The following is a 72,089-nucleotide window of genomic DNA, read 5'->3' on the forward strand; positions in this document are numbered from 1 at the left end:
TAATAAATATTTCATTTTTGATTTTTTGTTAGGCTTTTGCGTTTTTAATGGTTTTAGGACAAGGCTGCACCATGCCGACTCTATACAGTGTTAAAAGTAGGTGATGGTTTTTCCCCCCAGCAGTTGAGTATATTTTAAACTTACCAATAATTTGTAAGGTAATCATCTGTAGCCTTTGAATGTCTATTTGGCCTATAAGTTCCATCAGCAGAAAACTTCTAAAGGTACGAAACTCTGTGTACATAATGAGCCAGGTTGAAAGATCCCCCTGAACGTGCTCAACCTCCTTTTTAGATGCATGACGTTAAAAAATATATACTTTCAGATAAAGCTTTTCATGGTCATCCTCTGCCAGAATAAAGGACTTTTCAGGTTAATTTTACAACGTAAGAAATAATGTCTGTGCTCAAAGGTAATTTATCTGCTTGTGTTTTTCCTCTGCCTGTCTTACTACAATACTGTTGGATATGTAAATGAAAATTTACATATGGGTGTTCATAGATAAGTAAACAACTTCTATGGAGTTTGAAATTTTGACTTTAAAAGATTACTTAATCATTAATATTTTATAAATTATATTGTGGTATATTTTTATTTCAGATACCTCCATGTGCAGGGATGCTAGGGTGATGATCACTAAACTTAAATTTTTCTCTGAAAACAAAACAAAATGGACGGTGTAATGCCATTTTCAAAATTTTATGCAACGTTCCTGGAAATCTATACCATTAGCTTATTGAGACTGTGCAAACAATGTCTGCTAAAGTGTGCAAAAAGGGTGAGGCATGTCCCCTCAATTTTCAAATGAATATACTATCCTGAAATTTTGTAACTCTTAAATTTTGAATCTTTGTTTAGAAAGAATAATATCGTAAACTTTAGCTAGATATATGATGTCAACTGGCTAGGGAAATAATTCACTATCTCTGCAAACTTAAACTTGGAAGAAATCCATAGTTATATTTATTTGGGACTCTTCCATCTTTCCATTTCAGACAGCATTTATGGAAGTTCTGTATAAATGACAAAGGAAATAAACTTTTATTGTTTTGTATCATATTTAGTTAGGTAGAATTTTTACAAGTACATTTATCAATTTAAGTGGTGTGTTGCTGTTTAAACATAGAAATAATGCTTCTGACACAAACTAAATAGAGAAATTCTGTGCCACTTGGAAAAGAGAGAGAGCTTCCCTCTCATTTTTGCTATTCTATTTTACATGAAGTCTTTTTGTAAATTTTAAATATTTGCCTAGTTTTACTTTAAATGCTTTTGTGTAAACTCTGAAAATTCCCCATGATAAATCAACTCTCACATCAGGTGAGGAAAAAACCTTTTTTTCTTTCCACTCATTAAATGCTGAAGGGTTTACTTGGTAATTGGCTCATGTTTAGGATGTGTTTTATGAAATTATTAAGTTATCTCAAAGTTTAGAGACCAGAGCTCTCGATCCTTGGTTTTAATGAATAAAGTCATCTCATGCTTAGTTTATTCGTCAAACCCACGTCCTATCATGTTAACTTTAACTTTCTTAAATATTTGGAGATGAATGATAATTGTAATAATTGTTTGCATTACCTTGCTCTCCCCCACCCCCAACCCTTTGATAAGACAGAGAAGTGATAGATTTGTCCAATTTTTATAATGCTTTTTTTACACCACCCCGGAAGGCACTTGCTCCTATCTCGGGTTTACTATTTAGTGTAAAGAGTTCCGATTTGGGTATATTTAAGAAAGACTCAGCTGTCAAAAGCAAAGAAACTGGGAATGGTGTTTTGACAACCATATAGTGTTAAAGGAAATACTGTAGTCTGAATAAAATTGCTTATGTTCTCCAAAACAAGAGTAATATAAAAACACTTTTTTATTTATATGAAAAAGCAAAAGCAGAAATAAATTCCAAAGGTTTCCCTTTCTTTAAGAAATTCTGAGAGAACTGCAGTCGCCATCTGTTAAGGGTTGGGAATTGAGCAAGAAGCCACATTTTAAACGAAAAAGAGAGAAAAGACCAGGAAAGTCTGTGTCTTCCGTCCACCCTCCTCTCTCCCACCCCCTAGGTCAGCACCCCTCACGCCCCCAGCTCTCACCCTCGTTAGAATCCACCGGGATCCTCCTGCCTCCTCACCCCCTCCCGCCCCCGCGGGCCTGTTAACCCGGAGCAGATTTGGGAAGGGAAATGTGGCTAATATCTCTAGCAGCTGTCAAAGGAGGGACCTTCCTTCAAAGGGACTGGACAGGGATCCTCCACAAGTTCTCCATTAGTCTAGCACGCCAGCAATTTGATAAGGAGCCTGGACCTCCTGCTACAAGTTGCCACTCAGTCAGAAAGTCCGGTGTCCGGGTGTCTGGATGCGCGGAGTGGCCCCAGCTTCGCGGGCCGCAGCCCCCGCCGCCCACCCAGCGGGCTTGGTGCGGACGCGCGTCCTGGAACCCGGGAGGAGGCAGGGCAGAGGCTTGGGCCGCGGCAGCGGGGCGTGCAGAGGGCTACCCTGGCCCTCACCTGGCCTTCCTGGGGCGTGTGTTAAAGAGTTAGACCAAAGTGTTGCAAACGATGGGGGCAGCAGCGGGGCCCGTCCCGGTTACAGCTGCAGCCATCAACTCTGGGCGTCGCGCGCCAGGGCGGGCCCCCTCCCTCCGGGCCCGGGCCGGGAGAAGGTGCCGCGCGGGGGAAATGCTGGTCTGATGGGGGAGGCCGGTCAGATTGTGATGAGAATGGAGACCGTCGGGGCAGTGTTTGAAGGGAGGTTTTAATATTAATAGTTTCGGTGTAGAGACAGAAGGGAGATTGCGTCTACGGCTCCTCCGGGCAGACTCTGGGTGACAGGGATGATGGATGATCCGGCAGAGCCCAACAGCTCCTCCCCCGCAGCCCCAACAGTGTCAAAGCTACTTTAGTTGAAGCTTTAGAAATAAAATAAACAGCATCGCCACCCCCCTTACTCTTAGTACACCTCCACCCTCACCCCCCGCTTTCCGACATCGATTTATGGATCATTATGAATCAATTACTGCTCTCAATACCTTCCCATTGGCTTAAATAAAACAGTCGAAAGATGAAAACGCGGGGTTCGGTGGAGATTTTTTTCCCTGACAAGAACAATCGCAAAATCCATTATCTCATAATCAGAGGCTCTGGGTGAGGAGGTGAAGAGAAAGGACCGGGTCACCCAGTAAATAACTGGGGGGAATGTAGGAAGGGGGGGGTGTCGCCCAGATGCTGCCTTTGTTTTCTTTCAGATGGGTTTGCTTGGTTTGTTGTTTGTTTGGGGTTTGGGGAGCGGGGTAAACTCGCGTGAGAATTAGATGCCTACAAGTTTCGTGACCTAATTATTTAACTCCTTTGGAGAGACCCCTTTGAATGCGTGTCTCGGCAAACATCAGATGTTGTTGGTAGTGAGGTCACACATGGGAAAAGGTGTGGAGGAATGGGTCCGTCTGGAGGGCGGATTTTCACTTTGTTGTGAGCAACTGTGCGTGGGAGGGTTGGCCGCCGGGTGGGGAGACCGTCCCTCTCCCCTGGCCCCCCGCCGCTGGCTGTTTTTGTCGTTGGAGCTGGTTTGGATCTGGGGCTGGCCGTCCCCTTTCGCCCCCACCCCCACCTCGGCCGCCCGAGGCTTTTCTTCCCTCTCCTGCCTCTTCCGCGGCGGGGCTCGAGGTTCTCTAGGTGTTTCTATGACTACATTGTGTGTGTGGGAGGGTCAGACGTGGGGGTTGCCCGCGAGAGGGCCGTTCCTGGGCGATCATTTATCAATGTCACCCACATAATGATCCTCTCTGCAGCCTCCTATTGATGAGGATAATTACATTAGCTCAGAGTGACTGATCAATGAAAACCCACCACACAAAAACTTCTTTACTCCTCTATAATACCAAAAACCGATACAGAAATAACATAGAAAGCCTGATTTTCTTTCCCTTCCCTGTCCACCAATGGATTCTGCCCCCTCTGACACCCCCCCCCGCCACCCCCCCCCCAAAAAGGACGGAGGAGTAGAGTAAGAAACTAGACCCAGGTTTGTTTCGTTTAAAGGAGGATGCAATTCTGTTCGTGAATGCATTTTCTCTAAATGTTGGCTTCATCCCTCCTTTGGTAGAGACTATCAACGGATTTGCTAATGTGAGTTGCTTTCAGACTAGTCTGTGGTTTTGCTTTTTATTTCTTTCCTCCCCTTTGGGCATTTTTTTTTTTTTTCTGCTTCAAAAAAGGAGATAATTCTTTCTACAAATATCTAGTAAAAGAAATTCCTCTAGGTCCTCTTTTTAAAAAGCGTTTGCCTAAGTCGGGTTATCTTTTGTCTTTATCACTTCATAAAGTAGAGCAATTAAAGATGTGATGTTGCATGGGCAGAAAGGGTGGATCCATTATACGGCGACATAATACGCCATATTCTAGCATGAAAGTTTGAAGCTAAATTACGATTTCGCTTTTTCTAGACTAAAAAATCAATATTTTCTCAATTAAAGCGAATTTTAATGCTTTACTTGCTAGTTGTTAAAGGCGCTGTAAATTTTATTGTAATGCTTCTTGACTTCGGAGTAGATGCAGGAGATGGGATGATTCTCGTGGTCTTTTTCCTCTCGGGGAACCTAGCCCAGGAACATCCCATGGTTTCATATCAAATTGAAGCAACAAAGGTAAGAAGGGTTCTGAGAGGGACGGAGCAAAAGGTGGAGAGCCCGCCAAGGAAGCCCACCAGCGCCAGAGGCCATTGTCTTGTATATTTTCACCTCTCTGTGTCCTGCCTCCTGAAAGTGACAGAGGTGTCCATTTTACTCTAATCTTTCTCAAAGGGGAGCACGTTCGACTCACATCTGCTCTTTAATGGTCAGAAAAGGAGTTGCATTTGGGGAGCATTCTAAACCCTTCCCAGGGTCCCCCTGTTCTCTTCCTTCTCCTTATTTAACCAAATGCTAACTCGGAACTGGCTCTTTCACCAATTTGGCCATATTTTATGTGTTCTGGCTTCTATACCAGAAATCATTCGCCACCCTCAGGAGCATGCCCTGTTTACAGACGTTTTCTCCTTTCACAAGTCCCACCTAGTAAAAGTTCCCGCAGAGAATTAACTGTGGTGTGTTAATAGCCCAGGTCTGCTACTGCTCTCTTCTGCAAAGCTGAAATCTGGTAACGAGGAATATGGCATTGAACTAATGCTGGGAGCTGTTCAAGGTCAGCAGAAGCCCAAAGACTGGAGAATTCTAAGGCCCAGTGACTTGATGGGAAGCAAGGTAGTGAAACTTGCAGAAAGTAAGGCAGAGAGGAGGAGAAGAAAATGAGGCCAGGAGGGAACATAATGAGAGAAGAATAGGACAAGGCAGAAAAATGAGCCTTTGGGACCTCTTTATAATTTAAAAAGAAATAATAATGAAGGGAAATTGAATATCTAAGGCTTGCTATTACATTTTTTTTGAGGCCAATATCCGTTTAAGAACAAACCCTCAGAGATGACAGGAAGGGCCTGGGTTTCCAAATGGAACTACTCACAAAGTTCCTTTTGCAGTTCCTTCTTCTGTTAATTTGCTGGGAATGAGAAGACTAGGGAAAAGGCGATGTGTGTGGTGTACCAAAGGCTTAAGTAAGAGTATGATGGGAAGGGGCACCTAGATATAATGAGGCTGCTGTTTTAAGCTGAATAGAAAAGAGGAGAAGAAAGAAAAAGCCACACAACACCACAATACACTTTAAAATAATTCTCACCCACCTGTCTTCCTTTTTCTCTAACCACACACTATATTGAATAGTACACATAGGTGGGGGAAATTTCTAGTTCATCACCTTCTGTCTGTAGACCCACCAACGGAGCCCCCTTCCCTTAGATTCCTGACATGTAAGCCTAGACCACGGCCTTTTTATCAAGTGAGTGGGGCTTTGTTAATGTATTTGTACTTTTCTGCTTTCAGACTAAGTTTCTCGCTTTGGAGGAGGGAGGAGATGCAAGAAAGGAGGGGGAGGGGAGCAGAACACAAAGACTTTATCTAGTTCTCACCAAGCAGGTTTCAAAATAGGAACTTAATGGGAAGAAAGACGAAAGAATTTTAAAAAAAAAATAAGAGGGGCGTGAGAATTGTTTATTACAAGTTTACTTGTCTGGAAGAGAGGTGATTCTGTGGATATTTTTCCCTTTGAGGATTCTGTTTTCCTCTTATTGAAACATTTTCAAATTTTAATCCTTCAGCAGACCAAACCTCAATATAAATATGACATGGGCCACTGGCAAAAAAACGAACTTAAACTCAGTGCTTAGAGGGGAGGAGGTGTGGGGAGGAGAGAGTCCTTTCTGATTAATAACTAGCAGGGTAATGTTGAGGGCTTTTTCTGCCCGATTGCCTTTTTGAATTAGAGCCGATTTCTTCACACTTCACTAGTGCCTGTCTCCTTTAAAATGACTGGCAGATTTGTTTCTCTTTTTTTTTTCTCTCCCTGAGACTTAATGATGTAAATTTTCTAATTAGTTGAATCATATTGCTTAAAGGCCTAATATTTACCATGTAAGAAATGATCATCCAGATTTGGACCCCTTGAAATATTCTAAGAAATAACATTTGGCTTTTAGGTTGAGGGATGAAGAGGAGAAAGCTGTATTACGGGAAGCTGTTTAGAGAAGAGAAGGCATAAACCCGGCAACATGTTAAATTAATAGTTGAAGTTGAGCTGGGCTCACACCCCAAGTCCGCTTTTATTTTTCAATCAGCGAAGATTTAATTGGCAGCCCTCAGGCTGGGCGATCTGATATTTTCTCATTAGTTTCCCATCACTAATCTTGAGTGTTAGATTGGCTTAAAGGTTGTCAACATTTGACCAATTTTATTTAAGGAAAAAAAAAAAAATCATGCATTATGGCTCCTGGACGTGAGATCTGCAAATAAATCCTGCTTGGATCAGCGGAACTAACAGGCGAAAAAAATGTTGACTATTCATCGTCGCATTTAATAAGTTGCATTAATGTATATTTCAAGGCTAGAGAGAGAGATGATACATGTGGTGCGTAGATGCCGATGAAAAGAAAGAGGTGAATGGGGAACGGGATGCACTATAAGCGGGATGGGTAGGTAAAGTGAGACGTAGACGCATTTCGAACCGAGGGTAAATAATCCAAGTGGAATAGCTGTTGAGGATTTAAGAGCTACAATCCTCCCTCCCTTTCCTTTTGCAGCTGCGTGAAACTGCCAAGCCTGTCTTGCAAGCACAGAGTGGCTCTGCTGTCTAGTCCAGAGCTAACATCAGAGCGCCCCCTGCTGGCCAGTAGAGCAGAACGCTGCGGGTCAGCCCCCTGCGAAGCAAATCGGGTTTTTCTGCGCACCCCACCTTTCGCTGACTCCTTCCACTGCCCTCGCGTCCATTCTCCAGCAAAACCCCGCGGCAGGGAAATGGCTTGTCAAGGACTGAACATTTAAATGAATAAATAATAAAAATAACAATAAAATGCGAAGGAACCCCCCACCTTCACTTGGCCTCTGGGGAATCCAGTATCAAAAGCCTTGGCAAAGGGACACCTTTCCTTTTTCTACGTCTCTTTATTCTCTGGGTTTTCGCTACAGTTTATTTTTCCCGCCGAACTGCAGATTCCGAGTCCAAGGAAATGTTTTTAATAGATGCTGTAGATGTTTTAAAAATGGATATCTGATGGGGAAACAGGCCAATACAAAGCAATATTTTGCGTCCTCACAAAATTAAACTCCCAGGAAACTCGCACTGGTTGGAAAAGTCTTGAGGGATAGCTTTCGGAATTCAGACGGTTCCTTGTCCGGAATGACCCTTTCCTGCAACGCAAAGCAATACCAGACCCTGTCCGAATCTTTTTTTTAAAGCAAAAAACGTGTTTAAAAGTTGTCACCGTAGCTGCACACACCACACACACACACACACGTCTTTTCCACGGGTGTGTCTATTCTTTCTTGGGTCGTACTTCTCAATTTTGCTGGAAACGGAAAAGGTAGCTGAAGTGCACCAAAACTAACAACCTATGTCTTTGACATTTGATCTTACTAGAGTGTTTCACGTCCAGTGCAAGGTGTGAGACTGCTACCATTTGAGAGAATTTTGGTTCTTATTCAACGGTTCGGTGCATGGAGGCATTTTCTTGGTTTCCCAGTTAATCTGCCGCGGGATTTATGAGCACCACGTAACGCGAGGGCGCACAGGTAACGAGAGCCGGAGCTATCTCAGGCTGGCAGCCGCACCGCCTGCACCGCCAGCCTCCACTCTTGGGAAAGGCGCTGGCAACGCAGCCCTGACTCGGAAAAGTCTTCTGACCGCAACTAGACCCCCACATAAAGAGTGTCAATCTACATTGCGGAACGACTTTAGTGTCTGAGGGAGTTTTTGGTTTTGCTTTTCAAAGTACCGGATTTCAGGATTTTGTTAAAATAGTGCTCAGAAATGAGGCGCGGGGGAAGGCACACGGGCAGGGAGGGCAGCAGGGGAAAGGTGTGTCTCTGGACTTTCATTTCTTGCCAGAGTAGTAGGATTTTCTGGTTTAAAAATCCGTGCTCCTCTGTCGCTTCTTCCCAGAACCCCTGTGTCACCCCTTCTTCAACCCCCATCCCCATCTCTAGAGACGCTCCGGGAGGGGACAGGGACCCGGCAACTCCCTAGAACGAGCACTCCTAGGGCAAGGCAGAGGTGGGAGACAGCCCGGTCTTCAGGCCAGTGAAGTGATGCCTCAGTCTGATTGTGTTTAAAGATTTGCTGGGGCTATTGTGTGACAACTGAGGTAAAGTTAAATATTTATACTCCAAGCTGTTACATTTTGGGGGATCTGTTTAGAGGAAGTCCACTGGTTTCAAACTGACTTTAAATATAAATCCTGCTCTGGGGAAGCAGAATCTGCTGCCTGCCACTGGGGTTGACTTTTTGAAAGGTCTCTGTGAAGCTCAGAAGTGGAAGGGAAGTTATCTGCAGACCATATGGATCTATTCAAATATATAGTATATACGTATGTGGGTATATATGAAAAATATCTCTATATAGTTATCTATGTATCTGTACAAAGACAATAAAGTAATAAAGACAAGAAAGGGGGTGTCCCTCATAGCAATTGAATCCAAATAAAAATATTTCTCTCACATATAAAGAAAATATGATCATCTCATTGTATTGTCTCTGTTTGACTTAATGAAATTTGGAGACATTGACAGTCTCGTCAATGTTCCAAGTAAATTAATGTGAAGGTCCTTAGGAAGAGACGGAAAACACCCCTTGCCATTAATCTTAAACCACTTGAAGATTATGATTAAAAGAATGGGATCACTAAGCATTACCATCTCAAGTAGCTGTTAACTGCCCCCATCCCTTTATTGTGGCAACAAAATAAACTCTTCACTAAGAATGATGTTTCTTCCTTTTTTATCTTTGTTTTTGTTTTGCTTTAAGGGCAAAGAAGGGAAAACAGAAGCAAAGAAAACTGTTTCGAAAGTCTTGGAATTGCTACTGTTAAAAGGCTGCGGTTCATTTCTGATTTCCTCATCTTTTGCTACAAAGGAAAAAGAAATCCAATGATGTGTCTACGTTTGATGAGAAGAAAACACGAACAACAGCAGCGTAGGTGTGTGTGTTTGTTTTTCTTTTTTCCTGGAAAAAATATTTTTAATATTCACCAATTAGCGAGTTGAAAGCTGTGGAGATGTAAAAGATGTTCGCTTGTCCACATCTATTTGTTGACTTTCGTCATCGGAGTTTTGTAGGCATTTGTACCAGATAGAAATGGAGAGAAAGAGAATTAGACACTTGCCAAGGAACAACAATATATACACTTTCAGGTAACTCCACCTAATCCTGTATTTGAGTGCTGATAGGGAGGAGGAGGGGGTGATATTTTCCCCTCATAAGCCCCCCAAAACCGTATTAGACAGAAAGAGGGGGTGAGAACTCTAGGACTGAGCATTCTGACAAAAAATGGAAGCAGCATCTCTCTGCTCCCAGGCCCCTAAGGAAGGACGCCCCCCAAATGTGCAAAAGCAGTTATGTTTTCCTTTAGAGTCTTGAGTTGGGTGGACCTTTGAGAGAGATACACAGTCATTAACATTTTAGAAACAAAATGCAGAAACGGAGGGCAGTGGCTAACAGAAAATAAAAACATGCTAAAGATTATTCTTGAAACACCGCAAATTTCCAGATGCCACAAAAAACCAATGCAAACGCACCCCCTCCTAACTGAGCAGACAGACCCGGTGAGGGTTCCAGATGAAAGTGGAATTGGAGATCTGAACTCCGCTAGAGCCATGGGAGATGTTACCCCGAGGCTTCAGGAAGGGAGGTAGGGGACGTCGCCCTCCTTCCAGCCCGCGGTTCCCACCTGTTCCCTCCGCCCCAAGCTGGGGCGCGGGAGAGAGCAGGAGCTGGAGCGATTCCGCCCACAGTCTCCAAGGGATACCCGGTGCTACTGCTGCTCCTACCAAACCCAGAAGGAAACCCAGATAGGCCCCCAGAGGCCAAACCCCTCCAAAAGGACCGAAGCTCCCGGTCCGAGGCATACGCAACGGCCTGCCCTGTTCCCTGGCCAGGCTCCCACGCCCGGCTGGACAAAAGGCTCACAGGCCACACTGGTCCCGGAGCCGCCGTGAAAGGCGATGGAGGGGCCAGTCTCCTCGCCGGCTCTGGTCCGTGTGTGCGCGCGCGCGCGTGTGGAACACGTGCACTCGGTGCGGGCCTCCGGCCGCAGACGTCACCTGGGGAAGTTCACCCCGGGGCTTCCCGGGCCCTGAACCCACCATTCCCGCCCTGTCGCCTCAGCCGCCCCCACCTGCTACCCAAATCCCGGGGCACGCCCGGACAGGTGTGCTGCCTCTAACTGGAAAGCTCCGGGAAAAGAGCCCCCCCAGGAAAGGAGGCGAGGCGGCGGGAGGAGGTGGGAGGGATAGAGAAGAGAGATGGTTCTTCCAGAGCTCAGACGTCCCTATCTTCTGAGAAACTGTCATCACGCTCAATCCTTACACCCTGGTCTACCGTATCCAAAAAGCAGACATTGATTCACGGAAAAATCGGGTTCTCGAAAATACAGCGATTTGACGCGGACTCCTGAGACCTGCGCAGGCGTTGCTTGGGTTCAAAAGTATGATTTTAATTTTCTTAATGAAGGCGCGCTCTAGAGCTCAGCTGGTAATGGCTGTGTTGAGTTTAATAGACTTCTGTCGAACAGAAAAAGACGGATAAGTAATCTGCTCTAATGCAATTATTTTCCCAGGTTCGAAAGTCATTGTGCAGAGAGGGCAGGAGTGAATTAAGGCCCCGGGGACCGCGGACGCCGGGCCAGGAGACCGCCTGAAATATGAGCCGAACCTGTTTTGTGAGATGCACTTGGGTTTGGGGGTCAGGGTCGAAGGCTTCAAAGCCCTTGGTCTGCACGTGTGAAAAATCTCTCTGTCTTCCTCCCTCCCTCCTGCTCCTCCTCTTCCTCTCTTTCTCCCTGTTCCGCTTTCTCCTCACCTTTCCCAGAATTGATGCTAATTTCCTCTCCCCCTCCTCTATTTTGCTTGTCTTTGTGTATTTCATGCTGATCCATTTAGTACAAAGTATTTCTCTTAAACACACACATAAGAGACTGTGTGTGGGGGCTGACTGTGTCAGCCCAATCACCTTTTGAAACCCAAGAGAATTGGGATGTTGAAGATAGTGAGGACACTGTACACACATAGACAATGTATTGTGAGGGTTATTTCTATGCCAGTAATGAGCCAGTCCCGGTCACTGTGCAAAAGTTTTAGCTTTAACACAAGTTATCATTCACAATATTTATTTGGCATTGTCCAAAGTCTTCTCAACTTCATTTGTTCAAACTCTTCTCAGCTTCAAACTCTCCGCTTTGCCAGGTGAACACAATCTCAAGCAGGCGTGATGTTTAAAAAATAAAAATATCACAACTCATAATTTCCCTTCTTACAGAAAAGCCAAATCGATGCAAAAAAAAAAAAAAGCCCTTCATTCTCACCTGGGCGAAAGAGTTGGAGACAGGGCAGGCCGCCCGGCCAGAGGAGTGGGCACTGGCAGCTGAGCTGGTACTCTAGAGTCCAGCACCCTGAGCCCACCTCTCTAGGGTGAACCTCCGCCCGGCCACTCCAGCCCCCCTCTTCCGGACAGCCCCTCTCCCCGGTGCTGGAGAACAAAGAAAGTTCTTGGGATTGAGGCACAAAAAGGGTTAAATGAACCCCAAGCTGTAAGTGTGTCTATTCCAGACCCCTAGGTGAGGCGACAGTAGCTGGGTCTGATGCGCGTCTCTGAGCTCCACAAACTGACTTGGTCTAGGGTTCCTTAGCTTTGTACACCCTCTTTCTCACTCCCCCCATTACACACACACACACACACACACACACACACACACACACGCATGCGGTGACCTAGGCACGTGTGTCCACAAACATCCACAAAGCTCTGTAATTGCTGTCTCTTCTTCCCTGACCCGATCCTATCCCAGTCCTTCCTACCCCGCTGCCCTCGCCCGCCTCCACAGCAGCTGGACTCACACAAAAAAGGGAAGAACATTAAAACAAGCAAAAATCCATTTGCAAACCCCCCTCAAATCCCCCCGGCTGAGGAGGAGCACAGCTGGCTCCCCCGAGGCAGGAAGTTGGGGTGCAGCAGGCCAGGGAGCAGGGTTCCTCCCGGCTCTGGGCCTTGCAGTGCCACCTCTCACAGAGCGTGGGGGTTGGGTGAGGTGAAGGGGTGCTTTTCACTTTCCCCTCCCCCACGCTCTTCGCGGGCTTTTGGGAATGGAGTTAGGAAGAGATCCCGTCTTCAGGACCCCACGACTCTCAGGACCTGGAGAAGCAGCGTAGGGCGGGCGCCTCCGAGCTGCCACAGTGGGACTGCACCGGAACCCACGTCCGCCGGCGAGAAAGTCTGCACCGAGGACGGCCGCGTGGAACTCCTGCAGGGCTCAGCTCGCAGAACCCTTTAAAGACAGAGAAGCTCGCTGGGCAGTGCTCAGGCCCAGCCCAACCTAGCAGTCTAGCATTTGGGTGGCACCAGGATGGAGGGCTGCCTCTGGCTCCAAAAGCAGGTTTGGAATGCAGGAGAAAGGGTTACTGTCAGAGCCAGTCTCTCTCCTCTCTCCTCTCTCAAGAGCCAGATTTAGAATGCAGGAGAAAGGGTGACAGAGCCAGTCTCTCCCCTCTCTCCCCTCTCCCCTCTCCCCTCCCCCTCTCTCTTTCTCTCCCACTCCCCCTCTGCCATTCCTAGATCTCTCTTCCCACGCCTTCGGAGGACATGCCTGCAGGAGCTGCTGCCTTGTTTTGGTGACCTGGGAGATCAACAGCAAGGACCCAGAAACACCCACAAGCTCTAAGTGGGTCTAATTTTGCTTTTGAAAAGTAGTAGGAGAGGAAAGAGACTTTATTACCAAACCGTGAGTTTTCCAAGATGGTCCCCCTCAGCCAAGCAAAGTTGAGAAGGGTTTGACAGAGGCTGAGGACAAGACAGTTCCCTCCTAGCCCCTTCCACACCCCTACAAGAAACCTGGACGGAGCTTCCCCACCAGCTGAGGACTCCTTGTAAAGGCGCCTTGGGGTCCCCACCTGTGCCACTTACCCAGATCACCAGGGCCTCTAGGATCTCAGACCATTCTCATCCCGGAAGTAGCTGACTAGATGAGGTCAGGTCGGGGAAACACTAGGAGGCCCAGTCAGTTTTGCTTCTCTCTCATTTACCCTCCTCTTTTAAAGGTCAGTGGAGGAAAGGAGTTTTTCTTTTTCTTTCTTTCTTCTTTTCTTTTCTTTTTCTTTCTTTTGCAGTAAATCAAATGTATAATTGCATTCACATAGAATTAAGAAGTCAAACATATCTTTTCTGCAAATGCACTTAGACATGTTTAAAGAGGGACTGCCCTGAACATAGTCAGTTTTTAAAGAATGAAACAGTTAAATAAAGCTTTAAAGATAAATGTGAAGAGTGCCCAGTATCCCCTTCCACTGCCTTTACATAAATTAGGTGGGTCTCAGGAATATCTCAGGTGTCAAGAGTTCTTAAAGCTAACTAACCAATACACAAAAATAACAGATAATCACATGTTTAAAGTAAGTTACCCTCACAGAAGTTAGAGGTGAACGCCTAACTGCAGAGTGAAGCTTTTCCTGCTTCTTTATTTATCCAGGTCTCTTAATTTTAAAACAGATTAAATAATCTGCTCAAAAGGGTTGACACTGCCCAGCAAAACAGAGTGAAGACAGTTGTTCATACTTTGAAGCTGATCCAAGAGCCTTGGGAGTTTTTGAATTTTTAAACGAAGTGTAAATAGAATAAGGTCACAGGTTATTGACAAGATCAAGTTGCTTAACTCAATTATCAAAATTTTATTTCAAAATTATGTTCAATTTGATTCTCCTGCTTTGCTCTAAAAGATCTTAGAAAATCCAATAGGAGCAGACAATTTACATTGTGTCCTATGTACTGTGGCTTATTTGTAAAATTATTTTGTGATACACACACACCCACACACACACCTTCTTTAATGTTTTTGAGGAAACCAAGTCTTTCCAATTAGATTTAGGAACACAGCTATCACACTAATTCAAAGGCAGTTACTTTGAAGATTCAATGATCATCAAATTTTAACAATTTTCTAAAATATGTCTAAATTTCTAAACTGCAAGCAGGACCTGCAGGCTGTTCAGAATCCAATTTTCTGGATATTGGGCATGCTGTATTCAATGTCCAGCTAAATTCAGTGTCCACCTATCGAAATGCTAGATAAGAGTGCAATTTGTAAATATATATCCTACAACTCATTTCTAACATCGTATCTTAACATTCTCCTATGCATTATTTAATAGATAACCAAACTCTTTGGATTAAGGCTCATGCTGCCACATCTGGAAATGCTTCCTTTGCATTACCCATCACCACCTCCTCACCCCGCCCCAGCCACCAGTGAGAGAAATAGCTGAAGCCTCCCCTTCCACCATTATATGATAGCATCAGCTTTTAATCAGTGAGAGGCACTCCCATTTAAATTTACAGGATGACTCTTTATTTCATTTATCTTTTCTTTTGGAGGAAAGTGAAACAAGAGCACCACCCTTATTAATTATAAGATTGATGGGGTGAAAAAAGCCAAATGAATTTGGCTTGCAAATTCTTAGTCTAGGTATGAATATTTATGACTGTGCCAGGAACTGCAGTCATGAACCCTGGGTATCAGGCATGGGAGACAGTCAGCCCAGTGCATTCAACGAGGGTTCAGTCTCCCCAAATCTGACATGACATAAATGGAAACATTGAAATTAGACACAGGGTGGGCTCCCATTAAATCAATTTATTTTCTTTCTTTTTCTTTTCTTTTCTTTCTTTTTTTTTTCTTTTTTTTTTTTGTGGCTAGTCTTGCTAAACATGAACTTGCTTCCAGTAGCTTCCTTCATAAGCTTTAAAAACCTTTTAAAGTGAAGGAAGACATTTATAGATTTTGTGAAGAAAATTTTTGTTTTCCCCACTTGATATTCACTTATGTTTCAAAGCAAGTTTATCTGCAAAATATTTGTGACATGCAGTTAAAATTTTTTAAACTATTTTTATTCCGTTTAAAAATATTGGAAACCTAAAATATCCCGGGTATAGGAAGGATTTAAATAGACATGATTCAAGTTCAATGCAGAGAGAAATGAGAGGGAAAAGAAAACAGCAATGGGAGAGATGAAAAGACAAGTTTTCTATTTATTTGCTTGTTTTCCTTTTTATGCACCAGACTTACTCATGCGTTTTCATTCCAAAGTGAGGAAATTTAAATGAAGGTGGAGGCAGAAAGCATCAAGGTAGAAAGGAAAGGGTCAAAACAAGGATTTAATAATTTGAAGACAAACTATATTCTCTTCTTTTCCTCCTCGTGATTATACATTTAAGAGTTTTGTAGTGCTTTGGAAAAGATGCTGGGGGTTTGAGATTTAACGAGCTCAAATACTGCCTCATCACCGGTTTCTTTTCTGTAAAAGAAATGTTGAGTGGGAGCTGACCCAATCCTGTGAAAATGGTTCATTCTGACATCAGAGCCAGCTTCGCACATACATTTTGAAAAGGAAGACAAGTTGTTTTCAAAACAGAAATGCTAAGCATTCTAAAAAGCATAAGCAATTTAAAAAATGCTCCTCAAATTTCCTGAAAAACTCCCAACGACATATATATATATTTCACAATTGTAAGTGGATATTTGTGCTAAATTGATGCTTTATGTATATCCTGTCTCAATTTGTCTGTTCACTGTAAAGATATAATTTTTTTAAGAAGCGATACCACTGACAACAATTTACTTAAATTCACAAACCTTAAAATTGATGCCTCTCCTATCAATCACATTCAGTAGATACAGTAAAACACATTCAACATTTGTATATCAATAGTGGCACAGACACAAATCTGTTTTGTTCAATTTGAATGCTCTTCAACATGTCATTTCATATTTTTCTGGAACATGTTATGGGTTAGTCATCCTGTTTCAGCTGATTGTTAAATCCTTAACCTAATGAAAATTCAAAATAGAACATTTACTTGTCATGAGTTTCAGAGCTGAATAGTGGACTTTAGGAACAATTTGGACAACTTCTCTTACCATTCCAGCGAAGAATTGGAGGCCTAGTGATGGCAACTGACCAGTCCAATTCATAAAACTAGTTAGCTCTAGTTTCTGACAAGATCCCAAAGCTTTTAACTTAGGGCCAATTTTTCTTATTATATGGTGCTTTCCCATTTTCTACCCTCTATAATCAAGTAGTATTTATAATACTATATGCAGACTTTTTTACTATTATTTTTCCTTCCAGCACATTGATAATGAAATTTTTATTAAATAACAAGAAGAGAGGGATGGGTCTGTCTGCTGATATGAAGATCTGTTTTTGATCTGTGATGCTGTTTTAATTAGGCAAAAACGAGATCTATCCTCTACCTGCAGGATAAATAGATGCCAGTATTGGCACAAAAACAAACTTTGTATTTATAGAAATACCAAACTTCTCTATTTATTGGTTACAGTCAGCTCAGTCAATCAAGCTAAAACCAGATATAAATAGAAATAACTGAGAAAGATAATTCAAAATCTCTGAAGAATGTTCACCAGGAATATTTAAAAGGATACCAGAGTTCCTTTTAACACTAATAGCTGGCTTCTAGGTAACCTTCCCACCTGGCTCTTCTCTTCACCCCAAATTGAATCCTACACATGCTCCATATTTTTTATATTAAGAAGTCCTATTCATGCCTGAAATGATCTTATGTTTATGATGGCCCCTTCTGTCAAATTGTTATTTCTGTAGCCTGCTGTCAGAAGCGTCACTCAAAGTTTCCTTTCTACCTCTCTTTACCCTCTGTTATAGTAACTTAGAAGGTCTAATCCAAGTAGAACCTACTTCACCTATAAAATGAAACTAGGAGAACTTTTTTCATTTCCTGTCACCTACCTCTCTCCCTAACCATCGCCCTGCACCCCCCAAGCTTTATCTTGATTCTGTTTGAGGCTGTTCACTGTTTCTCCTTGTGGTAAAATTTTTCATCCAAGCTGTTTCTCTTAAGTTTCGAGTACCTAATTTTTGTGAGAAAATGCATGTATAAATATTTTGGGCATGTTTTCTGAATCTGTGCTACTTAGGTTAATACTCAGGCAAGAAAGAAAACAACAGTGAAAGCAAAAGACCCTCCAATTACAGAAAGTTCTGGAGCAAAAAACAGCAGATACTTGATTTTTTTAAATATAAAAAATAATATATCAAACTTGTTGATGTTTAAAACTTTTTTTCTTTCTCAGTGGTCTCCTCTCTGCTATGTTTCCATTTCATGATTTTTGTATGAATATGATAAATGGTCATTAAGTCTAACCAGTTTTATTTAATGTTCATAAAAACTGGTAGGTTTTCAAACAGATGTGGCCTGATATGGTTCAGTGAATTTAGTGGACTTCTCGTATAAGTGAAATAATAACCATACGGAAGATGAATTTTATACCCTTGTTTACCTCTTCCAGACTCACCCTTATTATAATTACAAATAGTGTTTATTATGTATTATGCAATATACATACCATTGTCCAGAGACCGCACAAAACTTTAACTTAATCACTGCCATCTAGAGTTTATAATCCAAGAGCACCAATGCCAAAAACTACAGGGAAACACGGACACATAGAAAGGGCACCATGATAAATATATCTTTTTTTAATTAAAAAAAAGCAAATATAATGGAGCCTAGCTTATGAATGAACACATTTTTATCTTTTCATTTAAATATTTTCTTCAGATCCAAGTAGGTGGTTGGGAAAGAGAGAATAATTTATTGCATTTATTTTCTATCAACTAGGGATGACTTTGGACAACAGCTCTTCCCCTTTTAACATTTTTAAGAGACTGGCAAAGAGAAGAAGGTGGCAACCAGAGCTGCCTAAGTGGAGGGAGTACACACAGGTTTAAATAATGAAGGCAGGAGACATCCCTTTACAGTCAGACTGCCTGGATCTCAATGCTGGCTCTGCCTCTCATCAGCTAGACGACCCTAGGCAAACTCATACTTCCAAACTTCTCATAGGGCTTTCACATGCTCACCAAAGGAATTAACGAATGAAGAAATTTATCCTAGTACTTGGCTCATGGTGAGCAGCCAATAAATACCAGTTATTATTGTTAATGGGATAGTTATTATCCTATACCATCCCTACCCCCAAGCTTAGACAGGACCTCATGTAAACAATGCATAAAATTTTAACATCTTCTTTTTTTATTAATCATATAAGAATTCAACACTTCTGTTAGTATAGATTCTCCTTTTGTTCTATATCACGTAGGTCACTTCAATTGCTTATATATTTGCATCTGTATAGTTATCATTTAATATTCCATGTTTTAAAAAGACCCACACAGCATACATTTTTATGGGCAAGTCATTGAATAAATAGCTTACTCAATGGGTTTGTTGGTTTATTAGGTAATGGGAAGACCACTAGGCTGAGAGCCAGGAAAACTGGATTCTAAATATTTTTTTCCACTTATTAGCTCTGTAGTTGGGCCTCAGTTTCCTCACCTACAAAATAGGTTGGAGTAGAAAATATCCAAGGTCCATTCTGGCTTTAATAGTCAGGAATTCTACGACTCACATAGGAAACTTTTCCTAGCAGAATCTTTTTGCTTCCTTTCAAGTACATATTGAGAAATATTATGTGCCTGGCCCTGTGCTTGGCCCTGAGACTCAATGAGATATAAGTAGAGTTCTGTGTTCAAGAAATTTACAGTCTAGCAGGGTAACTAACATTACATTACAGTGTAATAACTGCTATTTTACAGGTAACTCTTCAGAATTATAAGACCTGATAGAAGCAACATCTAATGAAATGGAGGCAAATACATGACGAGGGAAAGAGAAGGAAAAACTTTGTAGAGGAACTGGCACCTCAACTGTCTTAAGGAATAAATAAGAATTAAGACAGAGGTGAGGAGAAAATCATGACAGGAGGAAATAGTATGTGTAAAGAAACAAACAAATGAAAAAGAGAGAGAGAGAGAGAGAAAGACAAGGCCATGCAGAAAACTGGTAGTTAAGCATGGCTGGAGGGCAGAGGGTATGTGTGACTGGGTAGAGACGTGGCTTCTCCCTCTTTGCTCTTCCATGTCTCTACAGTCAGTGTCAGTCCTATAGACTCCTTTGGTGTCAGTTACCTTTCATTGGCTGATGATTGACCAGTTTTCTATTTTTGACCCAGAACCTGCATTTGAACTTTAGACCTATACATTCAGTTCTCCAGTGACATCTCTATAGGTCAAGAGGCACCCTAAATTCGTGATCTTCACCCCCAAGGAAACACCTTCTCTTGTGTTCACTATCTTGGTAAATGGCATTACCATCCACCCAGTTGCTTGTGCTGGAGATTTGGGTTTTATCCTTGATACTTTTCTTCATCCCCAGTACCTCCACAAGGGGTATCAAATCCAGTCAATTTCCAAGGCCTAATAATTATGCCCCTAAATGCATCTTTAACCCATATGTTTCTCTCTGTTTCAGCTGCCACCACCCTAGTTTTATTTGGACTTCACCACTGGGGGTTCTGGAGCCAAATCTGATCTCTTCATATTCCTATTCAAAATCCTTTGATGGAAACCCGCCACCATTCTTAGGATGAAGTCCACATTTCTTAAAATGTTCTAAGGCCTTGATTGATTTCACTTCTGTCCCCCGATCTTCAGCCCCATCTGGGATCCCCTTATTCTCTTTAATCCAGTCATGCTGTCTGCCATTACATCACTCAAACAGTATAGCCTCGTCCTACCTCAGGGCTTTTGCATATTCTGTTTCCTCGGTCTGGAAGGTTCTTCTTTCCTCCACCGTCCCCCATCTGTAACTTAGCTAACTGCTATTCATTTCTCAGATCTCAGTTTAAATGCCACTGCTGCGGGAGAATTTTTCTTGACCATTTCCCCTCTAGATTAAGCTAGATTCTCTATTCTCATAATAACATTTAAATTTTCTTTGCATCACTATCACAGTAATACTCATTAACAGTCATTTTGTTATATTTGTGATATCACACTAGCTTCATTAATAGTTAATTATGTAACGATCTGTTTAATGTCTGTTTCCCCAGCTAGACTATGTGTTCCGTGGTGACAAGGTCGGGTATCTTTGGTTCACTATGGTATCCCCAATGTCTAACAAATATTTTTGAAGGTAAAAGAAGATGAAAGGGAGGGAGGGAGAAGTCAAAAAATATATAAGGCTTGAAAAATGCCCTTTGGATTTAGCAACTAAGAGGTCATGGATGACTTCAGAGAAGGCAGTTTCAGTGGCGAGGCATGGGTAGATGCAGATTGAAGTGGATTAGGAACAAAAGGGAGGTGAGAAAGTGAAGACAGTGGGTGTAAACTAATTTCAAGAATCTTAGTCATGGAAAAAAAGCAATATGACAGTAGATAAAGGAAAGATGTAGGATCAGGGGATGTTTTGCTTTCTAAGATGAAAGAACTGAGCTTATTTCTATAGTTGAAGAGAAAGCAATAAAATAGAAGATATATAAAGTAATGGAGATTAAGGATACAGAAAAAAAAGAAAAGAAATTAATGAAAGAATATTAGAGGGTTGTAGTAGAGGCTGGGATTTAGAGCATATAAGCTAAGTTCTTTAAAAGTTAAAAGTCACCTCCTCAATGAGACATAAAGAAGGAAAGTAAAGGTAGGCATATGTATGGATTAAATGGAGGTGTGGGGCTGAGAAAATAATGTGGATGCTGCTTGATAACCTGGATTTTCTCCCAGTTGTAGGAGGCACTCAGAGAAAAGGGATGGTAGGGAAGGGACATAAAGAGAGAGGTAAAAGCTTAAAATCATTGTTGAGGGGAATAGGAGAGGGAGCTGATCAGGATCAGGTCATAAGATTGCTGAACCTTGCCAAGGGAGATTTGTGGTGCCAACCATCCATATCATTGTGTAATTTTCTCCAGAAGTGCTCAGCAATTTCAGTGAGGGAGTGAGATGCTTGGATTCTTCTAGGTCTGAGAGTTTGCAGGGGAAGAAGAGTTTGGAAGTTAAGAATACCTGTTGGGGAGTATTTGAGCTAATAACCCATTGGGTCTAAGTTAGATAAAGAAGGAAACGAAGACACAGAGTGGGTGACAGGCTGAGTGTAAATTTAGGGACACAAGGTTTGGATATTTTCTTGGAGAAAAGAAGCTAAAGGTTCTGAGAGCTAAGAGAATGTAGGAGAGTGTAATGAGAGATTGTTACATCAGCATTTCAGATGGAGAGGTGGAAGTTTCCTCTTCTATGCAGAGGGAATAAGTAGATCCAGATCTGCCATAGTGATAGATATCGAAAGAGGGATCTTTACATCAGTCCTAAAAGGCATGACAACGTCCTCACTTTCTCTTCCCATTTCATTCTAGGAATTTCTTTTCTACTCCTTGGGCCAGATAACTGAAAGATGGCAAAGGAGAAAATGGGAATATGATTTATTCATTAGTTGTTTGTCAGTTCAAACCAATTCACTTCAATAAGTAGTTAATGCGTTAATACCAGCTACCAAGGTGTTGCTGCATGGTAGAGATTCGGTGTTTGCATTTGAGATCCATCATTCTGTTAACTTTGTGGAGAATACATTTGGCTGGGGCTGGGGAGTGAGAGTGGGCACAAGATTGGAGGCAACAACAATTTGACTTCACCATTTAATAAGGCTATAACTTAGGAGTATTTTACCTTTTGTGTCTTAATCCCTTCATCTGTATAATCGGAATGCTAATAGTATGCATCTTGTAGGTTCATTGGGAAATTATTTATTTATAAGGTGTTTAAAACATACCCTACAGATTTCACGGCTGGAGCAGAAAAAGTTATGAGCTTGGAATATCTTCAGTGCCTGAAAGTGAGGAAGTGCTCCCAAAAATATGAAGGCCTGTCAAAAGGTACACGAAGCCAGCTTGAAGAGGTTTCCATCAAAATAAATAAGGAAGTAATGGATTGTTGTCTACTGAATAGAACAGGAATCTGTGAGTCTATAATAATAAATAGATAAATAAATAAGAAGAGAAAGCTCTTGCTTTTACAGTAGTAAACCAGCTAATATAGAGGGAATAGTGAAGTTTAAAAAAATCACCATTTCCCAGCCTGGGCAACATGGTGAAACCCTGTCTCTGCAAAACAAAACAAAACAAAACAAAACAAAAGAAAACAAAAGACAAAAAAAAAAACCCACAAAAAATTAGCTAGGTGCACCTATAGTTCCAGTTACTCAGGAGTCTGAGTGGGGAGGATCATTTGAGCCCAGGAGGTTAAGGCTGCAGTGAGCCATGTTTGTGCTACTGCACTCCAGTCTGGGTGACAGAGAGAGACCCTGTCTCAAAAAAAGAAAAAAAAAAAGAAGAAAATCCCCATTTTGCAACATCACAGAAATTGATTCAGGCATGAATCATCAATGGATGCTAAATGTAGTAGAGCAAAGTTGATGAAGAACAGGATATTTATATGATATTGAAGTATCTCATCATAGATTATTTATTACACTAGGAAAAAATTATGCAGTGAAGAAAACAGACAATACCTTATCCAAGTGATCTAAATTAACATCACCAATAACGATGATGTGCCTCCAATGTGATACTGTGAAAAGTACATATTCTCACTTCTTGGTACTCCAGCCCTAAATGCACAACCTAAATGTAGTCATGTGACACATCACACAAATCCATATTGAGAGACAGTCTATAAAATATCCGGCCTGTATGCTTCAACAGAAAGGCCAAGTAATGATTCCACATTAAAGAAGACCAAAGAGACATGAAAAGTGTGATTTATCATCCTAGACTGGATTCTGTATTGGACAAATTTGCTATAAAGGACATTATCAGGGAAATAGATGAAATTGGAATACAGACTTGAGATTAGAAAAAAGTATCACTGTTAATTTTCTCAAATTTGAAGAACTAGAAATGGAAATATTATAGAGTGAGAAACTTATTGGATGTTTGTTAGAGAGAGTATCATGAAGGAAAACATGAGATTAAAGACACTGCAACTACCTGAGAGGCCTGTGTAAAATTGTGTAAGCAAAATAGGGAATCTAATATTGAAATATGCAAATCATTTTACTTTTAGAAACTTAGACTTCTTTGTAGAGCATTAAATTTTATGCTATATTAAGTAGAGGCAATGCTGTTTTGTACATAAAAACTATCTTTGGATTATTTACCTTTTCTTTCCGAAATTGTTGTCTTTTCAACTCCATCTTTAGGGACAGACAAATGATCAACTGAGTGGTATCATTAATAGAAGCACCAGTTTTAGAAGCTCTACTTCTGGAAGTAGAATAACAAGGAGGTGTAACCCAGAGTTTAAGATATCCACTGATAATGAGAGCATTTGAGTGATGGTAATTGGCAAGGAGAAAGACTTAAAGATCTATCTAGAGACCAACCCTTATACTCTAGGCATGCTGCCAGATAAAGACTAAAAACAGCACGTAAGATGGCAAGAAAAATACACTCTTTGGTTTCTTCATTGCCATAAAAGCCATTGAGAAGAGCTTAAAGAGATATGCCATTCCTAAATGGCAACATTAGACTTCTTGTTCTATGACTTGAGTGAAAAATTTTGCCATTAGGAAATGGGGAGAAGGAATGTCATCTTTAACAGAGGGTAGCTTTTTGGTCTATCTACTGATAGTCACCAAAAGGCACAGTAAGTAAGGTCACACAATGTCACCCACTTTGGTTCAATCCTGGTCTTGGAACTAGAACAGTAACTCAACAACACTTTGTCTTTCTTTTATGAAGACTCTTCAGCCTTGATGATAATGATTTAATTAGCAATGTGGGCTTGATTTTTGCACACCCACACAAGGTTTTGTATCACACAACAAACTTACAGAATGTAGCCACAGCTTCTTGCTCCAGGAAATGTCTATCAATTTAATTATTAAAACTAGTTTAATGTTGGTGCCTTGTAAGCAGGATCTTTAAGATGAAATGAGCCAATCCACATTCCATTATTTCACTGACATTTAACATAATCCTTGCAGCTGCCAAGCTATGCCTCCCAAATCTAAGACAATGAGTAAATGTTATCAGTTGAATCGGTGACTAAATGAGCTAAAATGGTTGCTTGACTAAACCAACAAGTCACTGGATACATCGTGAACACACTGAAGGAAATTGGAAGAAATGGAATTCTGGCTCCTGGGTCCCTAAAAATTGCTGAGTGTGTTTCCTTTTTTGTAAAATAGGTATATTCATATTTTGCCTAGATGTGTTACAGTAAAGATTAAAAATAATTCAAGCAAAGTATCTAGCATATAGCAGACAATACATGGTTGCTGTAATTTATTATGATTATTTATTAAAAGTTCAAGTTGCTTTGAAGAAATTAAGCAATTAGTTACTGGTCTATCTGGATCTTAGAAAACTCTAACTAGTACATTCAATCAACTTAAGATAATAGCAAGAGGAAGTTTAAAGTTAGATTAATTCAAGTTGCTAAGCAGCTTAAATAGGAAGCTCACCATTTATTCTAGTTTACTTTTTATCTGACTTCATTTTTAGTTTGAGCTGTTTTATGAAATATTTTTTAGTAAATGGCTGATCTTGCTGGTATTCTGCTGTAGTAAAAACTGAGTAAGATATTAACAGTGATTGTTTGAAGAGGGAGGAAGCTTTTGTTTCTAGTTCAACATTTTATGAAATGGATTGCAAATCCAGGCAGTAATCTCAAACACTGGAATCCCCTATACATTAAGAATCCTGGCAGTCTAAAGATTGTAAGCAAAAAGGCAATAAATATGTCAAAAGAAACTTTATAAATGGGTTTTTGCAAGCCAAGAAAACTGCCAAATAACATGTAGGCTATAGATGTACTAATGCATTTGTCTTTCTGACCTTCCGATCTTGATTCGTTTTTTGATGCCATCGGCATCTCTAAGGTTACAATTTGGTGGAGATTCTGGATTGCAGTTGTGCTGTCAAAGGGTCATTCTTCCTGGTAATGAGGTAACTAGTGGTCCCTGGGAGAAAGGAGAAAACAATCAGGTCTTGAAAGCTGAAACATACTGAAGTCGAGAGTAGGTTCTTGGCAGAGGCCCAACTCCTCTTTCTCAGAGCGTTTGTCATCATTGCAACAAAGAAGAAAATGGTGGGGTTTGCATAGACAGCCATAAAGTGGGGACCTAAATAACAAAGAAACACAGACACCCAAATCCCATGAACTGGAATGTACTTGGAGGCTATTTTTGAGAGCACTTTGTTTTTTTCATTTACCATATTGTTGAGTCACATGTTAAGGATGTGGGTCGCATTAAAGAGAAGCATGCTGCTTATTTTGAAGCAAATTATTATCAAATGACTATGCTTCAAAACATTTCTTAATTTCAACTTTAAGTGAAGTCATTTGACTTTGGAACATATGCCTTTGCTAAATTGTTGCCAAAAAAAGACAACTTAATTTTTGCATTCATTGCTTGCAAAACTGTTGATTCAAGATGTGATGGAAAGGTAAGACTTTATTTACTCATTATCGCTAGTGAGACTCACTTCATAAAGCCAAAGGTAAACTTGAATACTTGTCACATTTAGTCCAAATGAAGATTGTGACTAGCCTGTGAATCATATTTTTAATTTAAAGCTAAATAAAAATAGTAACAATGGCAAATAATTTAAAAAGAGAGAATATATGTTAATGTGTATAGTGCTATATATATTAGATTCTATAAGATATCTGAAAAATAATATTTGAGTAGAACATATCTCTAGCCATGAGCAACTCAATTTCATGGACCTTACAGGCACTAATTTTTCATCTACATATGTTCTCTAAACTAGACTTCGGGCTTTATGGCACAGTTTCTGCATTAACTTTTTTTCCTATCTTGAAGGTAAAGATTGGATTATTTTTACAACATTTTATTTTATTATTTTTCTCAATGGCTAATATATCGACATGGTAAGAAACTCAAACAATACAAAAAGATATACAATGAGGATAAGCCTTCCATTCCCAGCACCCAGTGCATTTCCTCTCCCTGACAGTTATTTACTTATGTTTTGAGACGGAGTCTCGCTCTGTCGCCCAGGCTGGAGTGCGGTGGCGCAATCTCTGGCTCACTGCAAGCTCCGCCTCCCGGGTTCACGCCATTCTCCTGCCTCAGCCTCCTGAGTAGCTGGGACTACAGGCGCCGCCACCTCGCCCGGCTAGTTTTTTGTATTTTTAGTAGAGACGGGGTTTCACTGTGTTAGCCAGGATGGTCTGGATCTCCTGACCTCGTGATCCGCCCGCCTCGGCCTCCCAAAGTGCTGGGATTACAGGTGTGAATCACCGCACCCGGCCTTCCCGACAGTTATTCTTAGCATTTTCAATATACCATTCTAAATGTATTATCTGAATATTTAAGTGTCTATTTCTATATATCCACCATTCTTTTTCTTTTTTCTCTTTTCTTTTTCCTTTTTTTTTTTTTTTAGATAGGCTCTTGCTCTGTTTCCCAGGATGGAGTGCAGTGGCATGATCACTCCTCACTCCTCTGGAGTAGCTGGGATGATGGGCCACCACATCCAGCTAATTTTTTTTTTTTTTTTTTTTTTTTTGGTAGAGACAGGGTGTCCCTGTGTTGTCCAGGCTGGTCTCAGTCCTCCACCTTGGCACCCCAAAATGCTGGGATTACCAGCATGAGCCACCACACTTGGTCATTCTTTTTCATATTAATATAGTAGCATAGTTGGGTCATAATGGGAAGCAGAAAGAACACTCAAACTTGGAAAATCGGAGAAGAGTTTACAAATAAAGAAATTATCAGCAAACTTACGAGTTATTATGTAGGGGAACCACAAGGAGACAGTTTAGTAACCCACACTAGTATCAGTGGAGCTGTCACATCTACAGGCTCAAAGAAATGGGGGATGTGATGGTTATTGTAACGTGAACTTGGGAGGAAGAAATCATGTAGGAGAGGAGTAGTGATACAGTTCACCTAAGGTCGAAAGGGAATGAATGCTCTGACCCCATGCTCCTCTCCTCTGGTGCCATGCAGGTTTCCCACTGGCCAAATCCAACCAGCAGCCATGGGACCCAGAAGCTCAGTGATAGAGTCCATATAGGTTGGTCTCCACCAGCAAAGAATAGAGCAGAGAAAGGGTAAGTGACTGGAAGACATCTGCCATACACGCTTCTGCTCCATGCTTTTTGCAGGTAAGGATATATGTTGGAGAGCCTTCCATCCATCAGTACCTATAGATCTCTATCCATTCTTTTGAAAGAGGTAATCTATTTCATTGTGGATAAAACATAATTTATTGAACTGGTCTTCTATTGCTAAACATTTAGATTGACCTTTTGTCTTTTATGAATAAAAACACTGTAATAAATATGCTCGTATATGTGTCTTCATGCATATATGTTCTATATCTTTTATATACATTCCTAAAATGGAACTGCTTCTTATTAATTTAGGTCAAAATGGAATTTTAGTGCTTATTTATCTCAACAGGAAAAAATGAAATTACTCCTATATTTGGGCATAAATTTGTCAAAGACTGGTTATAAGTGCTATTGCCCCAAATCCAAATTATTTATTGCTTGAATATCTAAATTCTTTTTTATTTTTACAATGGTACAATAGTGTAGAAGTTACAAAAACAACATGTACTCAGGAGTTAGTGAGCCTGTGCTGGAATGCTGGCACTGATGCATGACTGTGGGCAAATTTTATAACTTCTTCTTTTTTTTTGAGACAGAGTTTCGCCCTTGTCGCCCAGGCTGGAGTGCAATGGCACAATGTCAGCTCACCAAACCTCTGCCTTCCGGGTTCAAGTGATTCTCCCGCCTCAGCCTCCCAAGTAGCTGGGATTACAGGTGTGTGCCACCATGCCCAACTAATTTTTGTATTTTTAGTAGAGATGGGGTTTCAACATCTTGACCAGGCTGGTCTCGAACTCCTGACCTCAGGTGATCCACCTGCCTTGGCCTCCCAAAGTGCTGGGCTTACCGGCATGAGCCACCGCGCCCAGCCTTATGACTTCTTTATGTTTCACTTTCCTTATCTGTAAAACGGGTATACCAGCAATAATAGTAGCTACCTTGAAGGGCTTCGGAGGGGCTCAAATGAACTGATGTATGTAGATTGCTGAGACTAGTATCTAGCACTATGTAAAAGCTTTGCTGTTATTATTGTGCAATAATTATCCTTTAACAGCTGCCTCTTCTTGCCACCACTTTTATAAAGACTTCTGTTTGTCCCTTGTATACATCTTTCAAATATCTACTTTTCAGATCTTCTCACTTTTTCTATGCAACTGCTTACTTTACACCTTTCAGTATTTTTTCACTTATTTCTCCAAACAACCTCTTTAAACTTGCCCTAACCTACCATGATATACCAATAGTATATCAGAACTTTCTCATATGTTGTTTTTATTGATATATGTTTATTCATATATATGATGCTATAATATATATTGATGCACAGAACATGAGAACAACTACTCTGGTTAGTGGCTTTGTGTTTACTCTGGATCACACCAATGGCTAACTCAGTTGTTCTCTGCAATAGTAACAAACAATGCTTGTTTAAACAACATACCTTCCGAAGGCCTTAGGTTTTGTTTGTTTGTTCATTTGTTTTGTTTTTACTAACATATTTGAGACTTAACAGCATCTGCTAATTTATCTAAACTTCCCTTCAAATTATTGTACTTTCAGCCTTCACCATAACTTCAGGTAATGATTATATAAAATTATCCTTTCCTCTTATTTATCTCCAAACTAAGTTTTCCAAACTTTAAGGGGTAGTTCCTAATTCTGGAATTGCAATTTTCATTAAAAAGTTATTTTCTCTACCAAGACTGCATGATTTCACAAACTAATATCATTTCCTCTTTCCAAACAATCATTTCCAGATTTATCCTAATAATGGGACAGAATAAAATTCAAATGGGCATAGAAAATGTAGTTTTCTTATTTTTGCTCTCATCATGCTAACTTGAAGCCCATTCTGGTTTCTCTCTTAATCTGATCCAATAATTTAAAAGTATCATTAGATAGTCCTTGATATCCAGGGGAAAAAATACTTATCTCTCAGAAATGTTGGTCTCCCACCCTTCTGACCTTCTCGTCTCCAACATGACATCTCAGGAAACTTTTGAATTCTTGTAGGAGGGGTAGAGCATAAGCCTTTTTATTTCATTGTCATTTGTCCATCTAGGCTGCCACTCACTATGTTGGCTTCTGGTGGCTGAAGTCTACAGCTGGTATAATACATAGGATGGGGTCTCTCTGATTTATTGGCGTCCAGTGGTGCATTCTGACCTGCACGTCCTTCCCTCAGCTCTTGCTGACTCCTCAGGCACTGCCACTGCCAGAGGCTCCGTCCAGTCAGCCTCTAGGCCAGATGGTCGGCTTTTGCCATGGAGTCACACCATCCTGTTCAGAATGGACCTTGGAAGGTCCACTGTATTCATGCCACTTAGGAACTGAGAGGGACTTGGAAGGTGAAATAAATCATCTGGCTGCCAGCTACACCATTTTGGCTTGTTAAGTATCTCATGTTGGCATAGCTCCATTCTCCTTCCAGTATTTTCTTCAATTCATCTGTATATATACCAAAAGACAACTTTCTCTGAAGGGTCACCTCCAAGTTGGGGGATGAAGTATGGAGAAAGAGACCATTGAGGTATTTTCCTTCCCCTTCTCCACTCTTTCCATCTTCCTAATTTCTTCCATAATACCCTGGGTCTAAAAGAAGTAGATTGCTCCCTCTTACTGTGTCATATCTTTCTTCTACCTAAGCCTAAAAGGCAGAAGAAATATTCTCTGGGAGAAACAGGGAAAATAACTTGAGCAGGTGCTCTAGGTTTGGTTCTTGAAAAAAATAAGAGAAAAAAGAATAATTTAGACATTCCTCTCTCAAGCAAATGACTTCTTATGACCATATAAGACTATTTTATGGAAATTTTCAAATTGATATTTTATTAATACAAAACAACAATTAAAATGTCAGGATCTGTTCATTTTGGATACTTTTGTAATTATCCTAATTCTCTTTTACAACCACCTGACCTCTTGCCTTCTTCCTTACTAGGGGTTTCCTTGGGTCAATCAGAAAGGAGGTCATGAACTCAGAAAGGTAAAAGAAAAAAGCAGACTATTTCAGAATATTACTTCCAATACACTTACCTAATTAATTAATCTATTTGATAGTACCTACATTCCTTATAGCAAATTAAGTAGAGCCTACCCTTAGATCTTCACATATTATCATTCTGTGACACTCCCACTGAATCTTTCTCAAGTTTCAACATATCTTTCTTACCAAGGTACAATGACTGCACTGCAAAAAAGTGTTCCCGGGTCAGATGAATTATGACATCGCACTGTGGTTCAGAGAAAGGATAATGTCTTACTTTTTCCTGATAATACTTATTATTGTGCAGATCTCATTTTCTGTGGTTCCCTATTACTGATAACTGATGCTGAGCATATGAGAGCTCAAAGCTGATTAAGGTACTTATCAGTGGGAATTCCACTGACTGCAACAGGTGGCTGTGGTGAGATGCTGGGAGAGAGGAAAGATAGAGGCAGGCATTAGTTTCCTCATTTACTCTGAACCTGTCATCAAATTATATTAGGTTAAGAAGCTAGAAAATGGTTAGCAACAGTTGATGAAATCAACTTTTCCTTGTATTGACTCTAATGGAAACAAGTTGTAGAACCAACATCATGACAGGAATGTCAGAAATATAAAGAAGAAAAAAATATTACGTCTTCACGTTAACAAGTGAACATTTTTATTTTTTATTTTCCCATTCCTATTCATATTTATTATATCATTTGTAATAGACAAAATCTTACTGAGGGTAACACTCTCAACATGAGATGGATTTCTCATAATGTATTTATGCTCTAATTAAAGACAATTTGACCTTGTAAGATTAAAAAAACTTTTTGCCCTCAGAAGGTCAAGGCTGCAGGGGGCCGTGATTGCAACACTGCAATCCAGTCTGGGCAGCAGAGCCAGAATCTGTCTTAAAAAAAAAAAAAAAAAAGATTGGGAAAACCTTTAAGACTAACACATCAGGACTCCGACTAGTGTTAAAAAAAAAAATGATGCTTTTTTCTTATGAAGAACTTACCACTATAACTGGTCTTACTGTTAAAATAGCCTAATTAGTTGACGGGGGGATACTAATTTACCATGACAAATATACAAATTTCCTGGTGTTGCTTTTTAAATAAACAGAATCAAATTATTTTTGTCTTAAAAAATACCCATGAGATTATTTCTTGTGATGGAGTATAAATGTCTTTAAGCTTTTGTCATTTAGTTATCACATCATTTTTAGTCTTTCCCAACAGCCTTCAGAGATAATTATCATTCTTGAAGATTCTACTGGCTATATTTGACCCTTTGCTCTTTGAATTTTTGGCTTATTTGAGGGCTAGCTGACATTTTTATGTGTATCTATGAGCATAATATATTTTTGCCTATCTATGAGCATAATATATTTTTAAATTTATTTAGGTCTTCCTCGTATATGTCCTCAATAATAAATTACAATTTTCTCCATAAGAGTTTGCATGTTTGAATAATTTACAGTTTCTTTATATTTCTGTTGCTATAAAATTTGTAATGTTTGTAAATTTTAAATCAACATTGTTGGAGTATAATTTTTATATGATAAAATTATATGTGTACATTTTGATGAGTTTTGACAAAGGTATATACAAATATAATCACAACTCTAATCAAGGCATGTAAAACAATTCTTTCATGCTTATTTGTAAGCAGTCCCAATCTCCACCCCAGCCACAGAAAAACACTGGTCTTCTTTTTGCCATTTTTGGGATCTCCAATTACTCATATGTTAGACCACTTACATTTGTCTCACAGGTTATTGAAGTTCTGTTTAAATTTTTCAACTTTTTTTACTGTGTGCTTTAGTTTCAATAATTTATTTTCTACTTTTTCAAGCTTACCAATGTTTTCTTCTAAAGTGTATAATCGGTTATTAAGTTCATCTAGTGAATTTCTCAATTCAGAAATTGCATTTTTCAGTCCTAGAAATTTCTACTTTAAAAATCTTTCATTGTCTCATTATGTTCATGTTTTCCTTTAAATCCTTGTACATATGTATAATAGCTGTTTTTAAGATCCTGTTTGCTAATGCCATCATCTCTGTCATTGCTGAGTTGTTTTTTATTGAATGGATGTTCTCTTGGCTTTGTGGCATATTTTTCTGTTTCTTTTTGTGTCTAGTTTTTTTTATGGGTTGCTAGATATTGTGAGTGTTATACCATTGAACATCTGAATTTGTATGTTTTTCTTTAAAGAATAGTGTGTTTATTTTTGCAGGTCATTAGTTACTTGTAGACCAGCTTGATCATCTTGAGTTTTGCTTTTTAGCTTTGTTAGGGTAGGTCTGGAGTATCCCTTAATCTAAGGCCAATTTAGCCCTACTGTTAAGGTCATTCAGTAGAGTCTTCTGCAGACTCTACTGAATGACCTAGGTGTTTAAAAAGTTCTCTCCACTGTGACTAACCAAAACTCAGTGGTCTCCCAGCCCTTTGTGGACTCTGTGAATTGTTCAGCTTACAACTTCCTTGCAGTTGTTCTTTGCCTAGCCTCATGAATTATCATCCTGTGTAAATAAACAAAGTGGTATATAGTGAAAGAGTCAAGAAGACTTTTATGCAGATTTCTGGAACTTTATTCTGTTAATATGGTGAAACATATTGATCAGTTTTCAAAAGTTAAATCATCCTTACAATTTTGGGGATAGACTCAAGTTGTTCATAGTGTCTTTTTTCCTCCCTTGCATTTAGTATGCTAAAATTTTATTTAAAAATTTTCCATCTATGTTAATCAGTAAAACAGGCCCATAATTTCCCTTCTCATACTCTTCTAATCTAGTTTTGGTACTAAAATGTTATTAGACTCTAAAATAAGTTGAAGAACTACTGTTCTGCATAATAATTGAAGTGTGTTTTTCTTTGGTAGAATTTTGCCTGGACCTGTTTTTTTGCATAAGCAAATTTTAAATAGCTGGTTCAATTTCTTTAATTTTCAAATTTATGACTTCTTCATATTCCTTTGAATAAAGACATAATATATGTAAGGAAAGAGCATCAAGCTTAAGTGTACATCTCGATGTATTTTTACATATATTATACATTACTATAATGCATTATATAGACAGATACATAGATACAGAGAGCCATCTACCAAACAGATAAAGACTTAGAACATTTCTACTACTCAGAAGGTTCCTTAGCATAATATCCTGAAGGTTTATCCATGGTGTCACATGTTGCAACATTTACTTCTTTTTTAAGGCAGGATAATATTCCATTATATACATATACCATATTTTCTTTATCTGTTTATCTGCTGATGGACATTTAGGTTGTTTCTGTATCTTGGCTATTATGAATAATGCTTCAATGAACAAGTGAGTGCAGATATCTCTTTGAGATCCTCATTTCAATTCTTTTAGATATATAACCAGAAATGAGATTGTTTGATCATATGGAAGATATATTTTTAATCTTTTGAGGAAATTCCATACTGTTTTCCTTAGCAGCTGTGCCATTTTGCATTCCCACATTATGCTAAGTGAAATAAGCCAGTCACAGAAGGATACATGCTGCGTTGAGTCCAGTTACATGAGGTATCTAAAATAGTAAAATTTATAGAATCGAAGAGTAGAATGGTGTTGCCAGGGTGTAGGGGGAGAGGAGAAGGAGGTGGAGTTGCTAATCAATGGACTGAGAGTTTCAGTTAAACAAGATGAGTAAGTTCTAGAGATCTGCTGTAAAGCATTGTATCTATAGCTAAAAGTAATAATACTGTATTGCACTCTTGAACATTTTAGAGGAAAGATCTCATGTTAAGTGGCCGTACCACAAAAAATGTGGAGTTATTTTTAAGGTTTTTTTTGTTTTGTTTTTTGTTTTTGCATCTTTCTCAATTAGTACCTTACCTCCTACTATTCTGAATTCTATCACTGTAGGTAGTTTTGTCTATTCCTAAAATTCTTATAAATGGAATCAAATAGTGTGTGTGTAAAGTGCTTAGCTTCTTTTGCTCAACATAACATTTGTGAGATTCGGCAGAATTCTGTGTACCGGTAATTCATTCTTTTTTATTGCCCTATAATATTCCATCGTTTAAATATAACAAAGCTCATCCATTCTCCTGTTAATGGACATTTGAATTGTTTCCTGTTTGGAACTGTTATAAATAAAACTGCCACAAACATTCTTATACAAGCTTTATAGTGATAATATGCATTCATTTCTCTTAGGTAAATACTTAGGAATGGAATTGTTGGGCTAAATGTTAGGCATGTGTGCAGCTTTAATAACACACTGGTCCCCCTTTATCATAGAGAATATGTTCCAAGACACCCAACAGATACCTGGAACCCCAGATAGTACTGAACTCTATATGTGCTATGTTTCTTCCCATACACTCCTATGAAAAAGTTTAATTCATAAATTAGGCATAGTAAGATATTAATAACAATACCTAATAATAAAACAGAACAATTATAACAATATACTATAATAAAAGTTATGTGAATATGGCCTCTGTCTCTGTTAAAATATCTTAATATTTTCAAACTGTGGCTGAGTATAGAGAGCTGAAAATGTGGAAAGCAAAACCATGAGTAGGGAACTATGGTCTTGCCAAAGAGTTTTCCAAAATCATTGTAACAATTACACTCATGCCAGCAATACATGAGGGGAAGAATTCTTCTACAACCTTGCCCACCCTTGTAATGTCACTCTTTTTAATGTTAGTCATTCTTGTGGGTATGTACTAGTATTAATATACTACTTTGGTTTTACTTTGCATTTCCCTGATTTGGAATGATGCTGTGTACCTCTATGTACTCTTAGTATTTATTTGAATATTTATTCTTTGAAGTGTTTCTTCATGTATAGGATTTTGTTATTGTTATCAAGTTCAAACTAATAATCAGAGAACATGGGTCTTTTTGGTTTTTGTTTTTGAGTTTTTGTTGCTTATGTTTTGATATGTATACTAAGGAAGGAGACCACTATTACTCCTGCTGCCCTCCTCCCCCCGACCTGGCCTAGTTCACAGACAGGAGGAAAGGGAGAAGGCAAAAAATTAGAAAGAAACAAAAGTAAGATAAATAGCCAGACAACCTTGGCACCACCACCTGGCCCTAGGAGTTAAAAAAAGTAATAATAATAACATCAACCCCTGACCTAAACTACTTGTGTTATCTGTAAATTCCAGACACTGTATGAAAAAAAAAATTGTAAAATTTTTTATTCTGTTAGCTGATGCATGTAGCCCCCAGTCACGTTTCCCACGCTTGCTAGATTTATCACGATTCTTTCACGTGGACCCCTTAAAGTTGTAAACCTTCAAAAAGGCCAAGTATTTCTTTTTCGGGGAGCTGGGCTCTTTAGACGCGAGTCTGCCCACGCTCCCGGCAGAATAAAAAACCTCTTCCTTCTTTAATCCGGTGTCTGAGGAGTTTTGTCTGCGGCTCGTCCTGCTATAATACAAGTTTGCTTTACGACACTTTTTTTTTTGGTTAGAAATGTGTGTTTGTAAAACATATACTGTAATTGTTGGGTGGTTCACATCTTCTACATTTTACCTAATTTTTCTTTTCCTGAATTACTGAGAAAAATGTGTTAAAATCTTCCATCATGTTTATGGCCTTTTCAATTTCTTTTTGTAATTCTGTCGATTTTTTACTTTATATACTTTGAAGCTATTAAATACATATGCATTTTAAATAGTTATACCTTCTTGGTGAATTTTTTTTTCTTTTCTTTTTTAACAAGAAAGGAAACCACTCAGACTGCATTCTTTCCCTCTTACTCTCCTGGAAGAAGAGAAGAACCATCATCAATGGTACATGGTGGTTGCAGTGAAGCAACAAGAGCCTGCTTCATGCTCAGGCGACAATGCTAAGACTCCTCCTCATGGCTTCCAGCGCTCTACATATTTAGAGAAACTTCCCTAGTAATGAACTGTATAGAACGATCATGATTCTTGAGAGTATCATCTTGAATTTTTCTTTTCTTTTGTTTTTGTTTTTTTGAGACGGACTCTCGCTCTGTAAGTGCAGTGGCACGATCTGGGCTCACTGCAAGCTCCGCCTCCCGGGTTCACGCCATTCTCCTGCCTCAGCCTCCACAGCAGCTGGGACTACAGACGCCGCCACCTCGCCCGGCTAATTTTTTTGTATTTTTAGTAGAGACGGGGTTTCACTCTGTTAGCCAGGATGGTCTCGATCTCCTGACCTCGTGATCCGCCCTCCTCGGCCTTCCAAAGTGCTGGGATAACAGGCGTGAGCCATCGCGCCCGGCCCCTTGAATTTTTCTTTTTATCATTATTTGGCTTTCCTTTCCTTTCCTTTTTCCTTTCCTTTCCTTTCTTTCCCTTTGTTGTTTTTGAGACAGAGTCCCACTCTGTACCTGGGCTGGAGTGCAGTGGCACAATCCCCACTTACTGCAACCTCCACCTCCCAGGTTCCAGTGATCCTCCAGCCTCAGTCTCCCAAGTAGCTGGGATTACAGGCGCCCGCCACCACACCTGGCTAATTTTTTTGTATTTTTAGTAGAGATGGCATTTCACGATGTTGGCCAGGCTAGTCTCAAACTCCTGGCCTCAAGTGATCCTCCTGCCTCAGCCTCCCAAAATGCAGGGATTACAGGTGTAAGCCAGCATGCCCAGCCTTGTTTGGTTCCTTTCTTATTCCCAATAATGCTTGATGTCTGGTGTCACTATAAATATATTGATTTTATTTTGGATAGTAGTAATATTTGCGTGGTGTGATTTTTCATCTTGTACTCACATTTCTGTGCCCTTGTGTTTTAAGTGCACCACTTGTAAGCACCATATAGTTTGATTTTATTACTGTTTTAAAATTCAATCTTCCATTAAAAAAATCTGTCTATTTTCAATCTGTCCATTTTAAAAGTTAAACTTTTAGCTGGAGAGTTTAGTATAATTAGTGATGTATTTGGATTTTTTTTTTTTTTTTTTTTTTTTTTGGTCAGTTGAAATCCCAGAAGGAAATACATGGCATCATTTGTAAAAACAAACAAACAAACACACACACACAAACAAAACAACAACCATAAAAACACTTACAAAGGTACAGTCTGGGTATAGGAACACTAAAAGGAAAGCAACCCAAAGCTCATAATTGCGGGCTTCATTTCCACCAAAAGTGCTGGGGGAATGAGAGAAAGAAGTAGTTACTGGGACCTAGAGTCAGAGAATGCTATGTGTAGAGTGACCTGACAAGAACTGAGACCTTTGATTAAGGAATCAGCCAGTCTGATGTAATCCCGCAGTGAGAAAGCTGGGGAAGTGAATACTCAACCTTGCTTTTCTTTTTTCTGATCTTCTACTCTTCAGAAACAAGAGAGCAAGGACGTCTCTGATTTTGTCCAGGGGAGTCAATCTCTCAGGCCACACAGCAGGGTAGAAAAGTATATGTAGATGGTGAATCTGGAAAGGCAAACAAAGATACCCAGTCCACATTTCTACTCTATTAATTTGTGTTTTCTATTTATTCTTTTAAAATTTTGCTTTATTTAGGTATGGTTGGCATGCAATAAACTGCACGTAAATAAAAGATACATGACAAATTTAGACAAACATATATACTCTTGAAACCATCACCACAATCAAGATGATAAATATAACCATCACTCCCCCCAGATTCCTTATTTTCCTTGGTTAATCCCTCCCCATGGCTCCCAACCTCCAAGCCCACTGATCCACTTTTGGTCACAATAGTTAAGTGTGTAACTTCTAGAATTGCATATACATGAATTCATATTACATTTAGATAGTTTTGTCTAGCTTCTTTCAATTAGCATAATTATTTGAGATAATTTATGTTGTCATATGTGTCAATAGTTCGTTGCTTTTAATGGCTGAGTAGTATTCCTTTGTATGGATATACCACAAATTGTTTTTCTGTTTACCTGTTGATGGACATTTTGGTTGTTTTCAGCTGTTGGCTATTACAAATAAATCTATGAACATTTGCTTTCAAGTCTTTCTATGGACAGATCCTTTCAATTTTTTTTTTTAATCAAATACCTAGGAGTTGAGCTGGATCATATGGTAGTTGTATATTTAACTTTTAAGAAACTTCCAAGTTTTCTAACAGCAGTATATGAAAGTTTCAGTTCCTCCATGTCTTTGCCAACACTTGGTGTGGTCCATCTGTTTTATTTCAGCCATTTTGATAGTGGGCAAGGATATCTCATGTAGTTTTAATGTGAATTTCCTAAATGTCTAGTGCTGTTGTGCATCTTTTCATGTCTTTCCTTGTAATTTATATGTCTTCTTTGGTGAAGTACCTATCTAAATCTTTTGCCCATTTAAAAATGTGTTTTTTTTGTTTTCTTATTATTGAGATTGGAGAGTTCCTTATATATTATGGACACTTTTTAAAAAATCAGATATATGATTTGCAAAGACTTTCTTCTAAATTGCAGCATGTCTTTCTATTGTTTTAGCAGTGTCTTCCAAAGGGAAGAATTTCATATTTCCTATGAAATCCAATTTATCTGCTGGGTCTGGTGGCTCAAACCTGTAATCCTAGCACTTCTGGGAGGTTGAGGTGGGTGGATTGAATGAGTCCAGTAGTTTGAGACCAGCCTGGGCAACATGGCAAAATCCCGTCTTTACAAAAAATCAGCTGCACATGATGGCACATGCCTGTAGTCTCAGCTACTCAGGAGACTGAGGTGAGAGAATCACCTGAGCCAGGGAAGTCAAGGCTGCAGTGAGCTGTGATTGCACCAATGCACTCCAGCCTGTGTGATGAAGTGAGGGACCCTATCTCAAAAGAAAAGAAAATTTCAGTTTATCAACTTATTCTTTTATACATGATGCTTTTGGTGTCACATATAAGAAATTGTTGCCTAACTCAAGGTTGTAAAGTTTTTCTCTTATATTTTTCTCTAGAAATGCTATGGTGTTCGATTTTACATTTAGGTCTATGATCCATTTGAGTTAATTTTTCACATGGTACAGAGTATAAATTAACTTTCATTTTTTTTAATAGAGATATTAAATTGTTCCTGCATCATTTGTTGAAAGACTATCTTCTCTCCAATAAATTGCTAGTCCACTTTTGTCAAAAATATGCAAGTCTGACCAGGCATGGTCTATTTCTGGACTGCAGTCTGTTCTGTTGATTTGTCCATCTTGATAGCAATACCATCAAGTCTTGAGTACTATAACTTTATGTGAAGTCTTAAAATCAGTTATTAGTCCTTTTGCTTCATTCTTCTTTGTAAAAGTTGTTTTAGCTAGGCCTTGCTTTTAAAATTTGTTAGGTGGGAATAGCAGAATGCTCAGTTTAGTGCTAATTATTTCCCCACTAATGATAAAAGACCCTTCCAAGTAGTCTGTAAAATGCACCATTAATTTTGCATTTGCCAGTATGGCTGCTGGATATAGAAATTCTTTCTGGCCCCGTGTGAGCACCTGGTACTATTTCCGCTCATCGTTTCAGATTGTCCTTTTCCTGGCATCAGCTAGTTTTCTTATACACGTATTGATTCATATTTTGCTGAATACTTGAGGGTATCCTCTATGTTTATTTTACTTTAGGCAGTATTTCCTCCCCAGATTGATCAGGAAGATTACTAAATAATAAGTATTTTAGAGAGTATGTATAACACATGATTTAAAGCGAAAATAATGTAACTTTATCTCCACTGGATCACTTACAAAATGCTTCAGAAAATGGAGTTCTGATGCCGTTTTGGTCCTCAGGGCATATGGATAGATTCAACACAATGATTATTCAGTATCTTGAGTCAATCTGGTTAGTGACTAACAACTTTTTCTAATAGAATTCTTGATTCTCACTCTGGCCAATCCTGCCTTGTGTCCAGCCATAAAAAATCTGGTTAATGTCCTAATAATACTGGAGAGCTCCGTCTGTCTTTTTCTGACAAATTGCTTAGCACAATCAGAGCAGTTCCCTTTAGACTGGCAGCAAGAAATAGTGCTTTCTGTTCCTCCGTCTGATGGTTCATTTGGCTTATTATTTTAAATTGGGTATAATAAGCTCCCCAGGATGATTTTCCTTCAGCGTTGACTGGTCTTTGCATTGGCTGATTACACAAATTGACCATATTGCCACTTGTTTCTGGTTCTTGAGGCTAGAAACTTGATTTGGGATTCCATGATGGAAAGGAATATTGTGATCCTTCTGGCTTAAAAGAGACTTTATTTGCTTGACTGTTAGCCGAAAAGGGATCTAAACAAAGTTGCCAGAAATTTCCTTCTTTTCTTCATATTGCCTTTAGTGTTTATTATTCATTTTATTAAATCAATACTTTGATAATTAATGCCTGCTACATTCTTGATATTTTGTTTCTCCACTTGCTGAATTATGGGTTTGCTAATATAGTTTGCCTATTCGTTTTTTTTTTTTTTTTAAGCTGAAGAACTTTAAGCAGGTGAGGTTCCTTTTGCAAAGCCTGATTGGCATGTGTCATTTAGTCTGAAATTTTGGGATTTATTCTGTATCATTTTGTGTAATATTAATTGATTTGAAGTTAATCGAAATTTCTTTAGTTTCTGAGAATCCACATTGAGCTTTAATGTAATAAAACATCTTAATTGTTTGCCTCGCTCGTTCATATGTGTACATTTAACGTAAGTGTGAACTTCGAAGTTAAAGAATTGGGAGGGTTCCATTGAGGAGAGGGCATGAGGATGTATTTCCCTTCCTTCTGTCTCTTTCCTAAGAAGACTGTTCCAATTAAGTATAATAGAAAACAATGTAGGCCGGGCGCGGTGGCTCAAGCCTGTAATCCCAGCACTTTGGGAGGCCGAGACGGGCGGATCACGAGGTCAGGAGATCGAGAGACGATCCCGGCTAACACAGTGAAACCCCGTCTCTACTAAAAAATACAAAAAAGTAGCCGGGCGAGGTGGCGGGCGCCTGTAGTCCCAGCTACTCGGGAGGCTGAGGCAGGAGAATGGCGTGAACCCGGGAGGCGGAGCTTGCAGTGAGCTGAGATCCGGCCACTGCACTCCAGCCTGGGCGACAGAGCCAGACTCCGTCTCAAAAAAAAAAAAAAAAAAAAAAGAAAAAAGAAAACAATGTATAGAGCACAGACCTTTATTGCAGCAAATAACATAGAATAGGCATAGGAAGTCCCAACGATGTAAGCATCAGATATCTCTTGGATGTTTTCTTATCTGGCTTCCATCATGTTTATCACCTCTTACTGCTCTTAACTTCCGTAAGATAACTTCTACTGAGTAACAAAAGCCATCTCAAATCATTTAATCATCCAAGGGCCAGCAATTACTCTTATATCTAGCTATCTATGAATATGGTTATTAATAACTTCTGTAATCTAAACTCACTCATGAATGTAGTTTTTTAATTCTTGCAATAATGCCCCTTTAGAAATTAATTTTAGGGCATCCATTAGATAATTTCCCGTTAAATGACTTATTACTTCAACACTCATCTGTCAGAGAGTATAATAGGAGTCACTTCTGATTTTACCTGAGATTCTTACTTCCCAAGGTAGCCAAAAACCAATCTTGGGGTGGGGAAAAAAGGAGTAAGGAGGCAAAATACCTGGACTCACTTTGAAACCTGGCTTTTATACATGGGGACCTCATTATCTAATTACTTCATTGAAGTTCTAAAGTTATTAGGCAGTCTAGGGAAAAGTCCATTACTGAATTAACCACTTATACAACTAATCCCCATCCAACTAGCTCTCCTGGCTTAGCAGAACATTTATATCAGCCTATTGTGTCAATGTCTTGGTTAGTCTCTCACTGACTATCAAATATTATAAAAAGCCAACAATGCGATATAATATGATACAAATTGACTGCAAAGAGAAATTATACATATTTCAAAAGTTGTAGAATTTTATGAAAGAAATGAAAGTAATGTTTGTGAACTGCATACATCACATTTTAAGCCACTATTTGACATACAGGGATCTGGCAGAGTTAATTTAACAATCAGAGAAGAGAGATCAAGAAGGAGGATGACTAAATAGAGAATGTGAATATCAAAGTCTTAGTAGGACCCTAGAAAAACCTAATTTAAAAAAACTTCAAATAGTTTCCAACTGATAGTCTTGTGTTGCAGAAGTGAAATGTGAAATGATGGGTGTATTATCCTGCCTTATAATTTTGTTGGGAAAATTAGAACAAAAGTCAATATTTGATTTACTCTTCTTGATTCTGAGTACTGCATTTAATTATAAAATATATTTTGTTACTTATAAAATAAAATGCATTTGCTTCAATAATTTTTACTTTAATTTTTATAATTGTTCTCAGCAAATCCTTTTGAAATGTGTTTTTTATCAAATTACGGTTCCATTTTAAGTGAATTCACTCGGAGATGCCTTTTGCTGACACCAATTAACCCTGGGCAATGAGAACCTCTCAGGCAATGAAGTGATCCATTTTCTCCTTCTCTTTCACCCTGCTAAATCAAAGTTTAGCCTAAAGCTGCTTCCTTACATATTTTAAGTTCGGCCTAAAGGTTTTTTGTACATCATGAACTCTAACAAGTGAATGTGCAAACAGACCATAACCTGCACTTGTGCCAATCACTGAGTTTTGGACAATCAACTGTAGCCAACTGTTTGAACCATGTTCAAATAAGGCTAATGCCGAGCTGTAACCAATCCAGCTGTTTCTGTACCTCACTTCCGTTTTCTGTACCTCACTTTCCTTTTTCTGTCCGTAATCTTATTCCACCACATGGCTGTGCTGGAGTCTCTGAGCCTACCCTTGCTCAGAAGGCTGCCTGATTTGCGAATCGTTCATTGCTCCATTAAAATCATTTAAATTTAATTCAGCTGAAGTTTTTATTTTATCAACTCTCCTCCACTCCCCACTCCATTCCCCGTTTAGCTCCTTGCTTTCTCTACCTGTCCTTGCTGTTGTGTGGTTTTCTTCTTTCCTAGCTATCATCTCCTTTGGTGAGGCTCCAGCTCCTGGAAAACCAGAAGGGTAAGTGCATGTTGTCAGTCTCCTGAGATGTTTCTTGAACTGCTGACATCTTTGCAATTTCACGCTATTAGGAAATATGGAAAATACATTTTAGGTCTATATCCCTACCCTTATTCCTAACCATTTAAAACAAATAGTCATATTCTATGAGGGCTGGTTTACTTTTACTAAATCTTAGGAAGGAGAAAAATTGCTATAGTGATAATTAGCTAGCCCCTCCTTAAGGAGAAAATTGATGCAGAAAGTTCCAGAAGGAGAGAGTAAGAGGGTCAGGTCTTTAAAAATGTCACCTGATCCCCTTTGAGAATCAGTCTTGAGATTCGTACATGGTAAATGCTCAATAAATATTCACAGATTGGCTAACTGGCAAATAAGAAGCCAGTCCTAGGACCCAGTGTTTTCTCGTATTGTCAATTCGCTCTAGAGCAAAGTCATGAAAAAGCCTGGGGCACAGTGCACACTGCCTTTGTTGATTGGGGCTTAGATTATTTGCTAGATTGATTGGTGTTTCTTTTTCTTTCTTTCTTTCTTTTTTTTTTTTTTGTTTTTTTTGAGACGGAGTCTCGCTCTGTCGCCCAGGCTGGAGTGCAGTGGCCGGATCTCAGCTCACTGCAAGCTCCGCCTCCCGGGTTCCCGCCATTCTCCTGCCTCAGCCTCCGGAGTACCTGGGACTACAGGGCCCACCACCTCGCCCGGCTAGTTTTTTTTTTTTTGTATTTTTTTAGTAGAGACGGGGTTTCACCGGGTTAGCCAGGATGCTCTCGATCTCCTGACCTTGTGATCCGCCCGTCTCGGCCTCCTAAAGTGCTGGGATTACAGGCTTGAGCCACCGCGCCCGGCCTGATTGGTGTTTCTCAACCACACAGGGAGCTTTAAAAACTGATGACCAGGTTGCACCCCAGGCCATTAGGGAGGGAACCAGTGCTAGTACATATAAAATTCCCTTGATTATTTCAGTGTGTAGTCAAATTGGAAAACCATCTTCTTAGATAATGATATTTCTATGCACTTTCCTTATGGCTCTGAGGTGTCAAGTTTTCCTTTTAACTTTCTCCTCTTCTTTTAAAATTACTTTTACACCAAAGAGAAGGCATGATGATGTCCTTTTAACGTTCTGCAGCAAGCACCAGTGCAGGTAATTTGACACTGATGGGGAGGCTCAAAATTGTCCTGGGAGTATGACGAGGCAAAGTGCTCATCCTGGTGCTGTAACTCATCTAATTTAGCACTGGGGTCAGGTTGAAGCCTCTCCCACCATGGGAAAGCCTTTTTCACATACACAGTTCTCAGGTGGACCTGCCTCCACTTCTCTTCCCTGTTACGACTCTGATTACTATGAATGCAGACAGCAGCTCTTTGAAAGGGTGCCAGGGCTTGGAGATTGACGGAGGAGACATCCCTCCTGCAGCTGTACTCTTTCTCCTTGGCTCCTTCTTGTGGCTGCTGTCAGGCTCACTTCTTGAGATGTTAAGAATGAAATATCGCTCTGGTTTTCTTCTCCCCAACCCTCACTTTTTTTGGGTGATATGCAGCACAAAACAGTCTAGAAATATTCTTCCTATGCCAAACCACGGTCAAGTGTGAACCTAGAAAACACATGAAGCAGACAAAATTCCTGCCCTGGCAAGAAGCCTACATTTTAAACTGCACATTGAAAAAAGCATTCACTAGGATGTAATGTAAACATTGACTTACAAGCTTTGGTGTGCTCCGTGTTTGTGTTGTATAAGTAGCTTGTTGAAACTGAAGGGGAAAGAGATTTATAATCTTACGTATACAAGTCAGGCAATGTTCTGTGGGGGAAGAGGGATTTTTAGGAGCTCTTTAAGTGAGGATAATGTGAGTATTTGGTCTTAATAAGCAGTGAAATGAAAAAAGAGGGTAACATTTAAAGAAAGATTCAGTTACTCAGGAAAGCCAAGTTAATGTATTAAATAATGGTATACAGGTATCAACTATGTTTTATGTTACTACTAAGCAAAAGACAGTTGCAAATTCTTCTATATCCATTCATTTAAAATAATATTTTTGACATAATAAACACAGCTAACATTTATTGTGTGTTTAGCATGTATAAAACACATTTATTCTTCAGGAAAATTCTATGTGCTAAGCTACTATACCCACTTTACAGATGAGGCATTGAGAAGTTCTGTAACTTGCCAAAGGTCACACAGGTAGTAAGTGGCAAAGTCAGAATCTCGACTTACAGTCCAGCTCTGGATGCTCGGTGCATTAAGTTGACTTTGATTGTTCTGTGTTATTTTTTGTTTAGTATAACTGCTGATATTGCTTATTCTACTTTCTTGCAACTGAAATAAAATCTTGTCAGTCGAGTCACTTAATTCCACTGGGTTCATTTGAGATGAATGATAATTACTAGTGGCATCTAGTGATGTTTATTCTGTTGATCTGATATAATAAATGGAGAATTTCTGGCAGAACATTGGAGTATCAATTAATTGATTTATTCACAAGTATTCATTTTCCTGAAGTGAAAATTAGATTTTGTTCTTTAATAACTATTTTTTCTTTGACAAAAATAGGAGAAATAACTAGTAGGTAATTATAATTTATTTAATTTATATAATAGCTAACTCAAACCCATTTGGAAATGATAAAGAGAGGAAATTTTACGTGGATAGTAGGAAGACTACAATAGCTTGAGGAAATGTAGGAAAAGTTATGCAAATGGATGTAGATACTAGTGAAAAGCTCCGTAAAACATGTAGCAAATGTAGGTAGACTTTCCTATAATCAGTTCAATAGGCATTCAGCACTGGTTGTATGTCATAGTTACAATTGAGGACAGTATCTTAGAAATTCAGAATTTAAAGATCTATAGCAAGCAGTAGAATGCCTGGTCCTTAGTAGGCACAGGTTGAATATCTGTTGAATGGTTATTACAGAATAAATTAAAATCATTGCCACAAGACAGAAGGACACAGGCTCAAACTTCTCTTTTTGTAAAACAATTTTTATTTGCATATTTTCTACCCAAAATATATGTGGCAGATATCACTAGTGAATATTAATTAAGTGGGTCACATTCAGCTACTCAACATTTCAGATAAAAGATCGTCTTGAAAGAAGATGGTAACCACAATTTCTTCTAATGTCCTCGGGCACTATAATCAACTACCTTCTGAGTTGCCAATCCTGGTGTAAGTGTTGTTTGCCTTTTCTAGGTCATCTTCTTTTTTAACTTGATTTTTGTTCTTTAATTGTCTAAAATATATCACCCACTTTCAACCTCACGAAAGAGCACATAGGTACGTGGGGCATTTTACCAAATCACCTAATATCAGTGCTTTTTCTTTTTAATTATCTACTTTTTAGAAGAGATAAGTAATAGTACCAAAATACCATTTCTCCTTTTCTTTCTTTTCTAAATGGCCAACATGAGGAAGTTGAGAGTCTCTGGTCACTCCTTCCGGACACACACAGACACCAGCATCCAGCCTCCTTTTTAACTCAGCATATTCCATTTTCCATGTGATGCTTTGAATCCATGCTATCCCTTCTGCTCTTTCTGTTCAACCTGATATTGAGACTGGCCCAAGCAGAAGCAAAACCAAACCAAACCAAACCAACAAAATCAGGTTGGCTGTCCAGCATTCTTGTCAGCTCCTCTGAGCCAGTGGATGGCACCTGGAAAATCAGAGGTGACAATTTTGTGCTCTGGTTTCTGTCCTGTCATGATGGAGATAATAATACCTGTCGCCGAGTAGTTGGTGAAATTCAGGTGAAAGTTATTGTGAATAATGGCCACACAACTGTATGGCTTTAAGCCAGTCCCTTGTTGAATGAGAAGCAAAATCTAATGAGGAGAGTGACTCTGAAAATGAGATCGTAGGTTTAACAGCTGCATTTCCAAACCTGAAATGGAAGACATGCAGGGCTCTTCTTTGCCTGAGCTTTTGGTTGGGGCAAGAGGTGCCCTGAAGTTCTAATTTTCAGTCTGTATCTCAAAGGTAACGTCTAGAAATCAATTTTCTGCTTGTCCTCTTGTTTAGTCAAGGGGAGAAATTTGCTGCTCATGAAGGGCTGAGGGCCTGACACCACTTCAAGAGAGCGCTCCAGGATCACAGGTTAAGGTATCTTCTGCGTAATCTCGTCCTCCCCACACTGCAGACAGCCTCAACCTTGACCTAGAGGGAATTTCCTTTCTAGAGGAGAGCAAGGAAATTCTGTTTCCATGTTAACAGAGGGAGGTCTCCTCCTGTCACTGACTGCTGCTGTTAGCTTTGTGGGCTCTGGGAGCCCAATTATGTGTGGAAGCATTATAAAAAGGAGCCAGCGCTCAAACTGGCAGGCAGAAGACACGGACACAGATTCCGTCAACAAATAAATGGAACGCGCTTGTGTGTTGGTGCACACATTTGTGGTTAAGAAGATTACCTTTCAAAGTGGACTTACTGTGCAATTGGAAATGAGCTGAGACCCCCATTTCTATACCTTTCCTGCTTGGATGGTCTGGATGTCATCGACACAGCCAGCAGAGAAAATAACAGCAGGGTTAACTGTTCATGCAAGTGTAATAATAGTCTTTAACAGAAGAAGAGTAATTACCTTTGTCTAGTTTTCCCTGCTGTAAAATGTAATAAAATAGAGACCAGTGTCTGCTGCTGATATGCACCAGGCCTCTCTTCTGAAATACACGCCAATGACTCTGAAACACCCTTTGCTCGCAAGCTAAATTCACATCTTAATTTTGAAAAATCCATTACTGTAGGGTAGATTTCCTGAATGCGTTTGACAGCTCGCAGGCCAGTGCTATTAGGCGAGAAGTCTCAAAGCAGTGGGAGATTTACAGCCTGGGAGATCATAGAGCCTGGGTGGGTGCAGTCCCATCCCCCATCGATTCTCCAATGGCGAGATGACAGGAAGTATCTGTGTAGCAGAAGGAAGAGCTTCAGAGGGGTGGCTTCATTTGGAAATAGAAGCCCCTGTTAGCAGCCGGAAGCAGTGGTGCTGAAAAGCAATCGCTGGTGTCAAGAACTTTCTTAGCTAAGCAGTGCAGCTGGTGGCAATAAATAGCATTCTAATAAAGGAGGATGTTCAATCCATGACATAAGCACATACTGTTTCAACTACCAAACGTAATTTATGAGAATGCATATGTCTGAAATGGATTCCCCCTATACACTGATGAATAAAAATGCAAAGATTTCAAAAGGAGGAAAAGATCTGCATTTTAAATCAAAGTAAAATGGGGAGATCGATGAGAAGTACGCTGCTTTTTAAAAGTACACTATGATACATAACATTTTAAAGATGTGTTGGGTGTCATATTGTACAACTACCTCCATTCCTAAGAAAGATGGATGCTATTTTCTATGATAGTGAATGCTATATTTATGACACGGGGTCTTATAACACTCCACCTCTTCCCAGAAGCTGCAAAAACGCAAATGCTTACATTGAATGTCTTGGACCTTACTTTCGAAAACATAAGCACATGTTCTTACCTAAGCTATTGATGAAACCTGGTCAGTTTCACATAATCCTTAAAACAGTTCTGAAGGAACTCGAAAATGATGAACCAGAAAAGCCATGTGTACTGTTAGGCTTAAACAACAGGGCTCATTTGACCCCTTAACTCATTGACTCTGCGTGAGCAAAATAAGTTATTAGTTTTGACATAACCAGTGGTTTATTTTACCATCTACTGCTGTTCTTTGTTACATGTTCTATTCATACCACATGTTATTGCTCTTTATAATTATTGTGGAACACAGCAATTGCACAGACTGTATCATATCCCACTGGGATAAACATCGTGGATGAGGGACCAGAAGAACTTGCCTTTGACTTAAAGTTTATTCCCACTGCTTTCTTTACACGAGAAAGATTTTTCACTGATGGCATTCACAAAACTAACTCTGTGTTTTAATGACTATGGAGCCACTTTGAATAGCACTTTATTCAGGAACTCCAAATGCCAATTTGTTTTCTACTGTGAGGTGTGTGTTCAAGCTTATGAAACGAATAGCTGGTTAATCTTTTAAGCTATTACTCAAGGTAAAAATCCACTGAACCTGAAAGCAAAATACAGCATTTACACTGCTGTTCTTTGAAATTTATTTTCCATGCTGTGCCTGTATAACTGTTTATTAGTAACATATTTTTGCTTTAGAAAGGAAGCAAAGATCTGGTAAGCTCAGATGTCAATGGGTATCAATATTTTATCATTTTGTTGACTTTGAAACTCATTACCTAGTGATAGAGAAGCTGAATTTCTATTCTCTTCATGATGGAAACATAAAAAATTAGTAGCGTTGCAGCAAAAAGACATACTGCCAAATGGATATTATTGTTATGTGTTGTAATTGTAAGTGCAAACCCCATCTAAATAAGGGCAGATATATTTCCACTGTACAATGTGTTTGTGGTTTTTTTTTTTTTTTTTTTTTTTTTTTTTTTTTTTTGAGACAGAGTCTCGCTTTATCGCCCAAGCTGGAGTACAGTGGTGTGATCTCGGCTCACTGCAACCTCCGCCTCCTGGGTTCAAGCAATTCTCCTGCCTCGGCCTCCTGAGAAGCTGGGATTACATGTGTGTGCTACCACGCCCTGCTAATTTTCGTATTTTTAGTAGAGACAGGGTTTCACTATGCTGGCCAGGCTGGTCTCGAACTCCTGACCTTGTGATCTGCCCACCTCGGCCTCCCAAAGTCCTGGGATTACAGGTGTGAGCCACCGCACCCGGCCAGGGCAGACATATTTCAAAGTACCATATTATAAAGTCAGGAACCACTATAGAATAACATGAAAGCTTTGACATGTTCTCCTTGGTGAGGAGAAAAACACTTTAGATAATCAAAAGGGAGAGAGCTGCTAGAAAGATCTTGCTTGACTCTGTCCCCTAAACTGTTCAGAACCAGATGGTTTCAGAGATACTATACATGAAGCTGATAGATTTCAACCCAGTGGTTTCTGGGAGAATTCTAGGCAGGTGCCATCAGGATGTGCTTAAAAAGTTAAACAGCAGTAATGAATTCCCTTAAATGTCTCTTAAAATGCATATGGATTCTCCAAAGTCCGTACTTTGATTTTGTGTGTGAGGCTGATAGCTGTAAGTCCAAACAGGGGAATGGAGCTAGTCAAGATTTTAAATCACTTGCATACATGTTCTTTCTCTAAGTCAGCAACAGGGAAAACCTGAAAGTTTATCTTACTTTTCAAGGAAGCATAGATGAGCATATGGTGAACATCAGTTATCTTAAAAGTAAGTTTTGGTCATGGCTGAATATTGCCTCTTTTTTCTGAAATCATTAGCTCAGGACTGAATTAACCTGACACACATGTACAACATTAAAGAGAGTGTTGACAAGAAACTTCTCAGTCATTGTTCCACATACTAGGGACAAGTACACACCTTTGTTGCTGATTGTCGATGGAACTTGGACAATTTTAAGTGCAAAAGTAGAGTTAGGAGTGGTACCACTCTGACTCTTACACTGAATTGCACCATGTAAATTGAGGTGTTAGAATCATCTGAAGTTCCTTTCGGAAAACATGACCTAGTGGCAGTTGCCTTGGTGTAGTCTTTCACTGATAATCTTCAGTATTCTCACTTTTAACAGAAGGAAATGTGCTTTCTACTGCTAATGAAATTCTTGTGGTGGTGTAAGAGGGAACAATGAAAAATTTTGAAGAACACAAGCACCTAGTGGCAAGAATTTCCAAGTCTGGAATTGGGGTGCCCAGCCTCTCTCTTGAATTCTGGATTCATATTTTCATCCATCCACTTGTCCTGGTACCTCTTTCAGCTTGATGGGTAGTAAACGCTGGCTCTTGTCTTAAAGGAGAAATTTCTTTCCACTCTCAGTGCCAGGGAAAGGTGAGTCTTTATTTTTATCCTCAGGACAATGTGAATCTCACACTGAGACGACTTCTGTCTTTGCTCTCACCATTCAGAAACGTCAAGCCAAGTCGGTCTTTCTTCAAGTAATCATATACATCATACAGCATGCATTTTGAGTGCTAATTTTAATCTTGACTTCAACTTATTTCTCTTCACCTTAATTTCCCCATTTATTTCATTTTTAACTCTTTTGTAATGTTTCTACCCCAGCAAGGCACCCCCAAATCCATTTATACAAAAAAGAGGAACATAAATAATCCAAATTTGAAAAATGTCATTTTCTTCCCCATATCTTCTTTATACTCAGTGCTTTAAATTACTGAATTCTCCCTTTTCTTCAGTCACCATTTCTATTCAGTCTCCTTTTAAGTATCTCCTGAAGCCACTCCCTGTTTTTCTGTTCTCCTGCTATTGCCTTAATTCAGGTGGGCCATCTGATTGACCTCCCTTTTAGACTCTCATTTTAATAAATTCCATCCCCATGAGTATGGTTATTATTTCTCTGCTTACAAATATTATTATTACTTCCTTGCTGAAAAATTGGCTTTGTACTTCCTGTAGGCTAACATCTAAATTTCTGCCATATGCTATTTATTATCTGACCCCAGATTTTCTTCTAGGCTTTTTCACTGCCCTTCCTCATAATCCCATGCAACCTGCCACCCAATAATGCTGACTTGCTAATAATGTCCTGAATATGCTGCATTTTTTTTTTCATACTTCCACGTCGTTTTTATGCTATTCTGTTTGCCTGGAAAAAACAATCTCTGTGCCCTAACCCTTGTCCCTGTATTTCCTAGAGAAAGACTGCTTCTTGTGGAGGCCTCAGCTCAAATGCTATTATCTTCCAGAAATGCCCAGGCATAAATACTCTCTTCTCTCTGCCACCTTTCAACTTGGAATAAGTTTTCATGGTGGCATATCCCACAGGTATTTTAAGTATTTGTTCACTTGTCTCTTACCTTGATGAGACCCTAGTTTTACAACAGTAGGGTCTTGTTTTTCTTCTTTGCATCCTCAGTGTCTAGCATAAGACTTGGCACATTGTAGGTGTTCTATAAATGTTTATTAAATTAACGAATAGAGGAACGGATTACCGAATAAGTGAAGGAATGAATTCATAAATCACTTACCTCTGGTCAATGAGAGAGAGAACCAGATTCTCTTGCCCTGTTGAAAATACAGGTGATTTCCACATTTTTACCAGTTGTTACGGGTCGAATTGTATCCCTTCCAAATAACCCCTAGTACCTCAAAATGTGACCACATTTGGAAATAAGGTCATTGCAGATGTAATTAGTTTAAGATGAAGTCATAAAGGAACAGGGTGGGTCACTAATTCAACATGACTGATGTCTTTATAAGAAAATGATCATCTAAAGATAGACATACACAGGGAGATAACGCATGATAACAAAGAGATTGGAGTAATGAAGCTGCAAGCCAAGGAATGCTAAAGATTGTCAGCAAACCACCAGAAACTAGAAGAGGCAAGGAAGGGTTCCCCTGCAGTTCTCAGAGGGAGTGTGGCCTTGCCAGTGCCTTGATTTTAGATTTCTGGCCTCCAGAATTGTGAGATAATAAATTTCTGTTGTTTTAAGCCACTCAGTTTGTGGTACTTTGTAATAGTAGTCCTTGGAAACTAAGACACTCTCTAAGCTCACTTTTAAATGTGGGGATTATTTTTATGTAATTTTCCTTCATTTAATTATGATAATATTTCAAGGTAAAATGGTGCATCACTTAGACAGTTTAACAATTTCTTAAAATATTTCACTTCAATTTGTTAATGTTCACAATGTTTCTAAACAATGCTTCTCTCAAATATTTCAAATAAATACTTCAAATGTGAATGCCATATTTATCAGTAACACCACTAACCTAAAAAAATGGTCCTACCAGAGCAGTATTAAGGAGAGTCCCTATGTTGCCTGGCACTGGAGCATTAAAGTCTCAGTAATCAGAATTAATACAGTATTTGAAAAAAATCAACTCTATGGGGGTGTCTCATTTACATACAATAAAAATGAATCAATTTTAAGAGAAAAGTACAACAATATGTTTATCCATTTACATGTTGATGGATGTTTGAGCTGTTCCCAGTTTTTGGCTACTATGAATTAAGTTCCTATAAATGTTCATTACAAGTCTTTGTGTTGATATATATTTTCATTTCTCCTGGATAAATATCCAAGGGTGGAATTTCTGGGTCATAGGGTAAATGTATATTTAAAATTTTAGGAAACTGTTAAACTGTCTAAGTGTTGCACCATTTCACCTCCCCACTAGCAATGTATGAAAATTTCCATTTTTCCATATTCTCCCCAAATCTTGATATTGTCAATCTTTAAAACTTTGGCTATTCTAATGGGTGTGTATATTTTGTGGTTTTTATTTGCATTTTTCCTAATGACTAATAATGTCGAACACATTTTCTTGTACTTATTGGCCATTTGTACATATTCTTTTGTGAAGTACCTGTTCAAATCATTTGCGCAGCTTCTAAAACTAGAGAACTTGTCTTCTTACAACCCTTGAGTTGTAAGAGTTTTTAAAATATATATCCTGGATACAAATCTTTGTCATATATGTTGTGTAAATATTTTCTCCTAGGCTGTGGTTTGCCTTTTCATTTTATTAGTGGTGTATTTCAAAGAACAGAAGGTTTTCATTTCACTGAAGTCCAATTTATCATTTCTCTGTCATGACACATGCTTTTTGTGGTTTATCTAAGAAATCTTTGTCAAGCTCAAATAACCTTTTTGTCTTATTTAAAAAATAATTTCATAAATTTATCTTTCATGTTTAGGCTCTGATCCATTTTGAGTTAATTTTTGCATATGGTGTGAGGTAGGGGGTCTAGATTTCCTTCTCCTTATAAATGTATAGTTGTTCCAGCATTATATTTTGAAATGCCTATGTTTTCTGCATTGAATCGCCTCAGCATATTTGTCAAAAATCAGTTGGCATTTACATCTAGGTCTATTTCTGGACTCTCTAGTCTGTTCTATTGATCTATGTGTCTATTTAGCACACTGCCTTGATTCCTGAAGCTCTATACTAAGGCTTGAAGTGAGGTAGATTAGTCCTTCGATTTCATTTTTCTTTTTCAAGATTGTCTTGGTTTATTCTAGGTCCATTGCATTTCAATATTAATTTCAGAATTAACCCATCAACTTCTAGAAAAATAAAACACTGCTGGTATTTTGCTTAAGGTTGCATTGAGTCTATTGACCAATTTGTTGAGAACTGACATCTTAACAACATTAAGTCTTCTGATTCATGAATCTGATATTACTTATTTCAGCCTTCTTTGTTTTTCTCAGTAGGAATTAACATATTTAAAAACAGTTTTTGTTAAAATTTATTTCTCAAAGATGAACCACAATTCTTCCTTTTGTGACTTGGATCTTGTTATACCCTGAGCAGGACAATGTATGGACTATTGAAAACAAAGGCAGAACCAAGAAAAATCAAATCATTCTGATATTGGTCATAAATAATTTCTCTTCCTTCTTCCAGGCAATAATACTGTTCATAGAATAAAATTGGATTCTTTTACAATGCAGATGCAATTGACTTACAGAGATTACTTTTTCTTTTACAGTCAGAAAAAATGACGACAATACACAGACACGAAAAGAAATAACTATAGGTCTCTAAATTTTAACATTACAGATATGAATTTAGTTGATATGAAGATATCTAACTTCTCTTTGAATGATGTATGGCATGAATGCATCCTTAAATCACCTATTTAGAAGACAAGTGTTCTTTTCAGGTTTTCACTTTTCTTCCTTGGCTATGTCATGGGCCTAAGGCCACATGACAACAACTGAAGACTGCATATACTGACTGTATGCTGAGTTTATATACTGGTTGTGGATTATAGATTGAAATTTTAGATTGAGAGTTTAGAGAGCAGAGTATAGATTATAGATTAAGCTTAGATGTAGGTTGTAGATTATAGTAGAATTACCCTGGATGTTTTACTGTTGGCCTAACTTAGATTTGCTTAGCTTTCATGACTTTGTGAACTTCAGGAAAAAGTTTACTCTACAATTCCCTTATCCATAGTTTTCAAATCCAAAAAGCTCTGAAAACCTCCAATTTTTAGAAATAACTAATTTGGTTGTAAAACTTGATCTGACCTCAACTCATTTAGTGCCCAAACCTAACTAAACTGGTATGAGGCTATTTTTGGTCTTTTCTATCATTTAGTATAAATATTTTAAAAATTCACTACAGAAATATTTATACATTTGATTACGGGATGCTGTTGCACACACTGCTGGGATGTTACAAACGGTATGTGCATCATATTACCTTTCTAGACTCTGAAAAACTCTAAATTCTGAAATGCATGTGGGCCCAAAGGTATTAGGCAAGTGATTTTTGACTTGTATATCTGATTTCTTATATATCCTGAAGTCATGCAGTCAAGCTGTGGTGAATTTGCAGAATTTAATTTTTTTGTTACATCTGATTTATAAGCAGTCATAAAAATGGTAAGGTAGAAGTCTTTCATTTTTGGCAGCCCCAGATTTCATTCCCCCTTTTTAACAGCAGCTGGCTCCTTTTGGGGCATGGCTTCTTCCCCATTGAGAGCTAACTCAGATGTCTCCTCACAATATAGTAGCTGAAGAAGATAGAATTTCCTGTTTCCTGCGTCAGTGCTGTCAAGAGTTGGGCACATGTGATCCAAGCTTGGCTATTCAGATGAGCAGTCTTGCCACCTTGATTCTTGGATAAACAACCCGATGACCGAGTGAAAGACTAGACATCACACAACTCAGCTGCAAGTGCTGCCCAGTATGTTCCTGGATCTTAGCCTTCTCGACTTAGTGTCTTCAACCTTCCCTTGCTCTCAGTACCTGTAAGTGTGACCTTATTTGGAAATAAGGTCTTTGCAGAAAATCAAATTAAGATAAGGTTATACTGAATTAGAGTGGATTTGTAATCCAGTATGACTGGAATCCTTATAAGAAGAGAAGAAACACACAAATACCCAGTGAGAATGACATGTGACTACAGAGGCAGTGATTGGGGTGATCTATCTACAAGCCAAGGAAGGATAAGGATTGCTGGGAAACACCAGAAGCTGGGAGAGGCAAGGAAGGACTGTGAGATAATAAATTTCTATTGTTTTAAGCAACCTAGTTCATAGTATTTTGTTACCGCAGTCCTTGGAAACCAATGTGCTATCAATAAATTCTGTTTGGGGTAAGTCAACCAGTTTGTTTTCCTTGTTTGCCACTAGGGATTCAAATATGCTAAGTAAAAATCTACATACTTTTATGTGATTCATGGATGTTATACATTATTTTACAATTCTAAACAGGAATATATTTAGATGAAAAATTAAATGTTCCTACCTGGAAAACAAGTACCAAAGCTCAGAGAGAGAGACAGAGAGAAGAAAACAGTTCAGAAATTCAGATACAAAACTACAGAGCAACTGAAATCCTGAAGGTTTCCAAAATAAAATATTATGTTGCTCATAGCAACAAATTAGTGAATAGCCAATCAGGGCTTGCCTTTAAAATATATTAAAATAGCCTGTCCTTTACATAAGAGAAAGTCTTCTTTATGTTATGATTGCTTTCCAGGATATATTACATTATGATAAATGATTATCTACATTGTTTTGACAATCAGGGAATTTATGAATGAGAAACCGATTTGCCTGCAGTGATGAATTGAATTGTAAAAAAGGCATTAGCAATGATGATACTTTTTAAAATTTGTTTAAGAATTGTGTTACAGTTTTGCTTTCTTTTTAATCAGGAGAAAGAGGAAAAAAAAAAAAAAAAGGCAGCCAAAAGGCATTTATTTTGTAGTAACAAGCATCTGACAGCTCTCATTAGAATAATTCACTCACAAATCCGAAGGTATAGGCTGGTTTGTTTTTGCTCTATCACACTTATGTGACCTCTCAGCTGCAGTATTGAGATCTCCTACTCATGTTTTTAACCTTGTGCATGGGGCAGTGTCACAAACTGTTGCTGCTATTTGTTCTCAGGTTTCTTAGGGTGAGAAAAAGGATGATTTTCACCAGTTTTAGGAGGGTATGTAGCAACTAGGACCCTGGGCTTAAAGATCTGCATGTTAGGCATGAAGTGCCTCCTGGATTTGCAGGAAATAAATCTCAAGCTGAAACAGAAATTATGACTACTTTTCTCCATTTATGCCTTAAAAAAATCCAAAATAGAACACAACAAAAACCCAAGAAGTTAGATTACTTGTTGAGGAAAAAAGAAAGTGTCAAAGTTGAAGTACTACTAACAGACATGGTAAGATTATTTATACCAAGATTTCTTTAAAATTCTGTTAAGGCTTGCAATTGCAACTGCGCCATGATTAGGTGTTGCTTGGGGAGGTTAGCTGGCTGCCCGCCAAACAACCTCACAGTCTGGCATTCATCTTGATGAATTTAAAGTACAGCCTTTTCAGATGTGCAGGCTCTGAAATTGACGTAGTCAGCATCCCGAGACTCACATGTACCAAGCTCACATGAGCCTGATATGTAAATCAGAATGCTGAAATAAAATATACCGTAAGAAACCTTTCTCACCAGCAAAAGAAAATCTAAATGAGAATCTAAATTGTAATGAGGAATAGGCTCGATATGTACAGAACCAGAACATGGGAGATTAGCCATATGATTCAAATTTCAATGGCCAGACGCATTCACCTCCAGTAGCAGAGACCTACCAGTGGGACCTGATGGGCTGGCTCTGAGAACTTGGCCTTGTAGCCCTTGGCTGTGCTGGTCACCCACTGCCAGCTGCTTTACTTCTGACTCAGTACCTTCCAACTTCCAGTGTGACTCTTCAGAAAGGCCATTTCCTTCTCTAGATGTTTTAATGTCATTAGTAAAGTATCTGGGTTTGACATATGTCATCACCCTAATCTTTAACCTAGGAGAAATCTTTCAGTCATGTTGGAATGCTTTATTTACCTACAAATCGATTTTCCATCATGTAATATTTAAATGTCTCCCAACTTAATAAATTCTGGTTTGGAGGAAACCTTACTTTTGCCCTGTGTATTATCTACAGGCACTAAGATCCTGAAAATGTCTTTTCCTCTTCACATTACACACAAGGAAACCAGACTGTGAACATAATATGAGTTACCTGAGAATTAAAGGTAAGTCAGGGATGCATACCTGGTTCATGTAGTTAATTAGTGAATGTTGGTTGAGTGAATGAGTGTGAGTGTGAATGATGAGTATGGCTGACATGTTTTGAATTTGACTTGAAATGGAACAGCAGAGTGCATTGATGCAGAGATTTTCCTGCTCATCACTTTTGATAATCAAAAATACTTTTATAATTAAATAAAATATTAGCTGGGCACAGTGGTTCACGCCTGTAATCCCAGCACTTTGGGAGGCTGAGGTGGGCAGATCATGAGGTCAGGAGATCAAGACCATCCTGGCTAACACGGTGAAACCCCGTCTCTACTAAAAACACAAAAAATTAGCTGGGCGTGGTGGCGGGCACCTGTAGTCCCAGCTACTTGGGAGGCTGAGGCGGGAGAATGGCGTGAACCCCCGAGGCGGACCTTGCAGTGAGCCAAGATCGTGCCACTGCACTCCAGCCTGGGCGACAGAGCGAGACACCGTCTCAAGAAAAAAAAAAAAAAAAAAAAGAAACAAAAATCTTTACTAATGAGTAACGTTTCAAGTTTCTATTGTGCCAAACATATTCAGTTCACAGTGAAGAAGTGGCAATGACCTGATTTTGCCATTTCGTTTTAATAATTTAGACTGTTTTCTTTTTCTAAGGTAATTTAGGCACAAATAGTAAGATGCTGCCCCTGAAAAAAATTGTCAGTAATTACAAGATCACATTCTATCCTGCTATTTTCCTCAGGGCAAGAAACTCCTGTCCTTACTGGAGAACTAGCTTAGTGGTCTCCCTATGGTATTAGTCTATCAATGGATATATGTATTGAGTGTCTTTTATGTATAGGGTATTGTGCTAATTGCAGTGGTGTAGTTATTATTACACATGTTCTTCACCTTCGGACATATTAGTTGAAAAGCCAGTATCTACATAAGAAAAGATAGTTATCATCACAAAGCAAACAAAAGAAGTGGAAGAAACATTAAAGACCATAAGCATTTATACAAAACCACTCACCAGAATTGGAGAGGTCGGGGAATTCTTCAGGGGCTTTATGAAAACTTTATTTTCTTCTCATCTTACCTCAACTTTCTCTTGTTCACACACAAAAAAAAGTGTTTCAGTATTTTATGTTCAAAGATATTCTATCAGGCTGGGTGCGGTGGCTCTGCCTGTAATCCCAGCACTTTGGGAGGCCAAGGCAGGTGGATCACGAGGTCAGGAGTTCAAGACAAGCCTGGCAAAGATGGTGAAACCCCGTCTCTACTAAAAATACAAAAATTAGCTGGGCGTGGTGGTGGGTGCTTGTAATCCCAGCTACTTGGGACACTGAGGCAGAGAATTGCTTGAACCTGGGAGGCAGAGGTTGCAGAGAGCTGAGATCACGCCACTGCACTCCAGCCTGGGCAACAGAGCGAGACTCCATCTCAAAAAAAAAAGAAAAAAAATTTCTATGTTCTTGGATTATGTAATATATCCTGAACTTTCAAGCCAAATATAATGGCAAGGCCAACTTCTTTCACTACACTCTCTTCTTAGGTCTTTATATATGAACGACTTCCAGGATCATATATCCAGGACAGTCCCCCTTCCCTGTGACCTCCAGACTTACTATTTGACTATCAGTTTGACACCTGCATTTGGTTGGATGGCAGTAGGCATCTCAAACTTACTATATCCAACACAGAACTCTAGATTTCTACTCTGCTTGTTCTTCACCACTGTCACAAGCCCCAGGTCTTCCTCAGCTCTGTGAATGGAACCACCATCTAACCACACGATCAAGTAAAAAACCTAGAAGTCATTCTTGAGTGCTGTTTTCTTCTCACTTTTCCTCCTCCTTGCCTCCCTCGATCTATCCTAAAGTCCTCCAGGTTCTACCTCCAAAATACATTCTATATCTATCCACTTTTACTAACCTAGGCCAAGCTACCATCATTTCCTGCCTGATCTCTCTTTTTATTCTTTTAACCTGATTTTTTTTACTGTGGTAAAATATACAGAGAATCCCCAATTTATGAAGGTTCTACTTATGATGTTTTTACTTTGCAATGGTTCAAAAGCAATAGGCATTCAGTAGAAACCATACTTCAAGTATCCATACAGCCCTTCTGAACATTTTATTATAAAATAAGCTACGTGTTAGATGATTTTGCCCAACTGTTGGCTAATGTAAGTGTTCTGAGAATGTTTAAGGTAGGTTAGGCTAAGCTACGTTGTTCAGTAGGTTAGGTATATAAAATACATTTCAGGGCCGGGCGCAGTGGCTCATAATCCCAGAACTTTGGGAGGCCAAAGTGGGCAGATCACAAGGTCAAGAGATCGAGACCATCCTGGCCAACATGCTGAAACCCTATCTCTACTAAAAAATACAAAAATTAGCTGGGTGTGGTGGCACTGCCTGTAGTCCCAGCTACTTGGGAGGCTGAGGCAGGAGAATCGCTTGAACCTGAGAGGTGGAGGTTGCAGTGAGTCAAGATTGTGCCACTGCACTCCAGTCTGGCAATGGAGTGAGACTGCATCTCAAAAAAACAAAAAATGCATTTCAACTTACAATTTCTTTCCTTCCTTCCTTCCTTCCTTCCTTCCTTCCTTCCTTCCTTCCTTCCTTCCTTCCTTCCTTTCTTTTTCCTTCCTTCCTTCCTTCCCTCCCTCCCTCCCTCCCTCCCTCCCTCCCTCCCTCCCTCCCTCCCTCCCTCCCTCCCTCCCTCCCTCCCTCCTCTTTCTTTCTTTCTTTCTTTCTTTCTTTCTTTCTTTCTTTCTTTCTTTCTTTCTTTCTTTCTTTCTTTCTTTCTTTCTTTCTTTCTTTCTTTCTTTCTTTCTTTCTTTCTTTCTTTCTTTCTTTCTTTCTTTCTTTCTTTCTTTCTTTCTTATCACCTCTGGTGCCTGCCTGGGCTCAAGTGATCCTCTCACATCAGACTTTCAAGTAGCTGAAACCACAGGTGTGTGCCACCATGCATGGTGAATTTTTTAATTTTTTGTAGAAACAGGGTCTCATCATGTTGCCCAGGCTGGTCTCAAACTCCTGGGCTCAAGCAATCCTCTGCCTTGGCTTCCCAATGTGTTGGGATTACAGGCATGAGCCACCGTGCCCAGCCTCTGTCACATCTATTGTCTTTCCTTCACCGCATTTATCACTATTTAACATTGACATGCTTATTCATTGGTTGGCTAATTTATAGTCTGTCTTCCTATTTTAGTATCTGCCACCATAGCACTACCAGCGGATCTAATAATTCCAAAGTCAGTTGGTTTCTTTTTTTTTTTTTTTTTTTTGTCAGTTGGTTTCTTATTTTTACTCTCCTGTGGTGTAGTATATTAATCTTCTAAACATAATAGACATTTGCAAAATGGTATATCACACTTCAACTATAGTATACTCTCTGTGATTGTGGTGCCTAGTACATTACTGCCCGGTTGAGACTAGACATGTGAAAAGTGAGTATGTCCCTTGGAAGTACTTAAGACATAGCAGATCAATATATTTGGATGGCCATGTCAAAATCAGGGTGTAATTTGTATTAAATGAGTGTGGACACTCATAGATGGTACCTATAGATCCTTGCTGTTATTGATCACATACTGCTGTCAGGGGAAAAAATTGTGCACACACCCTTAAACTCTGTGCATTTATTTACAAATTATTTATAAATCGTTAGTGTTTACTTACAAATATTGGAAAATATTGGTAAAATTAGTAAAATATATTAAATATTAATAAAATTAAGTTTTTATTTTTTAAGATTAAAAAGCAAATACAGGTTCCAATATACTTTTTCTACATATACTCTGGGATAAATGCTCCCCACTCTTGAGTCCACTGGCCTAATCACAGACCAAGACGTATGTCAAGAGCAAAGCTCTCTTCACTGTCATTGATCAATCTTCTGTCAATATACTTTGTGGAGGTATAGATCTCGTTCAGCTGCCTGTCACAACAGAATGACAGTTGTCTGCCTCTCCTTAAAATGCAGGGAGAACACTTGATGGTCTCTGGTATGGCCTACTAGTTTTTTGTTGAGTGAAGTTATTAATGTTCTACCCTTAATTTTCCTTCAGACCCTTCTGGTGGATATCATCTTCTGCCTTTTTTTCCTTTTCCTTTCTTTTTTTTTTTTTTTTAATAATCAAAGGAGTCTTTGTGTTCCAGTATGACACTAGGCAAAGTTTTTATACAGCCCATCAGGAATTCATATATGACCTCACTGGACAATATTCAACTCATACTTCATAACATCATGTAATTTATGTGAAGAAATTTAAACAACTAAGGCTTTCAGAATAAGAATGTTTTATATTTAGCAAAGTAGTTGAAAGAGACATATATGATAATTTTGCCCATTGTTTATACATTTATTCTAATGAATATGATTAGTTTTATTTAATAAATAGAATTGTATGAAGTCATCTTTTCATTGAATTTAAGCATACTATGCATATAATGTAAGTTGCTAAGGTTTGGTGAAAGTTGAGGTGTTTGGGGGTGCTTGGGATAATGAGGCTTTTGCTTAATGAATTGATTTTCCAGTTACGTTCTTTTCAAAATTAAGAGATAAAAAATATATTCTTTACCTCAAAGCATCTGAATTATCACTCTGTGATCAGATAGTCTGAATAGTTTCCACCAAATTGAAAATTTTCTGTTTCCATGGGCTTTGTAAAAGAGTCTTCCTATTTTAAGAGGAAAGAGAGGAAAAAGCAAAGTTGTCTGTATGAGAGGCCAGGTCTATTCTCGGCTTTGTCACTAATTACTGTGTGGCCTCCTGCAGGTCACTTTATCTCTCCGGTATGATTGTTTTCTTATCTATTGAATGGACGCAGTAATTCCTGTTCTCCCTCACGTTTTTAGGAAGTGCTTTAACTCTGCAGGGATATGCATGAAAATGACTATATAAGTAAAGAAATTTTGCCATAAAAGCTGTTCACACGTAAAATATTACTATACACGAGTTTCACATTTAAAAACTGTTTTTTGTTTATTTACTGTGTTTGTTTTATCCCGTTTTGCAAATAACCTTTTTATTTTTAACAGTTTTAGATTTACAGAAAAGCTGTGAACACAGAGTTCCCGTATACCCTGCATCCAGTTCCTCCTATTATCAACATTTTAGATTGGTATCTTATCCTTATTTTTAACAACTAAAATAAATATTATTCTATATGTTCAAGGACTGAAAAATAAGTGTGGCATCCCCTGATTCCTTTTCTGTGATCTTAGCTTCCCACTCCCCTACCAGCCCATGGAAAACAATGTATTTGTGGTAAGATGTATCAGTTATGATGCTTTTGGCTCCAAATAACAGAAAGACCTGACCCAACTGGCTTAAGGAGTAAAGAAAATGTATTATCTCAGATGACGGGAGATGTGGAGGTAGGAGAGTTCTGGGATTGATGCAGCAACTCTGGGACATCGGGAGAGTCTTGGGCTTCTTCCATTTTAATTAAATTTATTTAATTAGTTAACATTTTTAGACCGGGTCTGGCGCGGTCACCCAGGTTGGAGTGCAGTGGTGCTATGTTGGCTCACTGCAACCTCCGCCTCCGGGGCTGTTGATTCTCCCACTTCAGCCTCCTCGGTAGCTGGGGCCACAGGCGCATGCCACCATGCTCAGTTAATTTTTGTATTCTTATTATTTTTTATTTTTATTTTTTGTAGAGACAGGGTTTCCTCCTGTTGCCCTGGCTGGTCTTGAACCCCTGAGCTCAACCAACACTCCTGCCTCAGCCTCCCAAAGTGCTGGGATTACAGGCAGGAGGCACCACGCCAGGCTTCTTTCATTTTTCTGCCTTGTTCTTTTCAGTGAGTTGGCTCTTCTGCAGTCTAGCACTGCTCCTGGTTGCCAGATTGCTGTAGCAGTTCACACATTTAATCCAGAGGCTACCACAATCAGTAGAAAAGAGGTTGTTTCTCCCTTTGTGGTTCTTGATCAGCAAAGAATACCTTTCCCAGAAGCCCTCTGGAAGATTTTCTATTTGCTTTCATCCAATTTGCATCATATACCCATGCTACATCAATTAATGGTAAGGAAATGAGGGTGCCATGTCTGGCTTATAGTAATTGTGACATGTCCCTTGGGGCTGGGATTGGTATTCTTTTCCTTTGAGAAAGCACATGGCTATCTAAGGGACAGAGAATACCTAAACAAAAGTGACCTTTGGGTAGAAAGAAAGTGTGGCAGTGGTGATGAGTGGCTGCTGGGTAAGCATTAACAAAAGCAACTTCAACAGATATTATTAAACTTGCATAATAATGGTGAGTGGAAGAAATTTAAATAATAAGATAACTAATGCACATATTTGCATATTATGGGCCAGGTATTATTCTAAGAAAGTGGATTCTGTAATATCATCAAGGTATTTTCCAACTTACTTTAAAGTAATGTAGATTTGGAATTCTGAACGGTTCTTTAGGGCCATTAAAATTTGCAAAGCTGCCTATTTTACAGATCGAGACAATATATGCTGAATAAATATTTGTTGAACTGTACTGAATAACTTTTTTTTATGAAACTTTAAAGCAAGATATATATATTTCTTCTTCTGCTTGTCTTGAATACAGTTTACTCTTTTACATTTTGGCCCTTAGACCATTTTGCCTTTATTGTTTAATGTACTGAATATACATATTTCAAGTAGAGTTAGTATGAATAAATTAATATAGTTAACATGTTATATATAATGAATTGCGTTAAAAAAGCTTAACTTATAACTGTCAGAACATTACTAAAATGTGAAGAATTCATTTGAAACTATTAATCATCTATTTTAAAAATTTTACATCTGTTTGATTTTTTGGTGTTTTACTGAGGTATAATTTACAATGAATTCACTCATTTTTGGTGCACAGTGTTCTATGATTTTAACACTTTTATAAAGTATGTGACCACCAGAATTAAGAGGGAGAAAATTTACAACAGCTTAAAAAGTTCTCAGATACTTCTTTGTAGTCAATTTCTTCCCCTCCACCACATCTCCAAACCCTGGCAATTATTACTTTGATTTTCTGTTCCCACAGTTTTTCCTTTTCCAGAATATTGTATAAATGGAGTCATATAGTATATAGCCTTTTGAATCTGGCTTCTTTTACTCAGCGTAAGTCTTTTGAGGTTTATCCATGTTGGGGTATGCATCTGTAGTTGGTTCTTTTTCATAACTGAGTTGTGTCCAGTCATAGGTATGTACCAGTTTGTGTATTCATTCGTAAGGTGGTGGACATTTGGTTTGTTTCCAGTTTTTGGCATTTGTGAATAACACTGCTATAAATACTCGTGAAGAGGTTTTTGTGAGTATATTTGTCTTTATCTTGGGTAAATGTCTAGGGGAATTGCTGAGTTATAAGGTAACTGTGTATTTAATTTTATAAGAAAATGCCAAGTTGTTTAACCAAGTAGCTATACCATCTCGCATTCCTACCAGCTATGTATGAGAGTTCCAGTTGCTCCACATCTTCCCTCAACATTTGGTAATGTCAATGTTTAATATAAGCTATTCTAAGAGGTATGTACTGGTATCACACTGATTTTCATGTGTATTTCACTAATGACTAATGATGCTGAGTATCTTTTTAGATACTTACACAACACATCTCTTCATTGGTGAAATGACTAATCAGAGCTTTTGCCCATTATTTTTTTTACTGGGTTATTTGTTTTCTTATTACTGAGTATTCAGAGTTTTTAATTATTCTAGATATAAGTTTCTATTTTTTTTTTTTTTTTTTGAGATGGAGTCTTGCTCTGTTGCCCAGGCTGGAGTGCAGTGGTGCAATCTCAGCTCACTGCAAGCTCTGCCTCCTGGGTTCACAGGATTCTCCCACCTCAGCCTCCCCAAGTAGCTGGGACTACAGGCACCTTCCACCATGCCTGGCTAATTTTTTTGTAATTTTAGTAGAGACGGGGTTTCACTGTGTTAGCCAGGATGGTCTTGATCTCCTGACCTCGTGATCTGCCCGTCTCAGCCTCCCAAAGTGCTGGGATTACAGGCGTGAGCCACCGCGCCCGGCCCAAGTTTTTATTTTTAAGATTCAAATTTGTATATTCTAGGTTAGGGGAAATAAAAACATTTTACATTATGATTTCTTGAAGATTGCTTACGTGCAGCTTAAGCTAAAATGCCTTTCTAAAACTCAAAAGGCCATGATAATTTTAAAATAAATTTTTCTCTAATATCCTGAAAAAAATGTTAAGCAACAATAACATTAAGGCTTTCTAAAATACAATCATGAGCTGTTGATATTCATAATATTAATTTCCGTCCTGAAGGTTTGCAGCATGATTACTACTTATCATAGAAAATTAAGCTATAGAATAATGTTCATTAAGTTTTCCTTATGGCTCATTATAACATTGCTATAATGCCAGATGAACCTCACCCCAACTCCCATCCCCTAAAAAACAAGAGTTATCAATGAGCCAATGGGATAATGTCATATTAATTAAATAGAATATTAAGTCAATACTTTGGTTTTTCTGTTATACAATATTCGGAAACTTTATTAGTTGAGATAGGCCAGGCTGATGCTATGGTAATAATTCCCACATCTCAATGCTTAACACATAAAGGTTTATTTATTGCTGTTTTTAAAAGGACTCCTGTAGCATGGTGGTGGTGGTATGTAGGTTGCTCTATTTAGTTTCTCTGTGCTCCAGGATGATGGAGATTTCCACTTCTAGAACTTTGGTTGAGTGTTACAGCAAGGGAAGAGAAAGAATGAAGAATCCTGCAGTGTTTCTCATTGTCTCCCAGACACATACAGGTCTCATCCACTCACATTTCATGAGCCAGAATTTGTAATGTGGCCCCAAGGGGGCTGGAAAGTGTGTAGTCTCTTGTACATCTGGAAGTTGAGGAGAACTGAATATCGGTGAGCACTAACAGTGTTTACCACATTTTCTAAAATAGTGTAAAAGATAAATTATAATAACATTATGTAAATTAGAGGAACATTTTGAGATAGTTTTACTATTTACTGGCTAGGAAATCTTGGACAAGCTACCTAACCTCTCTGAGCTTCAATGACCCCACCTGGAAAAGGGGTAATAGCAATAGCTAACACTTATCAAGTGTTTATAAGGTGTCAGGTTCTGTTATGAATACTCTACCTATATTAAATGCATTAATCTTTATAATTCACACACAAGAGGTACTTATCTCCATTGTTACATATGAGACAATTGGGGCACAAGGACACAAAGCAACTAGCGTCACCCAGACAGCATGTGAGAGCTGGATCTGTGATTGAAGTCCAGGTATCTGGTGCCAGTGCTCCTCGACTCCATGACTAGGCTTTACCTCTTCTTTGATAGCTAATCACACCCATTTGAATGAGATGTGTATTAAGTACTTAACTTGCCATTGCAACATTTTAGATGTGCTGGCAAAATAGAAAGCTGGCTAACATATTCAACTGAATGATTCAGTGAACATGGTGTTCTTTTATGGAGGTGGGGAGTAGGGAGGGAAAAGGAAAGGGTTATCCCAAAATTATTGTATATGTGGCCAAGGGTTTCTGTCCACAGTTCTCTATGGGTGCCTTTTACTCTCTATAACTCATTTTAAAATTCTGACCTCAATACTAATAATGATGCCTTTGAAGACTTCAGTTCTGACACAGGCACTTGACAGATTTTCACAGAATCCTACTACAGACTGAATTTGATGGGGATGCTCTATAATAAATTACTTGGGTCCCTCTTCTCTCCAAGAGAAGTTAACTTCCATCACAGCACTCTTAAGAGTTTCAGATTTCATAGAAATCAGTGTTTCTGGATATGTCTGAGCAATCAGTGACTTTGTTAGACATTTCAACTGGATCTCTCCCATCATTCAGTGTAAGAAATTATACCAAGGGCTCTATTCTAGAAAGCCACGAGATTCCCTTGTCAGTAGGAAATGCTTTTGGGTGCGAGTAACAGAATACCTAATAAATAATAATTGAAACAAGAAGAGTTTCTTTTTCTCACATAGCAAGGAGACTGAGGGTTGGCAATGCTGACATGGGCTCAGTGGCTCTAGTGGTTTCTTATCCTTTTCCTCAGTGTCTTGACGGCCACTGCAGCTATAACCATCCCATCCTTACATCAAAAGGAAGGGGATGACAGTAAAGGGAAGAAAAGCTTTCTATGAAACTTCACAAGAGGTGTCACAGTCACAACAGGATCACATGCTCATCATTGACCCAGTTCACCTGTGCTGTGAAGATGCTGAGCATCTTCCTCCAAACTCCTGATTAAAATGCATTCTGCTAGACAGGATAAAGGAGTATGTGTGCATATGTATGTGTGTAAATGGTTTGTGTAGACAATAAATTGTAGATGAAATATTGTGTAGACACACATCCTTTCTCGTAGGCATCCGGGAATAGATAACTCCCTAACTGGGTTTTCATCATGAGGGCCTATTAGCTGCTCTGGAACTGACCTGAGCCCTTGGAAAGTGGCAATATTGACTTCCAACTCTAGAAGACGAGGGCCAATCAGGCTGTCTCTGTGAGCCTCCAATTTCAGCACATGGGGGGTTATGGTTCCCACAGCAGTCAAGAAGTCCTTCCTCATCACATCTCCTCATCACATCTCCAAGAATGAATGAACTGATTATTTTGGCAACTCTGTAATTCGACTTCACTGCATTGTAAACCCAGATCGATTTCAGGTAATAATCAGATCAAGCCATTTCAGGACAGTTGTGTCAAGCTTAATGTTTTCAACAAGATAGGGTGCCAGGTTGAATCTGATGCAAATTAATTTGAAATTTCCAAATTCAGTTAACAAGAGAGTCTGGATTATCTTTATACCACAAAGTCTACCATGCTAAATGGGTCCATTGCAAAGTTATTCTTGAGGACTGTAACTTTTGTTCTGCTTAACTTTTATTATTTGTGAGTTAAAAAAGGTAATTTTTTTTTCCTGTCTAATTCCCCCTTTCATAATTGATGCAACACATTTGCAATAGAAGGAGCTATTGAGGGCACCGCATTAAGGATAATGTTACAGCGCACACCACCAGTTTTCTTTCACATGTTCTCATCCACCCATTGAGGTTGGAAGTTTGGAGAGTGCATCTGAAAAGCCTACCAATATGCCTCAACTTTGTATCCCTGTCTTTTCATGTCCCATGAGATATTACTAACAAACTATGAAAAGACAGTCTCTGAGTGCTGAATATAGGTTGGTTCGGGCAATTTACTTACCAAAAAAAAAATTAATTTTATTTTTTTGAGATAGAGTCTTGCTCTGTTGCCCAGGCTGGAGTGCAGTGACGCGATCTCGGCTTGCTGCAACCTCTGCCTCCCGGCTTCAAGTGATTCTCATGCCTCAGCCTCCCAAGTAGCTGGGACTACAGGCACATACCACTACACCCAGCTAATTTTTTTATTTTTAGTAGAGATGCCGTTTCACCACGTTGGTCAGGCTGGTCTCGAACTCCTGAACTCAAGTGATCTGCCCACCTCAGCCTCCCAAAGTGCTGGGATTATAGGCGTGAGCCAGGGTGTCTAGTTGCAGTTTGTACTACAATTTAATATTTGTGATTGGTGAAAACACATTTTAATGTTTATTTAAAAATTTTTTTTAAATTTTTTAGATAGCATATCTGAGGGAGGGAGAAATCATTCTCTTCAGTGTAAGTATTCTTTCAAGTTTTTTTTTTTTTAATGTTGTAAAGTAAATAAATAAGCAACTTCTACAAGAAGCAAAACAACATTAGTTAAGTCCTCTGTAAGCAACAAAAGACCACTTATCTAACTGGCAGCTTAGTTAACTGGAACTTAGATGGGAAGCTCAGTTCATTGTTTGCAGAATGTTCTGAAGCCCCCAGGTGAGAGAAGCCACAATTTTCGATACCTGGCACTTTTGTAACAGTGTTTTCAGCTGCCTAGGAGAGCTGATTCGGCATCTGCCTCCAACATTACTGGCCTGTTTTGGGAGAGGAGCATCAGCACTTGGTTCAATTGTTTAGAAATTATACAGCTTGCCTGTGACCTAAGGAGGATTATGTTTAGGAGTGGGGCACTTTCGAAAATCATGTCTTTTAAAAAGTCACCCCAAAAAGTGTCACAGTCATCAATCAGAGGAAGAATCCAGGAACAAACTAGTGATTTCCCCAAATTCCTTTTGCTTTGCCTTTTTGTTTTTTCAAAGATCAAATTCAAATAGCATTTTATGCTTTCTTTCACTGAAAGGAATGGGCTGAAGAAGGTATTTCACAACTAAGAATTAACAATGGCCTGAAGGTATTTCTTCAATCCTCTTAAAGAAAGCTTTTATATTATGACAAACCTGTGCACCTTTAGGGGGCTCATCTTGTGCATGGTGGATTTGAGCCGTCAGTCAGATGTGAAAGTCCTGGCTGATCCTGTGCTGTGCTGCTGCTGAAGCTGTATTTATGGCAAAGGCTTCGCTCACTATCAAAAGAAACATGGGCTCACTGTCTCTGAGCTTCTCCTCCAAGCAGAGGAATGTTAAACCAGACATCAGTCTGCGAAAACAATCAACTAAACATATGCCCACTCTCAAAGAAGGATCTTGTTCTGCCTGTCTCTTAAGTTTTGGAAAATGGCTTTTCCTAAATCAGCTTTAGAAAAGCAATAATAAGCCAAGCTACACACCTTATAGTGATTTTTATATTAACACAGAAAACACAAATTTTTAATGCTGTGTATCATTCAAGTAGAATCTTCAATGGGTGTAGTAATATAATTATAATTATATAACACACAATGCGACTATAATATATGATACTAGTTTTATTAGAGCTATGCTTTATGATGTATTAGGCACTAATCTTATTTAACCCTCATAATAGTCCTGTGTGATGGGCATAATTTCAATTTTACAAATGAAGAAACTGAAACTTCTAGAGAGTTTGATTATATCTAAGCGCAGAGGTGGGGATTCCAGACTATTGTCAAAGCTTGTGTCTTAGCCAGTAGGCTCTACTGCCTACAGTTCTAGAATACTATATACTGGTCATTCTCGGTGATGATCAGTAGATGTTCATGAATTACTGTTGGTTTAAATATTACCTTATCCTTACAGGAAGAGAAGATGGTAAACATAATATCTGTGGGTTTTTTTTTTTTTCCAGTGGAAGAAAAGTCAATATATAAATTGACCAAAGGAAAAAATTGTCTTCAGTCCTTCCAAATTCATTCTTAGTGGCACATCCTTAGGCTCATGGCAATGTATAGAAAATGACTGTCATCAAACGTTAAGGATTTTAGGATAGTAAAGTACTAATAAAATGAAAACTATTTCTGTCAAAATGCCCAGCTGATTTCCACCATAGAGATCTGGGCAGGACCAAAACAGTAAGGTTCAGAATGTACATTAAAAATATACCAGGATCTTTTACTTTGTAAATAGTCAATATAACTTACGGGATTAGAAATTCCTTGGAATAAAATATTAACCCTATGAAGGAAAGGACAGTGGACAGGAAGTTAGGTGGTGCAGATTCTGGTCCTGCGTTCTATTAGATAGCTATGTGGCCTTGGACAAGTCACCTACCCCCTCCAGATTTCAATGTTCCCATCTGTAAACTGAAGCCTCTGGTGCCTTTCAATCATTCAAATTCTGAGTCGATGAGGCGGATCCTTTGGAGCGGGCACCGGATATCCCTTTCCCAGAGTGCTCTGCGCCGT

General features: G+C 39.0%; 1 protein-coding gene, 2 long non-coding RNA genes and 1 other non-coding gene across 9 annotated transcripts in view; 2 read left to right on the plus strand and 2 right to left on the minus strand.

The window, feature by feature from the left end:
• Positions 1 to 26, plus strand: part of LOC105492656 (Meis homeobox 2) — a 212,607-nt gene extending 212,581 nt beyond the window's left edge. For all 6 annotated transcript variants that reach the window (XM_011759909.2, XM_011759884.3, XM_011759914.2 and 3 more), the window contains one exon: positions 1 to 26. This exon is cut by the window's left edge and continues 1,403 nt beyond it. The gene's annotated coding sequence lies outside the window, so the exon portion shown is untranslated.
• Positions 27 to 18,866: 18,840 nt separating this feature from the next.
• Positions 18,867 to 58,609, plus strand: LOC105492793 (uncharacterized). Its single transcript, XR_011606173.1, has 5 exons — positions 18,867 to 22,349; positions 27,458 to 27,561; positions 28,161 to 28,278; positions 55,957 to 56,193; positions 58,379 to 58,609. It is a non-coding gene; the product is annotated as an uncharacterized lncRNA (long non-coding RNA).
• LOC139355473 (uncharacterized) lies at positions 25,306 to 52,575 on the minus strand. Its single transcript, XR_011606174.1, has 3 exons — positions 52,451 to 52,575; positions 37,800 to 37,927; positions 25,306 to 25,438 (listed from the first exon to the last, which is right to left on the minus strand). It is a non-coding gene; the product is annotated as an uncharacterized lncRNA (long non-coding RNA).
• LOC112428718 (small nucleolar RNA U3) lies at positions 36,257 to 36,476 on the minus strand. Its single transcript, XR_003020763.2, has one exon. It is a non-coding gene; the product is annotated as a small nucleolar RNA U3 (small nucleolar RNA).
• Positions 58,610 to 72,089: the final 13,480 nt, after the last annotated feature.

Source organism: Macaca nemestrina, chromosome 7 (assembly GCF_043159975.1).
Source record: "Macaca nemestrina isolate mMacNem1 chromosome 7, mMacNem.hap1, whole genome shotgun sequence".
Taxonomy (NCBI): domain Eukaryota; kingdom Metazoa; phylum Chordata; class Mammalia; order Primates; family Cercopithecidae; genus Macaca; species Macaca nemestrina.